The sequence below is a fragment of the Haliotis rufescens genome, unplaced genomic scaffold (genome assembly GCF_023055435.1).
Source record: "Haliotis rufescens isolate VD_foot unplaced genomic scaffold, xgHalRufe1.0.p SCAF_15, whole genome shotgun sequence".
Classification (NCBI taxonomy): Eukaryota; Metazoa; Mollusca; class Gastropoda; order Lepetellida; family Haliotidae; genus Haliotis; species Haliotis rufescens.
The window spans coordinates 2,245,307-2,317,395 of NW_025963835.1; the positions used below are offsets into that span (position 1 = coordinate 2,245,307).

Sequence of the window (72,089 nt, forward strand, 5' to 3'; positions counted from 1 at the left end):
ATAACAACTACATCTTCCTGTAAATAATCGAGTCTGTGCCTGACAAATCAATAGCTGACAGAATGGAATACCATGCCTACAATCCGAGTGGGACGGCACCTTAACTCTCTGGTTATCACTAAGACTTAAAATTTATTTTCAGTTATGTACCATGACAATGTTTTATTATAATTAGATTCCTCTCAGATGTAGGGTGTTTAATGCACACACCAGTGCCAGGGCAATATAGTTATAACGATACATATTGTATACCGTTAAATGTAGATCGATTCTTTAACAGGACAGCTTGACAGTTACGTGGAAAATTTTCATATCAATTTGTTTCAGTTTAAAAATCTAGTGTTACAGTCTATTTGTAGATTCAGTAAAATTTAAAATGACTAAGGACAAGGGGAACTATGTCTGCCCTTGTATTGATTTATACTGACCCTTGGATGACAAAAGTCAGAGTGACCCATTATGAAACTCATCGTATTTATATGTGTAGATAAGCAGTGGCCACATTTCTGTGTATATTGGTCACATGTCTGGCCACATAATATAGATTAATCAATTTACGAGAAACTACGCCAAGTTACGTCCTTAATACTCCTTTTGGGGAACACATTTCACAAGGTAAGACCACTGAAATAAAGAGGAAGGCGAACCATCTCGGGAAGTAATTTGGTGTGAAAATAGATCTACAACATGTAATTGTTTCGTTAAATGCCTTCCAACATCACAAGATAAGCAATAACGTGCTTGCTGCTGACGGGAACGTAATAACAACAAATAACATCGACTGAAAATTAGGGACCAGTTCAAAGTTTGGTATCGGATTAACATCAGCTTAATTCCTTGAAGGTTTTGAGAGATGGGATCGGAGTTTGTGCTTAGTTTAGTTACTATATCAACCATTTTGAGAAATCAGGTAAGCTGATTTTGTTGGATGGAAAGCTTTCAGAGCCATTAAGACACACGCACACACACACACACACACTCTAAACCTTAGGGATATAAGATTATCTGACATCTAACCTTTGAACTGGTACTTTGTGACCGACAATTCAAAGAGGAATATTACACATTTAACCGATACATCAGATGTTTGTTACATGAATTGAAGTCATATGGCTAGAATACTGCTGAGTGTGGCGTTAAACAACAAAAAAACAAACATGAATTGCACAGTGATATGCCTTGACACCGGATTTCACATTTATGAAAACCATGGTAATTAATAGTATTACTGAATGGCGCTCATAAATACAGCATCAAATATTACATAGTTCCTGATGTCAAAATGTAAACGTAAACACGTTGTAAAGTTGCTTAAAATACGATTCTGGGTTACTCTGTACATAATTCAAAAGATTCCACCAACTTTATGATGCAAAACACTAATCTTGAGCCCAAATCAGTAACTTCATTGCGACCCAAGCTGGCAATCACACAGTTATATTGGCGGGCGTCGCCAAGACAGGTAGCTCAATCCCAGCTGACATTTCTTGCTTTTCTAATTGTTAACAAAACTTACAAATTTTACGATTAGAATACACATGATTATAAAATCTTCGTTATGGCTATCACATCATCCTCATCAAAGGTAATGTTCCCTGGTTTCTTAGATCTTATGCTTCCAGGCGAATACCAGCCCTCTGTGTAAGCCACAAGCTTGTCTGTGTCCGGGCAGTTTTGGTGGCGTTGAGCGGACTGACACACGAGGATAATGCTCCTGGCTGTGTGCCCATTGATCTTGCCCAGGGAAATCGCCATCGATTGGTATTCATCACCTGCGAGGAGACTGGTTTCAGTTGATACTTGCTCAGTTTACATGCAACATTGGAGATAATGGTACCCTTCGCCTTGGTGATGATTCCTCAGATGGGAAAGGCGTCCAGTGAGTCACTGCTGTAACGAAACTTGTTGATTCACAGAAGGGATGCCAGGGTTGCATTAGTTGCCATTCCATCGTAGTGCCTGGTGCACTTGACCTTTATCAGACTCGACCCTGCCCAGCATCCTCGTCCGTCGAGTCAGATTATCGAAGAACGTTAGATAATTAATGGTCGCTTCAGGGACAAAAAATCACCTCAAATTCATCTAGTCCTAAACTGATGTGTCCCTCCGTGATAATGGACAGGACATCATATGAACTCCCTTTGCTCCACTGATGGGTTCTTTATAGTTTACTCCTTAATCACTCCTCCCACTTTTGTACTATCGGCAGGGCTAGACCTGATCATCTCTGATTTTCAGTGATCCTCTAATATATTAGTAACCTCTAGTTTCCCTTTCACGCCTAAAAGGAAAGTATTTGGTCGAATAACAGAGACTGGTTATTGGCTGCCGTTGACGTTTAATATTTCTGAGACAGCTCCATAATCAAACCAGCAGCATTGCCGTTTCATGGTGTTTACTGGTTTGTGTTTCACTTCGCAGCCTCGCAGGCCACCTTTGTGATGTGGTGCTGCTGTCAAGTGATTTTTCAACTCTGTCAGCTTTATAAATATAGAATACTTAACGAGCTCCCGTGTAATACCAATTTTATGAAACGAGTGAATAGTTCTGGTATCTGACGAGCGAAAGCGAGTCAGATACCACAACTATTCACGAGTTTCATAAAATTGGTTTTACACGGGAGCGAGTTTAGTATTTTATTTATTACTTGTCATTTATAATGTTTTTAGAAATATACTGTTGAGTCTAAATAGGCTGACACCTACACGATCCATGGCATAATCCAATTGAGTTTAACAGAATAATACTTCAAACACGTCAAAAGTTGAAACGTATGAATTTAATATCATACAATGGTCCAGCTTTAGAATTCAGGCGTTCGTCCCACAAAATTATCGTAGTGCTAAGGCTATCACAACTCACATAATTTAACTTAGACTAACGACTGTCGTTGCGCTAGAGTACGATCGCCTTGTGGAACGGGGCCTTGCACCTCAAAGTTTACAATCACGTCACAATACCCGATGACGTAATTTGTTGAATTTTGTTGCATGATCCATCGGCGAAACAATGCCATGTGACGTCAGCCTAGCAACAAGGTTGCTGGGGTCATCGAGTGTGCATAAGCTCCTCCCAGTGATCTATAATCTCCACACACAATGTCGTTGAATACGCCAAGGGATGTTGAGAGCTTTCAATATTTGTTCGTGAAACGTGTTCCGAGAGTACATAAGCACGCGTTTTGGTATTACACAATGTGTAATAAAGCTGTATGTTTATTAAACGGATGATCTCTTCACGGGCAAGTAATAAGTATAGTTATCTCTTGACGTGTCTATATGTGTTGTGTAGGTGTGTGTGTGTATACACGGACAGTTTCTCTCCTATTTCCTTCTTGACCAGGAAGACGCACGGGCTGAGCGTCGAGACGACAAGGATTGGCAGAAGATTAACCACATAATAGACTGGCTGTCTGTTGAAGGTAACCAGCAGTCACATAAACTATACCTGTTCTTGTCTTCCCTTTCTCCTTCAAAACCAACACGGACTACGTTCCACTGACCGCTCTTCGTAATTAACGGATAACGCACTTTAATTGTAGTTATAGTCAAATCTCGGGCCACGTACGTTTCTGTAGGAAATTCAATTTCACAAGTGTGTTCGTCGAATGGTTGGTTGGTTTGTTCTTTAACGCCGCACTCAGCAATATTCCAGCTATATGACGGCGGTCTGTAAATAATCGAGTCTGGACCAGACAATCCAGTGATTGATATCATGAGCATCGATCCACGCAATTGGGATCGATGACATGCATCAACCAAGTCAGCGAGCCTGACCACCCGGTCCCGTTAGTCGCCTCTTACGACAAGCATAGTAGCCTTTTACGGCAAGCATGGGTTGCTGAAGACCTATTCTACCCCGGAATCTTCACGGGTCTCTTTGTTACAGATGTAACACAATATGTTTCAGTATGGTATTTAAATCCATCGTGGAAAGCGTAATCCTTACTGCTAGAAGTCATGGCTGTTCATACAAGTTCTGGTAAACAAATATCGTAAACACACAAGTTGTTTTGTGATTTTTCATGCTGCCAAAGGTAATAAACATGCAAACACGTAAGGGAGCAGTACACATCCTCAGTGCAAATATGTCTTACGTTAAGATTGTTAACGTTTTCCATCTTTAAATATATATATATATATATATATATATATATATATATATATATATATATATATATATATGTATGTATATAACACTCTTAAGCGCATGGTGTATCGAATTATCACTGGTCAGTGGATCAGTGTCATTGGAAATCTCATCAACTTACCTGATTCATGCTATAAGGTCACTTAATCAAATTGCAGCCTCACCTTCCAGGTGCGCGTTTTGTGCCGGTGAACAAACCATTTCGGGCATGATGTTTCATAGTGTTACATAGTGCATGCCTTCCTGGTATTCCTGTGATTTTTACTGTGAAAACAGCGGATCATGCCATTCATATATCGACTTTACTCAGTGACAGTACAACAAGAAGCTCTCAGCACCAGCCAGGAGACCAGACATTGCCGTACAGTGCAGGGTTGCTCAGGTCGTTGGGGGTCTCAGGGAAGTTGGGTGGTACTGCCTGCTTCTCATACCAGGCCAGTCTGGCAGCAAGCTTCTTCACCATGTCCGGACGAGAGTTGGAGAGGTCGTTGCGCTCATTGGGGTCATCTGTGAACATTCATTGGACATATTCCATGTAAGTCTTGGAAGGAATGGTTTACTGTTTGCCGTTTTGCAATAATAATTTCTCAATGGATTTTCTTCAGATTGCTAATTGTCATCTTTCACAACTCACCTGCAAAAATATTGATTCAATTTTTAGTCGCCCTTGTCAATATTTCAATTTTGTAACGGCGTGGGATAACTAAAATGAACTGCTCAAATTGTACCCGAACCTCGGTCTTTGGCGTTGCAAGTGAACGCTTAAACACACCACTAGTCTTCCATGCCGCATCAAGTATGGAAGCACGGAACATCTCAATGATAACTGTGCATCAATCTCTGGGTGTTTTCTAGGTGTCTAGGGTCTGATGGTTCGGTGCAGAGTCTGCTCCTAGTGGGTTCGAATACCAGAAACAGCTTAATAATGATCCGTCTGTGGTTAATGTCTACGACAAGCCTCACTTTGTGCTTTCCTCCCACACAGAGCTGACATGCTGATATATAACTGAAATATTGTTCTAAGCTTTGTTAAACCAAACTGACTTATTCATCTAATCAGATATACAAAAGAGAGAGATATTTGTCTTCCCAGGGTATAATGCCGCCCTATCAACACCCTTATGAGTCTTGAGTCTTGGGGAAAATCCCAGGATTTTTTTATTAATATGTATTCCCTTACCATTCCTCCCGTGAAGATCCGGGATAGAATTATATAGGTCTTCAGCAACCCATGCTTGTCCTAAAAGGCGACTATGCTTGTCGTAAGAGGCGACTAACGGGATCGTGTGGTCATGCTCGTTGACTTGGTTGATGCATGTCATCGTATCCCAATTGCGTGGATCAAAGCTCATGGTGTCAATCACTGGATTGTCTGGTCCAGACTCGTTTATTTACAGACCGCCGTCACATAGCTGGAATATTGCTGAGTGCGGCGTTAAACAACAGACCAACCCTAACCATTCCACAAACCACTAATACATATCAATGCAGTTTACTTCTTGCCTTTCAAGTTGAACAGCTGATACTGATTGGCTGAATCCCTGCTGAATCTGGTGTTCAAACTAGATGTGACTTGTTCAGGCTTGTACCAGCCAGGGTAGAGTCCCGGGTAGCCATCGATCAGTTTGTAGTCACCCACTCTGCAAAGAATACGAGCATTGCTTACTTCGTAATTTACACTCAAGTCTGTATATACAAAGCGTTTTAGTCTGAAACCATGTTTATTACATTGAGGAATGGGAAATGTTGATATTTTGAAAAAGGCAAATGTAATTAAGGAGATAAAAGTCACGTGTTTTCAGTGATACGGGACCTGTGAAGATCCGGGGTAGAATAGGTCTTCAGCAACCCATACTTGCCGTAAAAGGCGATTATGCTTGTCCTAAAAGGTGACAAACGGGATCGGGTGGTCAGGCTCGCTGACTTGGTTGATGCATGTCATCGATCCTAATTGCATGGATCGATTCTCATGATATTGATCACTGGATTGTCTGGTCCAGACTAGATTATTTACAGACCGCCGTCATATAGCTGGAATATTGCTGAGTGTGGCGCTAAACAACAAACCACCAACCAACCAACCAACAGTGATACAGAGTTACGGAGTATTCCATCCTAGGACATTTTGAAATTGAATATGGAACAATGCCTGATATTTTGAGTAACATGTATATGAACATAGGACAATATAAAATGCAGTATTCCAATGCGCACTCTTTCTGTACTTGAACACATTTATCACTGAATATTTCAGGGGCATATGTATATTTCGCCAGGTCGAACACCACTTTCGAACGGAGGAAAAATTTATATATCCAGGACAGTGTTCTTACGCACGTATAGTAGTGGCTTGTTGTAGAGTACTGTCGGTTTCTGCAAACGTCGACGTAAACAGACGTACCTGATGGCAGCATGTCCTTGCATGGGCTGGGGGTGCGAGTCGTAGTTGTAGACGACCTCAGTGCGGGGGGACGGGGAGGCTGTGCTGAGACTAGGCCACAGGTTGATGCCGTCACGGTCTGACACTAGAGGGGTCATTGTGAAAATATACATACTGTCATAAAAAATATACTGTAACACCACCTCCAAGGGATCAGAAACAAATCATTTATCATATTTAAAAATCATTAATCACCCGAGTGGTAACGGCTTCCCTACATGGCATTAGCATTGGGTTCGTCAGCAACTATGCGCTTTATCCAATTCCGATATAATAAATAATATGATTTCCAAAATCATATGAAATCTTTGCTTTAAGCAGAGCCCATTGTACGAATCCGACTTTATCACGAGCATGGGTTGGTGTGTAAGGAACTGACTGTATATTCCTTTAGAATCATATGTATAAATCATTATTCAACCGATTGGTAACGTCTTCCCTACTCCGCATTAGCGATGGGTTCGTCCTATAACTATTCGCTTTATACTTTTCCGATATATTCTTAATAATAAATTAAAGCGACAGAAAAAATCCACAATCATATGAAATCTCTACAAAAAGCAGAGTCCATTGCACGAATCCGACTGCAAGGAAGTGGCTGTATATACTCCTTTAGAAAATAAAGAACACTTGACTTGTAGAAACGAAACAGTTTCAAGTTTGGATGACAATGAATGAATGCTGATACAAGTATGTCACATGCGCTGCATGCTCAGTGACAAATTATCCTAGGATGTTTGATGTCCACTGAATTGGTTAACGCCATTGACCCGCGTCGTATATCCCCGACATTGTGCAGACTGAGCTACATGCCAAACAGCGTTGAGCCCAACACACACAGGAACAAAGATTTCCAAGGTCATGTTTGAACAGACTACCGGGCAGTGACCCTGTGACGGCCACGCCCTACTGTACCTGGGGTCCCTCCGGCAGCTGCTGTCAGGGTGGGCAGCCAGTCCACGGCGTGGATCATACTGCAACGATATGTCCAGTGGTACAACGTCAATATTAGCATCAACATAAACTTAAATTTACAACATTAACATTGACTTCAACATATTGAACAGTTTGAGGCGCGGTAGGGGTAGCCTAACGTTTATAGGGTTAACTAGTTACGCCGAAGACCCAAGAGCCGGGTTCGATTCGCCACATGGCTACAAAGTGTGAAGCACATTTGCTGAAATATTGCAAAAAGCTGCGTATAACCATACTCCTTAACTCCTTAACAATTTGAATAATTTTAGCTGTGTTTGTGTCCAACCCCAATGGTTCATTAATGATTTATGTTTCTTCAGTTAATGGTGGAATTAATATGAGCTGTACAGAGCCTTCATCTAACCGTCATTACTTAATGATACTTCAAGTGTAAAAACGTGTAATTATTTTCGGATTATCCGTTATAGCAAACAAGGACTTTCTGCCCCCACCCTACCCCCTGCGTGAAGATTCCGGGGTAGAATAGGTCTTCAGCAACCCATGCTTGCCGTGAAAGGCATCTATGCTTGTCGTAAGGGCTCGCTGACTTTGTTGATGCATGTCATCGGTCCCAATTGCGTGGATCGATGCTCATGTTGTCAGTCACTGGATTGTCTGGTCCAGACTCGATTATTTATAGACCGCCGTCATGTATTTGGAATATTACTGAGTGCGGCGTTAAACAACAACCAACCAACCAACCCCCTGCACCACCACCTCGGCCTCATTCCATCAACATGGTAGCACATATTTATTTGACAGGACCACGCATTGTACCAGTAACAATGGTTGTTTACCCGTCAAACACAGTTCCAGTCTTTTGGAGACCCGATCCATACATGAAGCCCACTGCTCTCGTTCCGCCTTCGTACAGGGTAAACTTGCCTCCGCGCAGAGGGTAGTTGTTCCCGTATGCGTCCACCGCCCCGCCATTCTACACATTATTGATGATACAATGTGTAAATTCAACTTTGAACAGCATTTCGGAAATATCGGGGTTGGTCGCAGAAAAGTGACAGCGTTCGGCAGTTTGACTTCTAAGGCTACGGTAATGTCACCTGCATATTTTGTTTATTTGTAAACATATTTTATTGTCCAAAAAGACAAAGTGCACCACTTATTGTCGCCTTCTACCAAAATACAGTTAAACATCATAATGTGTGATATATACGGTGTCTAGCCGAGAGCGCCACATTTCAGGAATGGCTATTGCCGGTAGAGCCACATTTTCAGCTGAGTGCATTTCACCTATTCTAGCGGGTAATTAATTAATCCGATTACCGATACCCAGCTCCCTTAGTTCTCCTCCCCAATCCCATCGGCATCTATTCCAAATCTCAAAATTCCCAAATTCTATATAAGCAACCCCTAAAACCCCCCTCTTGGGTTGCACAGACCACTTTCGCCCCTTTCGGAAACACATTAAATGGCCTGGCCGGGCCCGTGTGCGAAATACGCATCAGTCGGAAAGCGCACGTTAAATCTCCAAAGTAAGTAAGTAAGTAAGTAAGTACTCCATATCCTAAGATGAGATGGAATATGCTGACCACGTGGGCGACCTCCTTCATCTGCAGTTATGATCCATTATGATATTCATATGCTATTCATATTCATCAATGTAAAGTTTTGATGAATATGTTATCCTTGTTGAATAAGAAATGAGAAAACAAGACTTGTTTTGTTATATACGGTAACCTGTTAGAATCACAAAGCATGTTTTGACAGCATAGCCGCGAGAGCCACATTATACAATCACGCAACCATAACCATTGCCGGGAGCGCCACATCAATTTGGGCTATCTATTTTCGAAATGTGGCTTTGCCGGCCTGTAACCATATATACACAGTGCTGATGGAATTGTATTATGTGCTGGAAAGTCAAAGCATTGCGCATCTATACATATGCAATTATTATACATTTAAGTCTTTATATATAGATTTAACATTATTAATGATTAACAATTTGGAAACAATAATATGCTCGCTATTGAATTTGTCCGTGGTTTCTATATATTTGTGTTCTGACAAGAACATATTTGTATTCAGTGAAACATTTAAGTTTGGGTCACCAAATAAAATACTGTGTAGCGTTTTTTGCCGGTAGCTTGGGTTGCATACTTCCCAGGGAGCTGGGAATGAAAACACCCACGCTCCTCTAATATTAAAATGGAAACTACATGCTCAATAAACAATTAAATCTCAATTGGTTAAAACTGTTTTTATTATCTGGCTTGCAGTTTTCTAAATTTGGTGGAAAAATGTTCAAGTCGGTGGGAAATAAAACTGTTAACAAGGAAATGTAAAGACAAACTGATACGCTTAATACTGTGATTGACAACACTAGCTTATACTTACATCGGCAGTGAACAGAATCAGCGTGTCGTCCATTAACCCTCTTTGTTTTAACGTTTCAGTAACGTTACCAACTGCTTCATCAAGAGCAGAGACCATTCCTTGAACGAATTCAGGTGATTTTTTATCTTTGAAGAAATGAGCATTCATTCAAATATTTTCATACGCATTAGGATGAAAAAGAATCTTTTTTCTCGGGCGCGACACGCCGCAATAAGGAGACACTACACTCCTCCCATTTGAGATAAATGTGCCACAGAAATATTTGTTTTTGCAGCCTTATTAATTCCTGATAAACATGCGTTGTTGAAGATGGTGGAATATTACATGGGTCATTCACAAATATATTCATTATATCGTACAACTGACTTCGTCGTCTCGCCATCGTTACGTGTATGCTCCACCGTTCCGTAACTTGAGATCGCCTTGTTCCGGCAAGATACGAGTGACAACGAATGTGTACGTTTATGTAAAATGTCGAAATATATACTTCATACACACCGGAAAACTTTCGACGATTTTCTGTTTTTATGTTTGGATACATTGCTTCATACTTTGCGGGAACCTTTGAAATAAGAAGATAATATATGAGTAGACGGTAGACCGATTTAACGACACTTGGCATAACTCTCATTGGTCCTCGGTATCGAATAAAAAAAAATAGAGACGACGTGAAGTTTGTTAGGTAAAATTGCTCTCGCCCACATAACATCAATCAAGCAGTGAGTAATTTTATCGCCCAAGCAAACATGTGAAATGTAGACACGTCTCCATGTTTGTGTATATCCATAATTAAGGACGCTACGCATGTGCTCCTATAACCGGATATGGTAGAGATTGGTACATTTCTTGGCCGCCGCATGTTAAATACAGCGCTGCACTTGCTTCTCCCTGCTTGCTCTAAATTCTCCTCCTACTCGTCAAGATCCGGGGTAGAATAGATCTTCATCAACCCATGCTTGCTGTAAAGGCGACTACGCTTGTCGTAAGAGGCGACAAACGGGATCGGGTGGTCAGGCTCGCTGACTTGGATGATGCATGTCATCGTATACTATTTGCGTGGATCAATGTTCATGATGTCTGGTCCAGACTCGATTATTTACAGACCGCCGTCATATAGCTGGAATAATCCCGAGTGCGGTGTTGAAACCACAAACAAACAAAATCTAATCTCTCCTCGTTAAACGACCAACTTCCGGTTTCCTCAAACTTGACTGTTGAGTTTTGGTGTGCAGCAAATTTACCTCAATAGGTTCGTGGACAGCTTGGTATGCCAGGTACAGAAACAATGGCTGACTCTGGTTGTGACGCTCGATGATGTCGGTGGCTACGTCAGTAAACCGAAGCTGAAAAGATCAAAATATCATTAAACGTAATACTCGCGCTCACAGTGTTACTGATGTCAACAGAGACGCGTTCTCCTTTGTATGTTGGAATATTGGTGGTCTTCTCAGCAAAATAAATGATGTTGACTTTTTAACTTACATCAGTAAATTTGATATTGTGTGCCTTGTTGAGACATTTGTTGTAAATATTCCAGGAAAACATTGGCTACATGGATATGATACTTTTTACTGTCCTGCAGTTAAGTTATCCAACTATGGACGTTTATCAGGTGGTATTTGTCTGTGTGTACGTCAATCACTGAGTAGTTTCTGTAATGTTATACAAGCAGATAGAGACAACATAATTGGTCTCTCGTTATCTAAAGATTTATTTAGAATTGACAAAAATGTGAATTTGTTATGTACCTATATCCCTCCAATGGGGTCTCCTTATTATAATCATGTAAACACCAATAGTAACATTGTAAAAGTAGAAGAATTCTTAATAGATAATGATGAAATGTTTTCAAATTCATACAATTTAATCTGTGGAGATATGAACGCTAGAACAGGTGAGAGAAATAACCCTGATATTAGCAATAATGATGATAGCTTCAATCACACCTCCCCTTTCCCTGAGGAGGAGGATGACCCTGTTGAGGATCGTACTTCACAGGATACAGTTGTAAATAGATTTGGTCAAATGTTGTTGGATTTATGCTATGTTTTTAAACTTTACATCGTAAATGGACGTGTATATGGTGATACTAATGGGGAATTTACTTATTGTAGCCAACATGGATCTAGTGTGAACGATTATTTTATAAGTTCACCAGATTTTTTTCAGTTTATCAATATGTTCACTGTCGGTGATCGATCTGATTCTGATCACTTTCCATTAGAATTGATGTGTAGATTTCCAAATATGGGTAAGAGGTGCAATAATGATTCATGTATGGATCCACAAGCATCAGAGAAAATTGTATGGAATGATCATTACTCCAGTTTGTTTCTTGATAACCTGAGATATAATTTTACTGAAAACAAAGAAATGGTCCTTAAAGAAATTGATAATGCTATTGAAAACGCAATTAGCCACTTTGTCGACATTGTATTAGACTCTGCTAACTGCATGAAAAAGACAATACGACATAATCCACAATTTGCCAATCACAAACCACTAAGTCTAGAATGTAGACAAGCGAAACGAGAAACACGTAGGGCACTTAGGAGATTTAGAACACAAAGAACAGTCGCTAACAGAATTGTGTACTGTAGACAAAGAAATCATTATAAATTTTGTTGCAGAAAATTTAAATCCATTTCACGAAAGAAATCAGTTGAAAGATTGCATAGAAGCATAAATAGTCAATCTAGCTTTTGGAAACAGATAAGATCATTACAAAACAAACCCAGACAGAAGAATCATATAACGAAAGCAGAATGGCTGTGCCATTTTAGAGAGGTTTTTGCAAATGACAATGTTTTTTCTCCTCACTTAGATGATGAAAATGAACTCAGTTCTAATCAGTTTACAGATATTGATGCATTCATACTAAATTCTACGATAACTGAACATGAAATTACATCATCAATAAATAAGTTAAAAAAAGGAAAATCCGCCGGGCCCGATCAAGTGCTGATAGAAATGCTTAAATGTTCCCAATTAGATATTATGCCATTTCTTCATAAATGTTTCAACAAACTCTTTGATAATCAAATATTTCCAAACAGTTGGTCTTGTTCAGAAATAGTCCCTCTACATAAAAAAGGCGATCCGAGAAACCCTGACAACTACAGGGGGATCTCATTAATGAGTGTTCTGGGGAAAATTTTTACCTCTGTTTTGAATAACAGGCTTACTAACTGGGCAAATATGAGAGATAAGATACCGGAAGTTCAAGCTGGTTTTAGAAAAAATTATTCAACCGTAGATCATATTTTTACATTATATGCTGCAATTCAAAAATGTCTAACACGTCGTAAACACAAGGTTTACGTTGCTTTTATTGATTTTAAAAAGGCATTTGATACAGTTGATCGTTATAAATTATGGTGTTGTTTAAGAAAAGCTGGACTACAAGGGAAGATGTTTAATATAATACAATCAATGTATTCAAATATCAAGTCATGTGTACGTAGTGATTATGGTGTTACTGATTTTATCGATTGCCCATCTGGTTTACGTCAGGGATGTATACTGAGTCCTCTGTTATTTTCGTTTTTCATAAGCGAATTATATTATGAAATCTCAAGTAACGGCAAGCATGGTATACAGATGTATCCTGACATCCTTGAACTTCTTATGCTCCTTTTTGCCGATGATGTTATTTTACTATCTGACACTGTTATTGGTCTACAGAATCAGTTGAATGTATTAGATAAATATACTAAGGAATGGAATTTATCTGTAAATTTAGATAAGACAGAAATTATAGTATTCAGAAAAGGGGGTCCTTTAAATTTTAGGGAAAGATGGTACTTAAATGGACAACAAATTAATGTAGTTAATGGTTATAAGTATCTCGGCATAATGTTTAATTCAACACTAAATATGAACAAATGTGTATCTGACTTATCACTGCGAGGGAAACGAGCTTTACTTAATATAATGTCTGTTTCACATAAACTTGGAGTTATTACTCCAAAAGTATTTTTCAAATTATTTGATGCTCAAATACAGCCAATTTTATTGTATGGATCTGAAGTGTGGGGTTACCGAAGATATGAATGTTTAGAAAGAATTCACCTACTGGCATGTAAAAAGTTTCTTCGCGTTGGAATAGCAACACCAAATAATATGATATATGGAGAATGTGGAAGATACCCACTTTACATTACTTCACAAATAAAGTGTTTAAAATATTGGTTTAATATCATCCGTATGCCAGAACATCGGCTTCCGAAAAAAGCTTATAACATGCTCTTTCATTTAGATAGTATCGGTAAGGTTACATGGGTATCGCATATTAGGACACTATTATTCTCACATGGATATGGGTATATATGGCTTAACCAATCTGTTGGTGATCAACATTTATTTCTAAATGATTTTCGTAAAATAGCAATAAATATGTTCTATCAAGGGTGGCAATGCAACTTGGAAAATAGTTCACGTTATGATTTGTACAGAACATTTAAGACTCTATTAGAGCCAGAAAAATATCTATCAGTTTTAACAAATAGTCACCTAGGAAATGGATATATTAAATACAGACTTGGCTTGTCAAAACTTATGATTAACTATGGACGGAATATATCACTTGAAAGAATACAAAGAATTTGTCCATTCTGTAACTCTGCAATAGAAGACGAAATACATTTTACCTTTGAATGTCCTTATTATGCAGAATTACGTACTAAATATATACCAGAATGTTTCTTATCTAAGACAAGTAGAATAGCTTTTGTTTCTATTTTGTCATCGAATGATGCCGATGTAATGTTTAAACTGTCTTTATTTGTAAAACATGGGATGGAACTACGAAATAACATGTTGAGTGGAAATTCATAATTTTAATTACCTCACCCTAGAAAGTCCTCATGATTATCACCGATTGTTAAATGAATGTTATATTTATATAATTTTTGTTGTATCTCCCAATCTGTAAATTCTCACCCACTGTATTTATCTGAACTTGTATATGGGCCGATGGCCTTTGATACAATAAACATCTTTGACTTTGACTAATACTATTTTTAATTTATTATTCAAATGATATTAACTTGACGGCCGATTTGAAGGAATACCACTGGAAAACGGATATTGTCTATATAGTTTACAGCTGATAGTTACCGTTGAGTAAGTGCCGTTGTCGGTCGTAACGGGGCTGGTGTTGTTACGGTAGTCAAGGAAGCCACCAGTGACGTGGGTGTAGTAGTCTTCCAGGGCGTTGTAGTAGCCGAAGAAGCTGTCAAAGCCACGGTACGTCGGGGTGCAATTCCAACTACAGAACCCATTGTGCCACCTGGATCACACGACAGGGACAATGTAGCCTTTATACAGGTGGGGGACTTCTGTTAGTAATGTTCCTATTGATGCAACAACTGCTGCTACTTCTGCTACCATCATCAACAACAACACCACTACTACTACTACTACCCCTACTACTGCCACCTTCACCAACAACATCACTACTACTACTACCCCTACTACAACTACTACTGCATCACTGCTGCATGTTTCTACAATAAGTACAAATATCTCTGTATCTACAACGGATTCCAAATACCTCTCGTACACCTACTTGCCGACCATGTGTGTTGCATATCCAAGCTCCTTCAGTTTCTGTGGCAGGGTTGTGATATTCAGGGGTAGACAGACGGGCTGGTTATTCAGAATGACCTCGTGCTGTAAAAGAGGGCGAAACATCAGTGTTCTATTCGCTACCCCATAGGCACCACGGTTAGCTATTGGATGACCTGTGACACGTGACTAGGCACCACGGTTAACTATTGGATAGCCTATAACACGTGACTAGGCACCACGGTTAGCTATTGAATAATCTGTGACACGCGACTGGGTTCCATGGTTATCTATTAGCTAGTCCGAAACTCGTAACTTTAAACGGGGCTTCCTATTGGCCAATAACTCACTTGGACTGGGTACCTCGGGTTTCTTTTGGCCAGCGCCTAAAACTTGACTGGACACCATGGTTATCTGTTGACCTATAATTAAAACGCTAATGGACACCATGGTTATCTGTTGACCCTTACCTAAAACGCGATTGGACACCATGGTTATCTGTTGACCCTTAATTAAAACGCGATTGGACACCATGGTTATCTGTTGACCCTTAATTAAAACGCGATTCGACACCATGGTTATCTGTTGACCCTTACCTAAAACGCAATTGGACACCATGGTTATCTGTTGACCCTTAATTAAAACGCGATTGGACACTATGGTTATCTGTTGATCCTTACTGAAAACGCGATTGGACACTATGGTTATCTGTTGACCCTTACCTAAAACGCGATTTGACACCATGGTTATCTGTTGACCCTTAATTAAAACGCGATTTGACACCATGGTTATCTGTTGACCCTTAATTAAAACGCGATTGGACACCAAGGTTACCGATTTGCCAGTACCTAAAACACGACTAGGTACCGCGTAGTCTATTTCGGCTGATCAAGACGACTTATCACCACCCACCTGCAGACCTGTCTTAAAGGGGTAGTAGCCGGACATAAAGGCAGCTCTCGACCTGCGTGTATAAAATATATCATTAGTATCAGTCAACTTTCGTTCTCTCGACATACAATGTAATGCACAAGAAGATTTGAAAGTCCTATTTGAATTTCGACTATAATTTTGGTTATTGCTATTCCACCATGTACGGTAATCAAAGGGTTGTGGTGATATACAATATATTTTCAGTTGATATTAATTTCCATGTGTGCCAACATGCAATTTTATCATCTATTATTGTCATGTCGAATAATGATACACGTGTTCTTTTCACTACTCAAAATGCATGCATTAAAACTATGAACACTCAGCATCGTGATCGCTGAGTTGGTCGGGTGAGGTTTAATTTATAAGTTATCGTTATATTACACTGTATTGAAATTGAGGTGATGAAACATGTCACTGTTTGTGAACAGATGAAAGAATCTGTTTATGTCCATGCATATTTAACCTATTACTGGACGTAGGAACAGGAATGGTTTATTATCACGCCTTCCCTTACTTAGGTACTGCAGACTGGATGAGAGTAAGATTGATTCAGTATTGCGCCTGCTGTTACTTTCAGACTGCAGAGTGGTACGACATACGATGGATGCAGTATCAAGCCTTCTAATCTCACGGACAGCAGATAAGTTAAACGTAAGAATTAATTCAATATTAAGCATTCTGTTACTCAAGGACTGCAGACTGGTTGGACATAAGAGTGATTCAATATTCAGCCACCGCCTCCGTGGTCTAGTGGTAGAGCGTCCGCCCGGAGAGCGGAAGGTCCGGGGTTCGATCCCCGGCCGCGTCATACCAAAAGACGTTAAAAGATGGTACTTGTTGTTACCCTGTCTGGCGCTCGGCATTAAGGGGCTAAAACAAGGACTGGTCGGCTCGGAGTCAGTATACTGTGACTGAGTGGGGTATTCATGTTAAACTGTGGCATGGTATCTCAGTGAGCTAGCACAATAAATCGGCATCAGTCCGGACTAGTACAAGCAGCCACACACACACACGTGCATGCACGTCGGTATATAAGTGCAATAATCTTGGACGCGACGTTAAACCCAATTTCACCTCCCCTCAATATTAAGCCTCTTGTTACGTACGGACTGCAGAGTGGTTCGACATAAGAATGATTCAGTATTATGTCTTCTGTTACATACGGACTGCAGAGTGGTTCGACATAAGAATGATTCAGTATTATGCCTTCTGTTACATACGGACTGCAGAGTGGTTGAACATAGTGATGATTCAGTAGCAAGCCTTCTCTTGCCAGCTTGTCGATGTTGGGTGTGATTATATCGGGGTTGTGAAAGCCAATGTCGTTCCATCCTGAAAATTGTTTCTTAAGTTTAAATCATGATAGATTCAGAAGGCAACCAAGAATGTCATACTGCTCTCATTTGTTGTACTTTCAAATTTACAGGCATCTGTCAATAAACTTTTCACATAAAGCACGGTGCTGTCGGTTATAGCTGATTGTACGGTGAATGCCGATTTGAACTTCTAATTCAGCACGGATGACACCATTTGATTGTTGGCATAAACCAGCCTCTTCAACGGGATTACTACACTTATGGCTGAGGGTCCAAGTATACTGCATGATCTCCTACATCAAATGTCCACTAACAGCAGTACTGAGGATTTTCTCACATCTAAAGTTGAGATTGATGTTATTGAATACTGTTCAAACGATGATGAATCCAACTCACTCAATAATATAACTCTGGCATTAGGAAAGAAATGAAAAAACATATTCTATACGGAAATCAATACGAGATTTCTTGTTGAAAAAAGTCCCTCGATTGACTATCTATAAATATAACACATAATATTTTCTCAACAGAGGCAATTTCAACAAGGAGTGATTAATGCGTGGCATCATCCTGGCATCCGGTGATTTGCAAACTTACAGATTGTTTTCAGTCCCAAGTGTGAATCCCAGTAGCCAGTAAAAATAATGTATTAACTGGCTCCACGAATATCTACCAAGGGCAAATTGTTTCTCAGATTAAAGGATGTATAAGTAAGTGTACTGTTATATATGAGCATAATTTAAATTAATCAAAGAGAAATCATGTATTATAACCAAAGAGGTAATTGGGGTGGACCAAAGGTTGACCTGTGATTGATCAGCTTTGCGAATGTGATTCGTCAGTATGCCCACCACATTGAGTAGCTTAATATGTAACCCCGTAATCAGTGTATGCTGTATTGTTTGAGAGGTTTGGACGTATGGTTGAGGCTTGGACATGTGGCTGAGCTAGGGGGTGGGGTAGGGGGAGAGTGCAGGTTGTGTAAACCTACCCCCAGTCGTTGAGAGTTGGGGGAGAGTTTTTGAGTTGGAGAGTTGAGACGGGTTCAGGACGGACGTCTCACACTCACTATACCCCTGTATTGACCATGTCGGTCTGTATTGTTCCTACCAGCGGATTCCTGTGATGTATCCGGCCATGTCCGTCTGTGATATTCCTACCAGCGGATTCCTCTGATGTATCCGGCCATGTCGGTCATTTGTGAGAGACAGGAATGTGGAACTGTGATTGGAATACGTTTGTGAACAGAATCCGGATTGTGTCCGATTGGAGGAGTTTCTGTATCACGTTGAGTATTCACCTATTTTGCTTTGCCACAAATATGTTAGTTTGCCAGAATATATGTGTTAATTGTGTAAATATTAAATAATTGTATGTATTGGTAATAATTAAATATTCTTGATAGTGAAACTGATTTGGGTCCTTCCATTTTGTTACTTGAGGAACTGTCACTCGTACACGTACAGTACACGTACACATACAGTACACGTTCATACCAAAAATTATGGCACATTTCTTGTGTAATGAATAAAAAGATAGTTATTTTCTGAGGAAGCATATTTACAAGAAATCAAACATACCGAGATCATCCGCCACGATAAAGACAATATGGCGTGGACGCCCTGCTGCAGAAACGTCATCACAGAGGTTGATGATGACCAAAACTGTGCATAATAACTGGACAAACATCTCTCCTTCCGTGGACAGGAATTCCACGTTGGTGTCCTATTTCTTCACACCTCCCTTATGCTAGTTGTGAGACTCAATGCAGAGTTTCAATGCGACATGGGCCTTGACTTGAGGTTATCTGGGAGACATGCTGTTTTGAAAGTCACCATGTCAGATTAAACATGACACAGCAGAAGACGACTAGACGGTTTCAGTTGAATCATGACACGACATGTGTCTCACAGATGTGAGTGTTCACTTAGAAAGAGGGTGCTTCTGAAAATAACATTAATTTCTTATGTTATAGTTTGCAATAACACCCGCAGATCTGAAGACGTCAGGGAGATGTAGATAAAGATATAACAAGATTATGCTGACTAATTCAGCTTGAGCCAATGGGTTACTCATTTTAGCCATGTATATACTTTTGTTATTGGCCATTTCATAAATCTTAAACTTGCGAACGATAAAAAGACAATCATGAATAGCTCAAGAATAACTGTTGTTGTTTGCCAAATGAATGCTCGTATTTATTGTCATAATAAATCGAGGGTGGTATAACTCTCATTAATAGCTATCTGTTAATTCGAATTCCTGAGCCGTGTCAGGATCCGCTGTTTTTTTTAAATTTCTGATTAGCCCTGATCATGAACCATGGTCTATCAGCACCATACCGCTTTCATCAAATAAGTGGGCGGCGAACGTTTCAACTGATACACTGTTATTTAATAGAAATAATGATTATTAGCTGAGTGTCTTTCCGTATTATAAATATTATACATTAGGAAGTAAAAATGTTTTAGCCTTTGGTGAGCCTTTCGTGAGCATAATACATATTTTGTTTTTCTTCATATATGGTATTTACAATACATAAACTCACGAGGGTAATGCTATTTACATCATATAATGTTTCAGATACATTTTCACTCAAAGGAATAGCTTTAGATACCGCGTATGAATATCTGAGTGAACCGCCCCATGTATCATATAGTGCCATGTGATCTGCAACACTGTGAGAGTCTACAGAGTCACCAATACATTGAGAACATCTATCAAAAGTTATTAAAAACGTTTATCAATAGTTTATTAAGCAAGCAGGTATTATACCGATGTATGGAGCCTCAAAGTTGTTCTGCTAAATGCATTAGCACCTTATCGGATCGTGATCGTTTATCGGGTTGGTTTATGGCATCGATACCACTGTCCAGTATATGATAAACAGTGTTCAAAGTGGCGTTAAACCCAACTCTCACACAACACACGCATCAAAGCGCATCAAAATCTGTGTCTCCATTGAGCACACGTCTGGCACCACAGCGACGTCCTTCACCAGAGCTGCTGGCCTGATCCTCTTTCTCCTATTCATATATTTAAGTGTAAATCCACGAGACATACTTTTAAAAGCCTCTGAATTCACATGACCACTGCAAATGACAGGGCTGTTTCACACGATTCTGTTGTCTGAGATATTATCTCGAAAAACCTATTTTGTACACGCATGTCTGCACTCGTAGGATGCATGTTGTAATGAACTATAACGTTGCTACTCCTCTGAACCAACTAGATGAAATGATTTCGTATATTATAGAAATTGTGTCCATACTTGATACATCAAACTGTCTTTGCCGTTTATGACATATATGTTTGATTACGGGCAGATTAGATTTTACTCCTGTATCTTTTTCTGATTTCTTGTAAGATTTCTTTTAAGAAAATATTGAAGGTTTGCTTGAAGTTTGATGCCGTATGTTTCACATTTTTGGTTTTGGTTGCATTTCATAAGTAACTTTGCTTCGGTTCCTATAGTCCATGGGCCAGACCTCTCAACTAGGGGTTGTCCCTACCACATAGAGGGACCAAACAATATTATGTTTTTATTGTAGTGTCATATCATACGTCATGTTTGCAATATGATAAACATCTCTATTAGGCAGCATTTAAAAATGTAGATGTAATATATGGGTGCCCTATGTATGGCCACACATTTGTTTTTCTCCCAAAGGGGGAATATTAATGCAGCTGTATTCATTTTTATTTGTCCAAGAAACAATATTTCAATAAACAATCTTCAAATTAAATATGAGAACAGAACAATGTTCAGCAACTCCATTTAAATTAGATGAAGAAGCCAGCTAAAATTTGGAGAAAAAAATCATTACTGCAACTCAAAAGTAGAGATGGAAAATATATAACTTTGGCACAATCTTGTGTAAACTAAAATATCTTACTAAATCTTTCACGTCATTTGAATACAAAAAGATATTGAAAGCCAATCATGTATGATATTGAGGCCTTGGGTATCAGTGAGACACTGATATTACATCACAATTAATTATAAACATAGTTATAACATGACTTGATTTTAATAGAAATTTCAACGTACATTGTATATCATGAAGAAATATATGTTTGTGGTGAATAAACAGAACAACCATTTCTTAATTGCAATTGGATTAATTACTTATAGGAAACAGATCGCCATAGTAAATTGCAAAACATTACTCTTTTCACAGGTCGTGGTCATGCATATTAGCTGTCAGCTTCCTACAGTGAATATGGTATCTTGGTTCCTTTGTCCATTTACTGTCCCCTGAACTGCGACAAAATCAAGTTTACAATCAATGGAGCTACATCCCCCAAACTATCACTCAGCCACCACCACATGCCACTGTTTCCTTGATGTTGCGCTGATGATAAGATGCTCCTCGTTGCCCCAAGACTACCGTCAGTGTGGTGCAAACAAAAACCCGACTCTCGTCAGACCAATGAATCATCCTCCATCAAGTTTCAGTGTGCTCGAACCTGACACCAGGCTGAACGGCACGCATGTGTTGGGGTGAGAGGAGTGGACGTCTTACTGGTCTTTATTGGCCGTTCATCCTGCTGCATTCAGTCGACACCTGGTGGTGCTAAGGGGCACTCTGTTGTGGGTATGCCAGTGTTGACGAAGAACAGTGCAAGTCTAAGTTGGTAGCCGATTTGCATGGCGTACAAAGACCCTGTTCTCTCTGGCACTGGTCTTCTGTGGATGTCCTGATCTCGGCAAGTCCACCACATGTCCAGTCATTGTTGGTTTTTGTTGTTGTGAAGACGCCATTTTGTAAAGGTCGGTCACCGGTAGTGTGTGTCATACGGAAGTTAACATTGGTAATTTCTTTGAGGTGTAAACTTTTAACTCAGCGTGTTTTTTTGTTTCTGTCTAGTTTGCATTATCATCAGCGCCTTGATAATCTATAGATAAGGCGGAAACCTTTTTGTGTAGGGTCACATTATTTATGTGTAGTAAGCAGTACATAGGATGACGACACTTATGACAGTGGTGTTATGTATTAATGCGCTACTGCAATCATGAGAATAGACAAAATACTTCGGCTCGATGCTAGAAAGGTACGATTTTAGGGTGGTTAGAAACCGATTACTGCACTTGTGCCTGTCAGATATCATAGGTATTACAACTCGTTGTTATAAAGCGTATCTACCTCGCTTTCACTCGTTAGATACGTTTTGAAACAAATCGTTGAAAGATCAATGGTATCTGACAGACACTCGTACGTCGGCTCAACCCTGTCTGATCATTATAATCAGGATCAAGGTGTCCCACAAGGCAGTATTTCGTCTGTGACACTATTTACGTAATCTCTATATATAATTTTCAGCGCTAGTTCGCCTGTTACGCCAAAATGATTCTGGTTCGTCTGATAATAGAGAACCATTGTCTGGCGTTAAGGTATATATATGTATTCTCAAGCTTATAGTCCTTGTAGCCAGACAAACTTCTAAAGCTCAAAAGTGCACTATATTGATAGACCGCGGACTGGTGTGCATTTCAAATCTCCCCTACCTGGGGAATATTCGACCAACTTACCTATTAGGCACTAGAAGACTCTGAATACGCTTACAGTCTAATCCTGCCAGGTTCCAATTTTTTACCGGTGAACGGACCGGTTCAATCAAAATTGTTTCATGAGCATGCTTCCCTTGTATTCCAATACTTTTATTTTTTAAAACAGCTGCACAGTGCTGTGTAGAATGATGGCCCGGGTTATACACTAGGTGAAAGACAGAGGGAACAGTATTGAAATAACGACTTTATTCCATGGTTGTATAAAAAGACAAGATCTTAGCACCAGCCAGGAGACCAGACATTGCCGTATAGTTCAGGGTTGCTCTTGGGGTCGGGCAGGGCAGGGAAATTTGCTGGCACCGCTTGTTTCTCATACCAGGCCAGTCTGGCGGCTAGCTGCTTCACGATGTCTGGATGGGAGGTGGACAGGTCGTTGTGCTCGGTCGGGTCATCTGTGAACAATCATTATCATACAGACATATTCCATGTATGAATGGAAAGGAAGTGTTGCAATAATAATGCGTTTCTTAGTTGATTTCTTCAGAGTGCAGATTTGGCCTTTTACTTGACTTTTTCTTGACTCTCTGCAAATACTTGAATGATTTTCCAATTCATTAGATTTTCAGTCACCCTTGGCAATATTTCAATACTATTGTCGCGTTGGACAACCAAAATTGACTGCTCAAATTGTACCCGAACCTATGTCTTTGGGGTTGCAAATGAAATAGTTTTCACTGCTGCACCAAATATGGAAGTCTAGAGCATCTCAGTGATATTGTGCATGCCTCTGTGGGTCTTTTCCTGGAGCTTCCAGGACTGGTAATTTGGTATGCAGAGCCTATTCATCGTGGGTTCAAGTACCAGAAACAGCTTGATAATGATCAGTCAATCAGCAACCCTTCGTGGATTTCACCTGAGTGGCAAAACTCTGCGACAAGCGCCCCTTTGTGCTTTCCTCCAACATTGAGCTGACCCGCCGAGGTATAACCGACACAATGTTCAAAGCGGTGTTCAACCAAACTCGCTCACTCACTTGATTAATCAGATATCAACACGAGAGAGACATCCGCCTTCCCATGTCATCATACCCTCACATGAAATCCCTCGTGCTTCTTTAACCTTGGGAAAATCCATGGAACACTATTTTGATTAGGATGCATTCACTAACCAGGTAAAACTCGTCTGACAGAACCTCAAATACTAGTATATATCCGTGAATGCTTTTTACCTTTCAAGTTGAACAGCTGATACGTATTGGCCCAATCGCTGATGTGGGTGATGTTCAGGTCAGATGTGACTTGTTCAGGCTTGTACCAGTCAGGGTAGAGTCCCGGGTAGCCATCGATTAGTTTGTAGTCACCCACTCTGCAACAATACGAGCATTGCTCACTTCGTAATATACAGTGTATATGTTAAGTAAATGAGTAAAATGTGATTCACTTAGGCGATTTATAAAATGGCTTTATAGTTCAGTCGTTTTACAAATTGATTGAAAATGCTTGCCCTTTATTTGACAGATTGAATACAAATTATTAGGCGGTTTACAAGGACTTAAAATATTACAATATCGAATTATGGTTGGTTTAGAAGCCGAAGAAATACATAAATTGACTTTCGTTTTCTTTTCTGTTAATTGGTGATGAAAATAAACATTAAAATGTTTGGAATTTGTTACCATGATAAAATATATGGACAGATTTTTCAGTCAATAAGAAAAACAACTAAAGTATATATTCGTTTTTCAATTTGTCTAAGTGAAATTTTTAGTCATTTTATACATAGACTGTGACATATATAGAAAGAGTTTTTAGTCGGAAAATCATGTTTATTCCACAGAGGAATAGACTCTGTTAATATTTTCATAAAGATAAATATAATTAAGCGCATTTTCAGTGATATTGAGAGAATATGAAAGAACACCTGCAAATCTGAAAACACATTTTTCTGGACATAGTACGATATAATAGTATCCCATGGCAATTTTCTTTCTTTGTGTAAATCATTTATCACTGAATACTTCAGGAGCATATGTATATTTCGCCAGGTCGAACACCACGTTTAGAAATACCGAACAGAGGAAAAATATCAAGGAATTATTCTAGCGCACGTATATCAGTGGCTTGGTGTAGAGTACTGACAGTTTCTGCCAACGTCAACGTAAACAGACGTACCTGATGGCAGCATGTCCTTCAGTGGGGAGGACGTGTGAGTCGTAGTTGTAGACGACCTCAGTGCGGGGGGACGGGGAGGCTGTGCTGAGACTAGGCCACAGATTGATGCCGTCACGGTCTGACACTAGAGGGGTCATTGTGAAAATATACATGCTGTCATAAAAGATATACTGTAACACCACCTTCAAGGGATCAGAAACAAATCATTTATCATATTTAAAAATCATTAATCACCCGAGTGGTAACGTCTTCCCTACTCAGCATTAGCGATGGGTTCGTCCCACAACTATTCACTTTATACTTTTCCGATATATTCTTAATAATAAATTAAAGCGACAGAAAAAATCCATAATTATATGAAATTATATTAGTCCATTGCACGAATCCGACTTTTTGACTGCAAGGAAGTGGCTGTATATACTCCTTTAGAAAATATAGAACACTTGACTTGCAGAAACGAAACATTTTCAACTTTGGATGACAATGAATGAATGCTGATACAAGTATGTCACATGCGCTGCATGCTCAGTGACAAATCATCCTAGGATGTTTGATGTCCACTGAATTGGTAAACGTCATCGACCCGCGTCGTATATCCCCGACATTGTGCAGACAGAGCTGCATGCCAAGCAGCGTTGAACCCAATAAACACAGGAACACAGTTTTCCAAGGTCATGTTTGAACAGACTACCGGGCCGTGACCCTGTAACGGCCACGCCCTACTGTACCTGGGGTCCCCCCGGCAGCTGCTGTCAGGGTGGGCAGCCAGTCTACGGCGTGGATCATCCTGAAACGACATGGTCAGTAACACAGCGTCAACATTAGTATGAACATGTGAAGTTCCAAATTAACATTGACTTGACTTTGTGGTACAATCGAGCGTGTTCTTTCTACCAAGATTTCTAAGAGCGACATACGATGTCATAGTATGAACATGTAAACTTCCAAATTAATATTGACTTGACATTGAGGTACAATCCAGCGTGCTCTTTCTACCAAGATTTCCATCTCAGGTCATGACATTGAACATAGTGTCATATGTGTATAGGGTAATCATTTACTTTTGGACTGGACCCGGCTGTATCAAACATAATCCCCATTTACATCACATGTTACATACGCCGCATTGTCAGGTCTTATTAGTAACATTTAAGAAATTTAAGTCCAAAATAACACATATTGAGATCTTTCGATCTGGATATCGTTGGAGTGTCTGAGAAAACTGTAAAGTCAGTAAAGTCATATGTCAATAACATGGTGCCGATTGTGATTTTGTGGTTGTTTACCCGTCAAACACAGTTCCAGTCTTTTGGAGACCCGATCCATGTATGAAGCCCACTGCTCTCGTTCCGCCTTCGTACACGGTAAACTTGCCTCCGCGCAGAGGGTAGTTGTTCCCGTGTTCTGTGATCCAGCCACCATTCTGTAGAGTTTAGATTTAGAATGAGTTTTAAGCAACTTTGAACAGTATTTCGGTATTTTGAGATCATGTTCCATTGTTTGTTTGTTTGTTTGTTGTTTAACGCCACACTCAGCAATATTCCAGCTATTTGACGGCGGTCTGTAAATAATGGAGTATGGACCAGACAATCCAGTGATTGACATCATCAGCTTCGATCCACATACAACTGGGATACGATGAAATGCATCAACAAAGTCAGCGAGCCCGACCACCCGATCCCGGTAGTCGGCTCTTACGACAAGCATAGTTGCCTTTCACGGCAAGAATTGGTTGCTGAAGACCTATTCTACCCCGGATCTTCACGCGTCTTTTGAGATCATGTCAAGTTTGGGTCACAAATCGGGCGACGTTTGGCGCCGTTGGTCGCTGAGAGTAGTTGGATAGGTAACCGCGTTCGGCTTCCTAATTCCTGATTGTTTCCAGGGCTACGGTCCTTCCCCACACTGAAGCACAGGGAGTACGTGTATGGCGTCTCCTTTGGCAAGTGACTTAGTTCGACATAGCAGTTTGCCCAGCATTGAATGGGTACCCGGAAGGATGAAATGGTAATGTGACAGTCAACCTTCTAGTGCCTCAGGCAGCTTGGGTTGTATACTCCCAGGGAGCTGAGAATGAAAATCGAGTGCTCACTGATCCAATGAGGTAATAATGTAGGGCTTTGAGCATGGTTTAGGTTTTGGATTTGGCGCATTATAAATATACACTTTATGACTTACTTTGGTAAAACCAATTTATGAGCCAGTAAATGGTTGCTTACAGATCTAGACCACATATACTTATCTGGCGAGTTTTCAATTCTAACATACCATCCTTACATGGCTAAGGGAGGCAATTCTACAAAGCGGGGTGTCGTGATGTCGACCACCCACGCTTCTCTAATGTTAAAACACAGATGATCAATGGAAATGTAAATCACAATTGGTTGAATTTGTTTTCATTACCTGGCTTTTCGTTTTCTAAATTGGGTGTGATAATGTTCGAATCTATGGGAAATAAAGCAATATTTCTCGGAAGTTGCTTGTCGCTGTGAAATACGGAAATAACAGACGAACTGATACGCTTAATACTGTGATTGACAACACTAGAGCTTATACTTACATCGGCAGTGAACAGAATCAGGGTGTCGTCCATTAACCCACTATCTGTCAATGTTTTGGTTATGTTACCAACTGCTTCATCAAGAGCAGAGACCATTCCTAGACACAATTCAGGAAAAGAATAAGAATAAATAATATTAAGCATTCTTTATCTTCGCGGGGGCATGTGTGGTCAAGTCGTTTAAGGCGCCGCGATTCGCTGTGTAGAGTTGCGTCCCTTGGGCACGTCAGAAACCTATGATTGTGGGTTCGAATCCCGGTTCGCCCTGATTATGTTTCTCGGTTTGTCAGCACCATACCCATGCTCGTGGGTTTCACCGAAGTGGTAAACGTCTGAGACCTACATCACTTTGGGCTTTCCACCCACATTAAGCTGACTCGCCGTGATATAACTGGAATACTGTTAAAAGCGGCGTTAAACCCAACTCACTCACTCATCTTCGCATATATTTACGCATTATGATAAAACAAATATCAGGCACTGGCGTGTCGCTCTAAATCCTACGTGTCAGTCATTCCTTTTGCAAATATATAACATTTTTCAAATTTCCCGCGTCAAAGAAGCTTACCCTGTTGTCCATGAAACAATTTCCGTGTATTAAAGCGCCGATTTGCTTTTTTGGTGGAGAAAAATATATAAAAAATGTTTTTTTGGTTTTCAATAAAAATAATAAAGCTGAAGTCTGCCTGTAATCCACACATTCGAGAAAAAATGTCCACAAGAAACATTTGTTTATGAAACCTTATTAACTCCTGAAAAAAATGCGTTGTTGAAGATGGTGAAATTTTACATGGGTTATTCACAAATACAATCATCCTATCGTACAACACATTTCGTGGCTTTTCCGTGGTTACGTGTGTGCGGCTTCGTCCCCATTCGCTCCGTTCCGTAACATGAGATCGCCTTGTTCCGGCAAGATACGAGTGATCACGAATATGTACCTTAATGTATGTCGACATAAATAGTTCATACATACCGCAAAACTTTCGACGATCTTCTGTTTTTATGTTTGGATACATTGCTTCATACTTTGCGGGAACCTTTGAAATACGAACAAAAATACAAGCATGATTAATCTTTAAGAGAGCTCCTGTCTACCTAAACGAGTAGACAGGTGCTGACTGGTTTCTTGTAGCTGCGATCACACGCTTAACATTAATTGGTCCTCGGTATAGACAGAAAACAAATATCTGACAACGTGAAGTTTGTTTGTGACGTAGATGTTCTACCGCCCAAATTTGCATCAAAAGAGCAGTTGTTTCTATCGCCCATACACACTTTTAGGGTGTCGATATGTGTGTGTGTGTGTGTGTACATCAATAATTAAGAACGATACGCATGCGCGACTATAACCGGATATTGTAGAGCTACATGTAGCCACATTTTTGGCCACAACCTGTTGGCTAAAAACGCTAAACTTGCTGCTCTCTGTTCGCACTGATGTTCTCATTTAACAGACCAGCTTCCTTTTTCGCGAGACTTGACTGCTGTGCTTTGATGCCTTGTGTAACCGGAATTAAATCATTATGATGACGTCATGCTATTGTTCATGCAGTTGATTCTGAGCCAGGAATTTACTGGCTATTTTGAACGTGTAACTAAAACAAGTAAAACTGACGCAACTCCAGGTCCTGATGCAAACTTTTAGAGACTTTAATTATGAACCATACCATGGTTTCATTCAGAGAAATAACTCGAGTCTTTATTGTGGAATTAGAACCACCAGATTCTCACGTTCTCCATTACGATGATTGAAATCCTAACGATCGCCAATTACCTCAATAGGTGCGTGGACGGCTTGGAATGGCAGGTACAGAAACAAAGGCTGACTCTTGTTGTGACGCTGAATGATGTCGGTAGCTACGTCAGTGAACCGGAACTGAAAAGATTACGATTATCAAAATATCATTTAATGGAATACTATAAACTTATTACTGATGACTTAGAGAGAACGATTTAAAGGAAACTGAAAAAAGATATATTGTGTATATTGTTAAACCAGATACGTTACCGTTGAGTAAGTGCCGTTGTCGGTCTTCTCGGGGCTGGTGTTGTTACGGTAGTCAAGGAAACCACCAGTGACGTGGGTGTAGTAGTCTTCCTGGGCGTTGTAGTAGCCGAAGAAGCTGTCAAAGCCACGGTACGTCGGTGTGCAATTCCAACTACAGAACCCATTGTGCCACCTGGATCACACGACAGGGACAATGTAGCCTCTATACAGGTGGGGGACTTCTGCTGCTGCTGCTGCTGCTACTACTACTACTACTACTACTACTACTACTACTACTACTACTACTGCTGCTGCTGCTACTACTACTACTACTACTACTACTACTACTACTGCTGCTGCTGCTACTACTACTACTACTACTACTACTACTACTACTACTACTACTACTGCTGCTGCTGCTACTACTACTACTACTACTACTACTACTACTACTGCTGCTGCTACTCCTACTACTACTACTACTACTACTACTACTACTGCTGCTGCTGCTGCTGCTGCTGCTGCTACTACTACTACTACTACTACTACTACTGCTGCTGCTGCTGCTGCTGCTACTCCTACTACTACTACTACTACTACTACTACTTCTACTACTACCACCCTTACTACTACTACTACTGCTACTTCTACTAGCCTTACGAATACTACTGCCACCCTTACTACAACTACTACTACCAGCCTTACTACTACTACTTCTTCTACTACTACTACTACTTCTACTACCCTTACGAATACTACTACCACCGTTACTACTACTACTACTACTACTACCACCCTTACTTCTACTACTACCACCCTAACTACTACTACTACCCTTACGAATACTACTACTACCGTTACTACTACTACTACTACCACCCTTACTACTACCACTACTACTGCTACTACTACCACCCTTACGAATACTACTACCACCGTTACTACTACTACTACTACTACCACCCTAACTACTACTACTACTACTACTCGACTACTACTACTACTTCTACTACCATTACGAATACTACTACCACCCTTACTACTACTACTACTACTACTCGACTACTACTACTACTTCTACTACCATTACGAATACTACTACCACCCTTACTACTACTACTAGTAGTATTTTAATGAGACTGGAACAGTGTGAGCTAAATGTGAGCTGAAGGTGGACTGCCGCTGGTGCTATTGCCCCTACTGCTGCAACAGCTACTACTACTACTACTACTACGTTAACTTAAGCTGCTTCTGCTGCGACAATAGTGAGTTGTGTTTAACGCCGCTTTTAACAATATTCCACATCACGGCATGTCAGGTAATGTGTCTCAGACGTTAACCACTGTGGTTAAACCCACGAGCACGGGTATGGTGCTGAAGAAACTAGAAGCACGATAGGTTTCGGGCGTTCCAAGGGACGCAACTCCGCACACCTAATTACAGGGCCTTAGACTGCTGCTACTACAACTACTGCTACTACTTCTACAAATACCTCTACAACTTCTACTACTATTACTATCAGTACTACCATAAGTACTACCAGTGCTGCTACTGCTACTACTTCTATTACTACTATTACTACTTCTACTACCGCTACAACTACTACTACAACCAGTACTGCTACCACAATCAGTACTGCTACCACAACCACTACAACAACTATTACTACCACTTCCAATACTACAACAACTACAAATACTAAAGGTACTGTTGTTGCGACAATAACTACAGCAAAAGCTGCTGCTATTTCTGCCGCGAGTATTTATGATGCTGCTATTACTCATACTTCTGCTAATATACTAGAACTACTAATGTCTTCAACGACTGCTTTTCTGATGTACTTCAACTACTAATGAAACAACTACCTCCAACACATACACTATCACTACTATCTCTACCACGTGCACTACCTCACGACTCGTGAAGATCCGGGGTAGAATAGGTCTTCAGCAACCGATGCTTGCCGTAAAAGGTGACTATGCTCGTAAGAGGCGACTAACGGGATCGGGTGGTCAGGCTCGCAGACTTGGTTGATGCATGTCATCGTATCCTGTGGATCGATGCTCATGATGTCAATCACTGGATTGTCTGGTCCGTTCTCGATAATTTACAGACCGCCGTCATATAGCTGGAATATTGCTGAGTGTGGCGTTAAACAACAAACAAACAAACAAACTCTACCTCTACTATCTCTACCGCGTACCCTTCTACCACTGCTGCATCACAGCTACGTCTTCTACCATACATGCAACCACCACGCTCCATTTCTACAATGAGTACGCGTATCTCTACATCTCCAACCCCTTCCCAACACCTCTCGTTCACCTACTTGCCGACGATGTGTGTTGCATATCCAAGCTCCTTTAGTTTCTGTGGCAGGATAGTGATGTTCTGGGGTAGGCAGACTGGCTGGTAATTCAGAATGACCAAGTGCTGTAAAAGAGGGCGAAACATCAGTTCCGCTTTCTATTCATTAGCCCATAGGTACCACGGTTGGCTATTGGATAGCCTGTGACACGTGACTAGGCACCACGGTTAGCTATTGGATAGTCTGTGACACGTGACCAGGCACCACGGTTAGCTACTGGATAATCTATGACACGTGACTAGGCACCACGGTTAGCTCACATAATCTGAGACACGTTTAACCGCTCTCATTTAGTTTGTAAGTATAAAAAAACGCGTGACTGGACATCACGGCTGTCTACTGGCCAGTATGCCACACGTGACTGGAAACCAAGGTAATCTATTGGCCAGTATGCGACACGTGACTGGAAACCAAGGTTGTCTATTGGCCAGTATGCGACACGTGACTTGAAACCAAGGTTGTCTATTGGCCAGTATGACCCACGTGACTGGAAACCACGGTTGTCTATGGCTAGACTGTGACAGTCGCCTTGTCACCACTCACCTGCAGACCTGTCTTAAAGGGATAGTAGCCGGACATGAAGGCACTTCTCGACCTGGGTGTATAAAATATATCATTAGATATCAGTGTACTCTCGACATACAATATATGCACACGTCGAAAAAGATTTGAACATACTATTTGAACTTCAGGTGCCGTATGGGATATGAGTTACATGCAAGAGCTATAGTTTTATGGATGCTGATCCTTAAGTTTCCAAAAATGTACAGAAAGATTCACCCTTGCTCCCAGGCTCCAATGACCCAGAGAACAATTGGTGTGGCGCCTTTGGGAACAGCGTATTCCTACGTTGCACGAATAAAACCACATTGATGTAACGTTACAGGGTGAAGAGACCAAGAAGAGGAAGAGTGAGTGAGTTTGATTTTTCGCCGCTTTTAGCAATATTCCAGCAATATCACGGCTGGGGACACCAGAAATGGGCTTCACACATTGTACCCATGTCGGGAATCGAACCCGGGTCTTCGGCGTGACGAGCGAACGCTTTAACCACTAGGCTACCCGACCGCCCCTAGAAGAGGAAGAGCTGGTGTTACAACCGCCAACGAGTAACCTACGTAACATATTTATCACTGTGACATCATCAGCGACTGCTCTTGGACGTTGCATCAGTCGTCACATCCTATCGACCATTCAGAGGAATGACCACCATGACATTATCCACTGCAGCGTTGGACACGTTAAGTTTAACCTTGGCAATATAAGGCAGAGTGAATTTTAATAATGAACACATACTGTTTGGATTTAAAGAGAAAAATAACAATTCACCTAATGCAGTAATTTAGGTAACAAAATCTATGCTGTACACATTTAATCGAAAAAAATTCAAACCAATCTTTTTACAAATTCAAAAAGAAATACTTCGATATTATAAAATTACAATATGTATTGCATATTCAAATTTTAATTATGCAAGTGTCCATGCCTTCTGGTCTTCTCTACATGTATTATTTAGAAACTCTGTATAACTATGATATATGATCTGTCCATGATTCAAACATGCCATTAATGTCACAATAAATCCATGCACACTCTATGTATGATATTGAAATGCAAAATATGATTGAAAATGGAATAAATTCTTTTTTTAAATAAAATCGTAACGTGCAGAGAGTTTGTTTGTTTTTCAGCGAAGAGATCAATGGATATCGGAGAAGAAAGTGCCATGGCCGGGTCTTGTTTCAACAAGAACACACGCAGCTCGTGTTGTGCAACAGTTCCTCGCTGCAAACAACGTTCCTGTTTTGCAATATCCAGTGTTGCCCTGACATTTCACCCATGGAACACCCGTGGGTTCATCTTGTCCGACAAATCGAATTTCCGATGGCGTCATTTCGAACGCTTGAATTGTTGCACGTGGAGGACACGTGCATCATTGAAACACTGACATTTAGTTACTGAAGTGAAGTGATATTTTGTGAAATAGCACATGTTACACCTTGTGATGTTTGTGAGTTATGATGTTGGCATTCGATGGTAATATTTTGTGTATAATAACCGTTTGAATCAATCAGTGTCTTTGGTATCTTAAGCTTTTTTCACTTAGTATACTGTTTTGATCGTTTGTTTATTATGTATCAAAGCTAAAACAATACTTCATCGAAGTATACTCAAAGTAGCCGTTATTATGTGAAGTGAGTTGAAATTTGGTTTAACGTCGCATGCACGTGTGTGTCTGGTTGCTTGTACTAGTCCGGACTGATGCCGATTTGTAGTGCTAGCTCACTGAGATACCATGCCGCAGTTTAACATGAATACCACACTCAGACACAGTATACTGAATCCAAGCCGACCAGTCCTTGTTTTAGACCCTTAATGCCGAGCGCCAGACAGGGTAACAACAAATTCCATCTTTAAAAGCCTTTTGATATGACGTGGCGGGGATCGAACCCCGGACCTTCCGCTCTCCGGGCGGACGCTCTACCAAAGGACCACGGAGGAGGTCCGTTATTATGTTTATGTCTTTCATTTCAAACTGCTGTACATCTCAAATTAGGAAAATGACCATACATTTCACCGCGTCTTTAAGAAACAACGAAATTGTCTGTCAGAATTTGAATTTAAATTTACATTATTTTGGAATTAACGATTTGAAGAAAATTCTTAGAAAGTCTGCGTTATCGATCTCCAGCCAAGAAAAAAACCCAGCGAACTTTTTAAAAGAAATATATTTTAAGTTATGTACTTTTAAAATCACAATATGATAAATAAGATCCACCACCCATCTCTGTATATGAAATATTATTTTTTCAAAAAGATTTAAGATCCGATGTACTCGCTATGCTTTGGAAATGGATATTCTTGTTAGGATATTGGTTATTTCTATTCTACGGTAATCACATTGTTGTGGTGAAATTGAATATATTTTCAGTTGATATTGATTTTGTCTCTAATGCATTAGTCAAATGCAATTTTATCAACTATTATTGGCATACCAAGTAAAAATATACGTGTACGTTTCAATGCACAAAATACATGTTTTAAAAACACTGAGTATTGTGATCGAAGTCATGGTCGGGAGAGGTTTCACGTATGACTAATTGTTACATTACACTGTACTAAAGTGGAAGCAATGCAACATGTTACTGTATTTCAGCACATAAAAGAATGTGTTGGTTGCGATTTTTATATTGCGTATCAATAATAAACTGAGCTCATCAGGGAAATTCCACGGTCTGAATGTGGAATTGTTTCTTTGACATTTATAACTATACCCACAAGATACATTCTTATAGTTTACTTGAAATTACGTTATTGATGAGATAGAGAGCGTCCATTCTAATTCATAATAATTTATTTCATCTCGAAGTCATATTAATATAAACAAATTAATGATAAACCGTGGTTCAATTCCGAATTACGGAAGGCAGTACGGAAAAGAAACGGGTTACTTAAGATTTCAAGGAAAACAAATAAAGACAAGGACAGAACATTGTACAGAAAACAAAGAAATAATGTAAATAATATGAAATAGTATGCAAAGGAAATGTTCTACTCCAATTTAGACAATTTCGTTTTGGAATTATATTTCTTATTGGAAATTGTCACGATATTTAGTGAAAAATACAGGTAAAACTTCATCACAGACGAAAGCCCAACTATATAGTCAGATTTAGAGAAAGCTAATCAGTTAAACAAGTATTTTTCATTCATAGCAGATGTTGATGGAAGTAAGGCGAGATTGACAAATGTGGAAAAACGTACAGATAAAACATTTAGCACATTGCGAATAAACGTATATGAAATAAGTGATGTAATAATATCTCTCCCTTTGAATAATGCTTCGGGTCCAGATCGCACAAGTCATAAAATTCTGAAACATACTGTACCATCTTTAAGTGAAGTCTTATGTCTATTATTTATTATTTCATTTAGAACGCGTACATATCCAAGCCAATGGAAATAAGCTCATGTTATGCCACTATTGAAAGAAGGTGACCCAACACTATCCTCACATTATAGACCAATATCTTTGATAAGCTGTATCGGGAAAGTATTCAAACGAGTTGTGTTCAAGCACTTGCACAGTTATTTTCATGGGAATTCGTTCCTGTACAAATATGTGGCAGACTCAAGTCTTTATACATATGTACATAGCTTTTAGTTAAGATGTATTAGTTAGCAGTAAGGTTATATGGCCTTGTTGCCATTTTAACTAATTAGTTTATTACAATATTTACAGTATAAGTATATATTATTAGTTATAATATTAGTTATGTTTTATACCTTAGTATTTTACTCCTTAAACATTCATTCCACAGCTCTGTAACATTAAGTAAGCTTACTCGCAGTCTGACTTCCACTAATTGTCACACTGCATGCTTTTGACTTTCAGCACTCTTTGCCCAGTCTATTGTCTTGTTCATAGGCCAAGCTGGCCATAGCTACAGCAATGTTTAGATGTTAAATTTTACAAATCAGTTGCTACTTTCATCTCACAAGGAAAGATAATATACTCGGAGAGATTTATTGCCACATTGGTTTCTTATCATGTGAGGATTTGGATATGTGAAGGCATTTATTCATACTTAAAGGGCAAGTTCACACGGAAATGAACCTATTTTTCTTGTACTTTTTCCACATTAAAAGTGTTAACCTAGTAGTGTCATAGACAAAAATATAAAAATATCACAATTAATTAACATGTTTTGCATTAAAACGATTTATATTTTTCACATTTACAAAGTGTTCTATTTTCATAACAAAAACACCATGGCTTATGCCCCTTGCAATATGACGTCATTGGTGCCAATTGATAAACATTATGACGTCATCATGCTATGTTAGAGCCGCTTCACGTGGTGTAGGTACAGCTGTGTGATTCTAACGTCTCAGATGCCAGCCAGCATAGTGTTATGCTGAGTCACCACTGCGCCGGAGTGTGTCGTAGGCCATGTTGTTTTACCGAAAACTGGTACTTGATATCTTTTGCGTTGAGAATAGACAGGGATCCAGTTGAATTGGCACCAATTACGTCATAATCTAAGGGGGATAACTCAGGCCTGTTTAGCTCGAAAAACGAAGGCCTCATAACGGCATATCATTTTCACACTCTTGTGAGCTTCCTACTTTCACTGTGAAAAAAATAAGTTTATATTTTCAAACACAGATATTAACTTATTCTAAAATTGCGTTTTGTTTAGAAAAAGAAAGAAAGTGATTTTTGCGTGTACACTTCCCCTTTAAGGCAGTTGATTATTTATTTTATGCTGTTGTATATATGGATGGTGTCTCTTATTGCGATTAGAAATAATATTTATTGTAGAACGCATTCTTAATTTGATTTATTAGAAACATAATGTATATTGTATATTTTTATAGTTCTTGATGAACTCACAGTTCAGTGAGTTATCATTATCTGTATAAGATAGTATTAAACTAAAAATATATAAACTAAGTATTATATGTTAAACCCCTCTGTACAGTAATGGAAAATGTATGTCTGTATACTATGCTTGATATTATTGGTCGATATATCTTAGTAAGTGCAGGTGTATGAGTGTTGTATGTCTGATAGGAGTGGCTGTTATACTATATATTTTTATACATACATTTACCATAGGATATATATAGTATTCTGCATATGTATTTCTTTATTATGCAGATTTGTCAGTGGCATCATTGCTACAGGTATTACCGGTACAGGTTTCACCTGTCTAGTATGTAATGTCATCTTTTATAAATATTCTGTCTTCAATGATTTGTAATTCTTACCAAAGTTACATACAGTATGTTTGATATCACTTTATTATCATATTAATTTATTTTGTATTTGTGTATGTAGGCATTGTAAAGATACGTGCAGTACTACATGGTGTAAAGTAAGAGCTATTTATCTAATGAAAGTGATAGCTCTATTTTTTTAAAATTAAAGAGTAACTATAACAGATTGTATATACTTATTAGATTCTATTTTATATTTGCTTATGTTGTGCTTTCAGTGTTTCAGGCCGAAGTAAGTACGTAAGTAAGTACGTACGTACATGCGTACCTACCATATTTGAATAAACGTCATCAGCCTCACCCCCCACAGCTGTTTGTGATTATTTGGACCAGTAGATCGCCTATTCTACTACGGCCAACACAAGCACGGTTACAAATACCAATTAGGATTCCAATCCGGTCACTCAACCGTCCACCAACTGGTAGAATTTTATAATCAAGTGTGTAAAGCAGTCGATAACAAAGAGTTCTATTGTATGGTATTCTGCGATATTTCAAAAGCGTTTGATAGAGTAAGGCACAATGGGCTTATATATAAATTGTCATGTTATGGTATAAACGATGAATTACTCGAGTGGCTGGCTGATTACGCTAGAGCTCGCAAACAAACTGTTGGTTTTTTAAAAATAGAACATTGTCTGACACTGAAGAGTGAAAGGCTGGTGTGCCACAGGGATCGGTACTAAGCCCTTTCTTGTTCCTTGTGTACATCAATGATATTACTGATAAATTGAACTGTGCAACAAGATTATTTGCCGATGACACATCCCCTTGGCATATCATCTAATAACATTGAATGTATAGAAACTACTATGAATAGCAATTTAAACAATCTTAATGAATGGGCTCAAGACTTGCTAATTCTATATAATCCGAGCAAAACAAGATCAATTCTTGTTTCCCCAAAAGAGCCGTGGAGAACTTTGAAATTATTTTTGGATAATAAAAACATTGAAAATGTTAAAACATACAAACACCTAGGTGTTATATTGTCGTCATCGGGGAAGTGGTCATGTCATATTGTTTCAATTATTAAAACAACATCAAAGATGATTCATTCAATGAGAAAGCTTAAGTATATGCTCTGTCTTAGTGTCTTGAATAAGATTTAGGTAATGTTTATTAGACCACATTTTAAATATGGATGTGAAGTTTGGGACGGTTGTACCAAAGAGCAGAGTGACAGGTTAGAAAAACTCCAACTGGAAGCAGCAAGAATTGTAACTGGTTTAACAACCTATACTTCCCTCAAAAATATATTTCGAAACTACCTGGGAGCCCGTATCAGAGGGCAGGGGAAAACGTAAGTTGTGTTTATTTTATACAATATATAACAATATGACACCTTCATACCTTAAAGATCTTGTACCTCACTCTGTCTGGACAAACGTAACATACAACCTTAGAACTGCTCACAATATAACTATGCCTCTATTACGTACTAAGTTATCTGAATCCTCGTTTATACCATCCGCTTTCTAATTGTGGAATACATTACCTACACAGCAAAGGAATATTGAAACATTCCCTCGATTAAAATACAGTTTAAGAACAGATAGATCTACAGTTCCATCATATTTCTCATTTGGTCTAAGGAAAATTAACATAATACATACAAAATTAAGATATGATGACAGTGAATTAAAAAATGACTTCATGCACTCACTATTGTTAATTGTGAAAGATTCTTGTGATATAAATATTAACCTGATGCTAGTTGGCAATGCAATTTTACCTAAGCATGTGAACGGAAGCATTTTTAGGAATGTATATACATATATAAAGAAAACAAAAAGGTTTGAGTGAGCAATGTGAATGTACATACGTTTCTGAGTGAGCAATGTGAATGTACATACGTTTCTGAGTGAGCAATGTGAATGTACATACGTTTCTGAGTGAGCAATGTGAATGAACATACGTTTCTGAGTGAGCAATGTGAATGTACATACGTTTCTGAGTGAGCAATGTGAATGTACATACGTTTCTCTATTTCTTTTCTGTTCTTTCCTTTCTGTCATTTAATTTATTAACTGTAAATAAGAATACATGTAAATCTATGGGAGAGGGCGTTCTAAGTTCTAATCATATTCGTGAGAATGAAATATGTTTAAACTAAACTAAGCAAAGTTCATTGAAATATTTATCATTGTGCCTACAATATCACAGGCGGAGTTGATGACATGCCAAAGGACTACCTGAGGACTGCAACCTAAATACAACCGTGCATCAGTCCTGTCCGCAGCTAGAAGGTAACAGTTTTACTGTCGTGGTCCAAACAGTTTTGTCTGTTCAGTAGTGTTTTTAAAATGCTATCTACTACCCTAGAAATGTGTGAGAATTAGTTACCCTTATCAATCCCACAAACACCCTTCCATTTTAATACGCTGCAACAAGTGGTGCATTGATATCATGCCATCATAATATATATATTAGGAATAAGAAGCAAGCCTTCCACTACTTATATACTGCAGTAGGACTTATGGTTGTGCATAAGAATGATTCAGTATCAAGCCTTCTTTTGTGGAATGCAGAGCGGATGTGCATAAGAATGATTCAGTATCAAGCCTTCTCTTGTGGACTTCAGAGGGGGTAGACATAAGAATGATTCAGTATCAAGCGGTCCACTACTTATGGACTGCAGAGGGGTTGAACATAGGAATGATTCAGTCTCAAGCCTTCTGTTGTGGACTGCAGAGCGGATGTGCATAGGAATGATTCAGTATCAAGCCTTCTGTTGTGGACTGCAGAGGGGATGGACATAAGAATGATTCAGTATCAAGCGTTCCACTACTTATAGACTGCAGAGGGGTTGAAAATAGGAATGATTCAGTCTCCAGCCTTTCACTACTTATGGACTGCAGAGCGGTTGAACACAAGAATGATTCAGTCTCAAGCCTACCACTACTTATGGACTGCAGAGGGGGTGGACATAAGAATGATTCAGCATTAAGCGTTCCACTACTCATGGACTGCAGAGCGGTTGAACATAGGAATGATTTAGTATCAAGCCTTCTGCTACTCACGGACTGCAGAGCGGTTGAACATAGGAATGATTCAGTATCAAGCCTTCTGTTGCCAGCTTGTCGATGTTGGGTGTGATCATATCGGGGTTATGAAAGCCAATATCGTTCCATCCTGAAAATCGTTTAAAAATAGGATTCATACGGACAACCTTCATTATCATACTGCTATAATTGATTTTACTTTCAAATTTAAAGGCGTTAGTTATGATGATGAAATGTGCAACACCTAAACCTAATTCAGCACGGATTATACCACATTAATGTTAGGACAAACTAGCCTCTTCGTGGGTCTGACTGCACCAATCGTCTTCGTCAAAATGGCCGACATGATACACGTGACGGAAGTGATTTCCGAAGTTGTTAATGGACCTGTGGCGGTTACATGTGTTATTCATCATTGATCATTTGGCCGATCCTTGAAAGTTGATTATAAAGATGTGTCAAATAGATACTAAGGTTAATTCATAGATTGCTGTAGGCTGTCACTGTCAGTCAAGATACGGATCGTGTCGATACTACGATAGTATTGATATATGTGCATTTTTCGTTTTGTTCAAAGGGATTGGTCGTAGCGAAGGTATTCGTGAATGATCACGCAGTCAAACTCTCTGACGATTCCCAATGTATGCTAACACGCTGTGTTCAAGATTATAGGATAAAAGTGGTCAGAAAAAACGCTTCTGTATGTATTCGTGCCAGGGTATTCCCAGGGATTCCCCGAGGAATGTGTTAGAAGTCCGTCAGTGTTTTAAGAATACGGTCTCGTGAAAAACCTATGAACGTCAAATTGTGTCGTCCATACACATATGAACGTCAATTTCGCGGTCATTTGACCGACCTCTCGTCCAATGGAAAAGCCGTATACCGTACTTAAACAGTTTCCCTCCATAAAGCTGACACTGATGTAACTGAATGCTGTCCAACGCGACCGTGAACCCAATAAAAAAGATCTGGCATTGTTACATCAATTTAACAGGCACAATCATATTACAACTGTTCTGGAAGGTATATTCTGTAAGGAAATCAATACGAGATTTCCTTGTTGAATTCTGTTCATTTATTAACAATGTAATGTGCAAAATTGAATTTATAATTTATGCTTTTGAAATGCACAAATTATTACTGCAATGATTGCCCAACAACCAGCAACGATTTCCTTTTTTACAGTGTGGGGAAATTACATATATCGAAATCATAACAAAATTATCGCACATGTTTCTTTTGTATTGACTATTAAAGATAGCAATTTTTTTATGGAAGCATATTTACAAGAAATCAAACATACCGAGATCATCCGCCACGATGAAGACAATATGGCGTGGACGTCCTGCTGCAGAAACTTCATCACAGAGGTTGACGATGACTAAAACTGTGCATAATAACTGGACAAACATCTCTCCTTCCGTGGATAGGAATTACAACTTGGTGTCCTATTTCCCCGGGAAAGTATGCCAGAGGTTTTATTTTTATCTTCAACGAGTCGCCTGTGACAAACTATACGCAGCGCCAGCTGTCTGACCTGACGCAGGTCGTGAGTTGAGCTTTTATTCCATTTTCCACAATACCCCTACTACCGTAAATACTCTACCGTTTCAAAATTTATTAGCAACCGTCTCGGAAGCTCGGAACACAGTAGCGGCCGGCGAGAAAAGGGTTCTTATATTGAACTGCGAAATTAATATTTCACACTTGTAGATACAACTTGCAAGCTTTTAGCATAAATAATTAAAAATAATTACAAATAATTAAAAGAAGATAATAAAGGGCCCAAAAATATATCAGGTCAAAATCGTATCTGAAATTAATAGACACCGGTTTCCGTGCGCATTCATTTTTTTAAATTTCCAGGGCTTTTTTGTATTCATTGTTGTCTGCAAAGTTCGAAGATGAGTGGAACAGTGGTTGATATTGTGAGCATCAAGCGACACCAGCTAGGTACGAAACGATACTAATTCAGCCACTTTACAGCTGACAACCCGACATACATGATCAGGACGAATCTGGGATTTGAACCCAATGGTCACAGGTTTCTGGCGTGCTCAAGGGAGGTAACTCTGCAGGGCGAATTGCAGGCATGACAACCGCGAGTAAGTCTATATAGTACATGCAGTAGATACAACCACAACTAACATTTATATACCGACTTTATTCCATGGTTGTACAACACGGAGCTATCAGCACCAGCCGGGAGACCAGACATTGCCGTACAGCGCAGGGTTGCTCTTGGGGTCGGGGGTCTCAGGGAAGTTGGGTGGTACTGCCTGCTTCTCATACCAGGCCAGTCTGGCAGCAAGCTTCTTCACCATGTCCGGTTGAGAGGAGGAGAGGTCGTTACGCTCACTGGGGTCATCTGTGGGCATTAAACACATGCAAAATGACACACGACAGCGAGTGTCGCACACATCACAACAGTGACTCACATGTGCACACGCTCGATCGAGTGAAGTTATTGACGCTCATACATACAGATAGAGAGACAGAGAAGAAATAAGAGACAGAGACAGAATGAGAGAAAGAAAGAGAAAGAGAATGAGAGAGAAACACACAGAGAGAATGGGAGTGAGAGTGAGTGAGAATGCAGGACAGACAGACAGATCTAGACAGAGACTGGCAAAGATTATCGTTCCACTTCACATTTACCTCGTCTGACAGAACCATAATTAAAAATCAGTGAATGTTCTTACCTTTCAAGTTGAACAGCTGATACTTGTTGGCCCAATCGCTGATGTGGGTGATGTTCAGGTCAGATGTGACTTGTTCAGGCTTGTACCAGCCAGGGTAGAGTCCCGGGTAGCCATCGATCAGTTTGTAGTCACCCATTCTGCATAGATCAATGTGATAAGATACGCTATCGTGACTATGCTTGTCGAAAGAGGCGACTAACGGGATCGGGTGGTCAGGCTCGCTGGCTTGATTGATGCATGTCATCGTATCCCAATTGCGTGGATCGATGCTGATGTCAATCACTGGATTGTCTGGTCCATACTCGATTATTTACAGACCGCCTTTATATAGCTGGAACCTTGCTGAGTGCGGCGCTAAACAACAAACAACAACAACATTGCGAACCCCTTCACACAATCTCAGACACACTAATTCAGCAGGCATTCGAAGAGAACGCACAATCCCCAGCGTTCAACTCGTTAAAAAGTTTGTGTTCGGATGGAGTCAGGTGATCACAGTGTCTTTATCATTTTCGAGACCGCCGCCGTGGTCTAATGGTGGAGCGTCCGCCCGGAGAGCGGAAGGTCCGGGGTTCGATCCCCAGCCGCGTCATACCAAAGACGTTAAAAGGTGTTACCCTGTCTGGCGCTCGGCATTAAAGGGCTAAAACAAGGACTAGTCGGCTCGGAGTCAGTATACTGTATCTGAGTGGGGTATTCATGTTAAACTGCGGCATGGTATCTCAGTGAGCTAGCACTATAAATCGGCATCAGTCCGGACTAGTACAAGCAGCCACACACACACACACACACACACACACACACACACACACACACGTGCATGCGCGTCGGTATATAAGTGCAATTATCTTGGACGCGACGTTAAACCCCATTTCACCTCAAATCACCTATCATTTTCGAATGCAATAAACTGTTAATGGCATCCTTCCATTTACGTATCTACCTGTCTGTTGAAACAGTGTGTCGATACGTTTTTCGAGTACTTGCCTCATCTTACACAATTTACAGCATGACACTCCCTACCTGATGGCTGCATGTCCCTCTTCCGGGAAGGGGTGTGAGTCGTAGTTGTAGACGACCTCAGTGCGGGGTGAAGGGGAGGCTGAGCTGAGACTAGGCCATAGGTTGATGCCGTCCCGGTCTGTCACTACACATAACAAAATGAAGGTGGGACATTTTCATGTTTGTGTTGACATTCCGATGTTGACCATAATGAGTGAGTGAGTATGTGTCCCGGCGGGGGACTCCAAAAATGGGCTTCACACATTGTACCCATGTCGGGAATCGAACCCGGGTCTTCGGCGTGACGAGCGAACGCTTTAATCACTCGGCTACCCGACCGCCCCTGACCATAATGAATACCCCTGGGTCCGAACTGTACACAAATTGAATAATAGGTTACTATATGCTTTGGCTGTCAATAAATAATAGCGATATGTCAGGCCCAGTCGTCTGCGGCGCCGTAATTGTCTGTGCAGAGTTACGCCCCCTAGAAACCTTTGTTCTTGGTTCGAATCTCGATTCGCCCTGGTTACGTTTCTTGATTTGTCAGCACCATCCCCGTGCTTATAGGTTTCACTAAAGTTAACGTAAACGTAAACGTCATTGACCTGATTAACTTCGGGTTTTCCAACCACATCCAGCTGACATGCTGTGAAACGACTGAAATACTGTCCAGTTCGGTTTTAAATAAGTTAAGAATTGACTTTCACTTTCATACTCCAAAGATCTCACACAAATTTAAAGTCACTTCGTTTATTTTTATTGTCCAAGACTATTTCATTCAGACATAATTTCGTTAAGTACGCGTGACATTGTCTTTACACTGAGGGCAATACAGTCAAACAATAAAGATCAAAGTGGACCTAAATTGTCAGAAATAACGTTTCCGCAAGTGTTTGCGTCATTTCAAGAACACAGTCTCGGAAAAAAGGTATGAACGTCAAAACATGTCGTTCATACGCTTATGAACGTCAGTTTCGCGGTCATGTGACCGGCCTCTCGCCCAATAGATAATCTGTATATTGTGTACATAACTTCAGATCAATCAAGAAGCAACAAGTAAATATAAAGACCTTTTTCACAAAATATGAGTTTTGATCGAGTTTAATAAATTTGTGAAGATTTCATACATGTTTTGGGAAAGTGATTTGAGGTCTCTGAATTTCAAAACAACATCCCCAATGATTATAGAGAAGAGTGGGTGAGTTCAACGCCGCTTTGAAGAGTGTTACCGTCATATCACGGCGTGTCAGCTTCAAGCAGGATGAAAGCCCGAAGTGATGTCGAGAAGAAAGCTTGAAAGCTGCTATTTGTCGTAATTGTGCTCACATCCTGTGTGGGATGTTTAAAGAAGGGGGGATGAACGCCAGGGGCATACCTCACCTGATCATGCCTGTGGAAGCATATGCTTCTCCAGAGAGTGAGTATTACCAATATTCCATCAAAAACACGGCGAGGGACACCAGAAATGGATTTCATGAAATAGCCATGTGGGGAATCGAACCCGGGCCTTATGAGTTGCGAGCGACCGCTTTAACCACTAGGCTGCACCCACCGCCCCATCGCCCCATCGCCCCACCGCCCCGCCACCCCACCGCCCCGACGCCTCACCGCCTCACCGCCTCACCGCCACACCGCCCCACCGCCTCACCGCCTCACCGCCACACCGCCCCACCGCCTCACCGCCCCACCGCCTCACCGCCCCACCGCCTCACCGCCACACCGCCCCACCGCCTCACCGCCCCACCGCCTCACCGCCTCACCGCCTCACCGCCACACCGCCCCACCGCCTCACCGCCTCACCGCCTCACCGCCACACCGCCCCGCCACCCCACCGCCCCGACGCCTCACCGCCTCACCGCCTCACCGCCACACCGCCCCACCGCCTCACCGCCTCACCGCCACACCGCCCCACCGCCCCACCGCCACACCGCCTCACCGCCACGCCGCCACACGGCCCCACCGCCCCACCGCCTCAGCGCCCCACCGTCCCACCGCCCCACCGCCCCGCCACCCCACCGCCCCGACGCCCCAACGCTCCGCCGCCCCACCGCCTCACCGCCCCACCGCCTCACCGCCCCTTCCCTAGAGAGAATCCCAAAGCAATATTATCTTATTAGATTGTATCACATCACTCTGTAAACGTAATTCGATGGCCACGCCCTACTGTACCTGGGGTCCCTCCGGCAGCTGCTGTCAGGGTGGGCAGCCAGTCTACGGCGTGGATCATTCTGCAACGACAACACGACGTTATCCAGAGACGTCATTTAACACCATCAACAAACAACAGGGGCTGGGGGTGTGTATCCTCCTTTCTACAGAGTAGCCCCGGATACGGGAACTCCAGTATGATGGATCAATGCTCACGTCATAAAGCACTGGTTCTACCTCGCCCCAAATAAGTCTTTGTCTAACCTGTATTGTAATTTATATGTATTGAACATATATAAACCTTTTACCGATTCCATTCACTGGCACCAAATAACGTATTTGACGGGATATAAAAGATAGCATTATTTTTTACTTTTTCTTAACGTTTTATTCCAACTTTGAATATTCATATCGGGAAAATCAAGGTTACAAATTGTCGATTTTTCGAAATTGTCTTTGTTCGAAATATGATCACCAAGCAGTAAATGTATACCCGGTAGGGTGCGATCTTGTGGGACTGTAAACCTCCATAAGACAGCTCGGGTAATACTAATTCATGTTCAGAATGAATTCATGTGTTTACTGACCGGGTGTTTTAGTCAAAAAATAGATTTGTGTAGAAATACTGAAGGAAGCGCCCCAGCAATCTACGATTAACCCCCATTCACTGGCTTTGCAGAGACTCAACAGCAATAGCCATTCTTGTTGCAAATGTCTTCAGCATTATGTATACTACCCTTGACGATCAGGGCTAGAATTAGTCTTCAGCGAGACATGCCTGTCTCAAGAGGCGACTGTGCTTGTCATGAGAGGCAACTAATGGGATCAGGTGGTCAGACTCGCTGACTTGGTTGATGCATGTCCTCTTTTCCCATTTGCCAATTTCTACGGGGGCTTACTTTTGACGGCGTCGGTACAAGCAAACCATTTGAGGATTCGAACATGGTCGATGTCGGAAATGGGTTTAGAACACTCTGTGACACCCCGGCTTATGCCAATTCCAGAGCGACGATGTCTAGCAAGCTGTATAGATAACAGTGAGTGAGTGAGTATGGTTTTACGCCGCTTTTAGCAATATTCCAGCAATATCACGGCGGGGGACACCAGAAATGGACTTCACACTTTGTACCCATGTCGGGCATCGAACCCGGGTCTTCGGCGTAACGAGCGAACGCTTTAACCACTAGGCTACCCGACCGACACCGGTAGACATCAGTAAACGACGTTGGTACAAGCAAACCATTTGAGGATTCGAACATGGACGAAGTCAGAAATGGGTTTAGAACACCCTGGAACACTTTGGCTTATGCCAATTCCAGAGTGGCGATGTCTAGCAAGCGGTGGATAACAGTAAACGGCCATGTTACAAGCAAACCATTTGAGGATTCCAACATGATCGAGATCTGAATTGGGTTTAGAACACCCTGGGACACTCCGCCACACGACAGTTTCGTAGCGGTGCCTTACACCAGCGTTGGTACAGACAAATCCTTTATGGATTCGAACATGGACGAGGTAGGGTTTAAAACACCCTGGGTCACTCAGGCATACGCCAATTTCGAAGAGGCTATATCCCGCAAGCGGTGTCTAACTTCGTTGGCGTTGGTTCAAGCAAAAACTGAGCCTGCCCAAGCGGAGCTGCGCTCCCCGCTTTATAGCGGGGCGTTTCCCGTCCTTGGCTGCGTTTGTGTGTCCGCAGGTACGGCAGTGAACTCATTCTTTCAGTCACTGAAGCTTATTGGCTTTGCGCTAATGGTATTAAAACTCTCGTTTTGTATGTCGTATGTACGGCCACACCATTGTGAAAAGCACCGTTTTTCGTTCGCTCAGTTGCCCGATTATGTTGACAGTTGAATTCCAGATACTATAAAAATGCCAAGGCCGTGTGTGCGTTTTTGAGTACGTTTGTGCGTGCGTTTGTGCGTTGGTGTCACTCGGAGCCCGACATAGCTGCTTGTAGCTTTAATAATAATTATTATGATTATTATTATCATTATTATTATTGTTGTTGTTGCAACGCTGGTACTGCTCACCCGTCAAACACAGTTCCGGTTTTCTGGAGACCGGATCCGTGCATGAATGCTACTGCCCTCGTTCCCCCCTCGTACACAGTCACCTTGCCTCCTCGCAGGGGGTAATTGTTGCCGTGTTCGGTGATCCAGCCACCATTCTGAAAGAAGGGAGTGAGTTAGTATGGTCCTACGCCGCTTGTAGCAATATTCCAGCAATATCAAGGCGTGGGACACCAGAAATGGGCTTCACATATCGTACCCATGTGGGAAATCGAACCCGGGTCTTTGGCATGACGAGCGAACGCTTTAACCATTTGGCTACCCGACCAACTACGATTTTGCACATTGAGGAAGTTTAGTCGCTGTTGGCTGTTATAATGGCGTAATAGGTGTTCCTTGTAATGATTCGATTCGTCCATTACAGAAAGTGTGCTGCTGTCATGCAGGTGGATCCTATCACTGCGCCCACTGAATGATAGATGGTATAAAGTTATACTTACATCGGCAGTAAACAGAATCAGTGTGTCTTCCATTAATCCACTGCTTGTCAAGGCTTTTGTAATGTTACCAATTGCGTCGTCAAGAGCTGAGACCATTCCTTGAAGCATGAAAATCCCTATGACAACCACTGTTTGTTTGTTTGTTGTTTAACGCCGCAATATTCCAGCTATATGACAGCGGTCTGTAAATAATCGAGTCTGGACCAGACAATCCAGTGATTAACATCATGAACATCGATCCACGCAATTGGGATACGATGACATGCATCAACCAAGTTAGCGAGCCTGACCACCCGATCCCGTTAGTCGCCTCTTTCGACAAGCATAGTCGCCTTTTACGGCAAGCATGGGTTGCTGAAGACTACTGAGACCATTCCTTGAAACATGGCAATCCAGAAGTCTGTGAAAATATTATTTCTGCAAAATAAACTTAATATGCATATTTGAGTAACTGATAATCATTCAATTTTTTTAAATAACATCAAAGTCAATTGCATAATATGTATAACTGTTTCACAGTTTGAAACTCAGAGATTTACTTTTTCAAAGCCAACTGAATAATTTTCCGACCATGGCAGGTGAGGTTAAATGTGGTTTAACGTCGCGTCCAAGATTATTGCACTTATATAGCGACGTGCATGTACGTGTGTATGTTTGTGTGGCTGCTTGTGTTAGTGCGGACTGATGCCGATTTATAGTACTAGCTCACTGAGATACCATGCCGCAGTTTAACATGAATACCCCACTCAGACACAGTATACTGACTCCGAGCCGACCAGTCCTTGTTTTAGCCCCTTAACGCCGAGAGCCAGACAGGGTAACAACAAGTACCATCTTTTAACGTCTTTTGGTATGACGCGGTCGGGGATCGATCCCGGACCTTCCGCTCTCCGGGCGGACCCTCTACCACTAGACCACGGAGGCGGTCTCCGACCATAACAACAACTGATAAATAAGAAATATGAACTTTCTTGAGATATCTATTTCATACATACCACAATATTTACGACGACCTTCCGTCTTTACGTTCGGATACATTGCTTCATACTTTTCGGGAACCTTTAAAATATGAAAAACATATAACAGGTACATATATAATTTTTTGTCAAAAGACCAGAAACATTACGAATGCATGTCAGGAAGTATTACCTCTATGGGGGCGTGGACGGCTTGAAACGGAAGGTACAGAAACAACGGCCGGGTCTTGTCATGGCGCTCGATGATGCCGATGGCTTCATCAGCAAACCGATACTGAAACAGTGATGCTGAAATTGTGATGCCAAAACAGTGATGCCAAAACTGTGATGCCAAAACTGTGATGCTGAAACAGTGATGCTGAAACAGTGATGCCAAAACTGTGATACTTAAAGCGTTTTAATGCCGATTCCAACAATATGATTTATTATGACATGCCAGCTGAACGAGGAAGAACACACAACAACGCAAATCGTAAACGTTCAAAGATTACGATCAAAATGTAGATTCGAACCCACGACCAGTGGATCCTGGTACTCCTAAGGGAAGAAACCATTGCTTAAATCGAATTGCGACGCCTCAGACACCACAAGCATCCACAAAGCCATCTAAAAATACCCATAGTCATGTGCCATTGTAACCGCCTGATCCTGAATACGTTCTTGGTCGATACGTTACCGTTGAGTATGTGCCGTTGTCGGTCTTCTCGGGGCTGGTGTTGTTGCGGAAGTCCAGGTAATCGAGAGTTGTGTGCGTGTAGTAGTCTTCCTGGGCGTTGTAGTAGCCGAAGAAGCTGTCAAAGCCACGGTACGTCGGGGTGCAATTCCAACTACAGAACCCAGTGTGCCACCTGGATCACACGACAGGAATAATGTAGCCTTTATACAGGTGGGGGACATCTGCTGCTACTAATGCTTCCACGACTACTACTACTGCTGCTGTTGTTGTTGCTGATGCTGCTGTGCCTTCCACTGACACTTCTACTACATCTGCTACTGCTACTATTAAATGCATCTGCTACTGCATGGACATTTATGATTTTAACCGTCAATGTTAACACCTTATCAGCCGGGCAAAAGAAAGTATACACCATGTCTGATGGTGGCTAAAATTAAAACAAACAAGAAAAGGTTACTCGATGGTGATGTGTTTGATACCTTACATAGTTGTGAGGTGAGGTGAAATGGGGTTTAACGTCGCGTCCAAGATTATTGCACTTATATAGTGACGTGCATGCACGTGTATGTGTGTGTGGCTGCTTGTACTAGTCCGGACTGTTGCCGATTTATAGTGCTAGCTAGAGATACCATGCCGCAGTTTAAGATGAATACCCCACTCAGACACAGTATACTGACTCCGAGCCGACCAGTCCTTGTTTAAGCCCCTTAACGCCGAGCGCCAGACAGGGTAACAACAAGTACCATCTTTTAATGTCTTTTGGTATGACGCGGCTGGGGATCGAACCCCGGACCTTCCGCTCTCCGGGCGGACGCTCTACCATTAGACCACGGAGACGGTCTTTACATAGTTGTGTTTTGGACCATAAGTTTGCACTGTTTTCGGCGACAGTAATGTTTTGATAACGTTTGGAATGTTTTGGTCAAATCCAATTTTCAAAATGTATAAGTATACTTTTACACGGGAGCTTATTGGGAACGACTACTACTAAACTGAAGGTTGTCGGGTAGCCTAGTGGATCAAGTGGTCACTCGTCACGCCAAAGCCCCGCAGTCGGGTCTTCTCGGCATGGATGCAATGTTTGCAGCCTATTGTGGTTTTGCCGCAATATTTTTCCAAGCGGTGTATAATCCTACTCCCCTACTAACTACTATTGACTTGTTTTCCTTAAGTTAATGCTCGTATACATACTTCCCTATGATGTGTGTGGCATAGCCCAGCTGCTTCAATTTCTGCGGCAGGATCGTGATGTTCAGGGGCAGACAGACGGGCTGGTAATTCACAATAACCAGATGCTGTAAAAGAGGATTGTTCCGTGACATATTTTACAGATTACACTTATATCATTATTCATCCATTTTTCAGAACGTTGTAACGGGGCGGTCGGGTAGCCTAGTGGATAAAGTGTTCGCTCGTCACGCCAAAGACCCGGGTTCGATTCCCGACATGGGTACAATGTGTGAAGCCCATTTCTGGTGTCCTCCGCCGTGATATTGCTGGAATATTGCTAAAAGCGGCGTAAAACCATACTCACTCACTCACTCAGAATGTTGTAACAGTTTGAATTCACGTTCGCTCGACACGCTAAGATCCGGGTTCGATCCTTACATCTGTAAAACGTGTGAATCCCATTTCTGGTATCCCCGCCGTGATATTGCTGGAATATTGCTAAAAGCGGCGTAAAACCATACTCACTCGCTTCCTCGACGTGGTCAATGCCTTCAATGACAAATATAGATTGTTGTCGGTCAAAATGCCCCCGTGAGGGGTCGCTGGTGGAATGTGTCCACAGGACCAAATGCTTGTCGTATGCGTCGACTGAAAAGGATAGAGTTGTTATGTTGTGTGTGTCCCTGGCGTCTTATGTGTCAATGTACACCGAACGTGTGGATCGTTGTTCAGGCTATCAACCCCTTGTTTACCTGGGTGTCGTTGTACAAAACAACCTTAGCGCTACGGCTGTCGTAAGTCTGTGTTAAGGTATGGGAGTTACGGTCGCCTAAGCGGTAAGATGGCTTTGTACAACGGCACCCAGGTACAAGGTGAGGTGAGGTGTCCAAGATTATCGCACTTATATAGCGACGTGCATGCACGTGTGTGTGTGGCTGCTTGTACTAGTCCGGACTGATGCCGATTTATAGTGCTAGCTCACTGAGATACCATGCCGCAGTTTAACATAAATACCCCACTCAGACACAGGATACTTATTCCGAGCCGACCAGTCCCTAGTTTAAGCCCCTTTATGCCGAGCGCCCGGTAGGGTAACAACAGGTACCATATTTTAACGTCTTTTGGTATGCCGGGGCCGGGCATCGAACCTCGGACCTTCCCCTCCCACTAGACCACGGTGGCGGTCTCCCAGGTACAAACCTTGCTAATCGACATAACTGGAATATTGCTGACTGCGTAAAACAACATGCACTCTCACGGCACCACTCACCTGCAACCCTGTCTTGAAGGGGTAATAGCCAGACATGAACGCACTTCTCGACCTGCATGTAGGACATGTATAAATATACCACACAAAATAAGTTAAGGAACACCCGATTTGTTCATGTTTCTATAATTAAATTTTTGTTGTGTTCATGGAAATTCCTGCATTCTGATTAGCTGAATTGGTCACGTGTTATTGCATTCATTTCCCAATGAATGTAAAAAAATTAAGCCACGCCCACCGAGGCGCACTTCTTTTATTACTTCGGAATGTCGGGGAATCCAAATATTACAGCCGAGGGATCCCTTTCTGCTCACGTGTCTCGTCATGCACAGGACATTTAGCGACTTTCATGCATATTCATTGTCAAAACAAACCTTTGAAACCGAAGGCCGAGAATGAATGAAACAGCAAACGTGCAGGCTCGGTCGCCTGTTTTTTTTCTGCTCGCCTCGGTTCAACTTTCATGTCTTCGGGTTTCCTTTCTAACTAGCATTTTTCCAACTGTGTTTTACTGTAATCAGGGAGGTAATGTTTTAATCTGGCGGTAACTGACCATGTAATTTTAAAACAGCCGCCTTCTCTCGGACATATTTCTTCCAGTTCGTTACAGTCTGACTGTTGCAGTTCTTTTCGCCACTTGTCTTAACTGACAGGTCCAATGAACATTGTTTTGATCCTGCTCTCCGTTGATTGGTTACTGACAGTGTAGGCGTGTCAATTTATGTGCATAAATTAAACAATCACCTGATTCATGTCACGCCACAGTATGTATTCCTACACCTGGAATGTTTATCAATCTCGCCATTTTTGTATGTTTTGATATATACAACTGTTTTTGGTTAAACTATTGTAGATAAAACATGTTTTATGCTGTCGAATTTAATTATAAGGATTGGCTGTGTATTTTTTTCGGTTCATTGAGGTATGAATCGAAAAACCAATGTGCAAACTTTTGTAAGAATCCGCTACGCGGATTCATACAGTTTGCAAATTGTTTTTCGATTCATACCTCAATGAACCGAAACAAATACACAGTCAATCCTTAAATAGTTAATCTACCATGCCATGGCAGGTGAAGTCCAGTATTAGGACAGAATCGGGTGTTCACAACATTAGCATACATTGTAAACTATCGTCGTAAATCACGAAGGCATGGCCAACACTGGTATCCGTTATACAAATTATATTCACCGGAATAAATCTTCATATGCCATATTGTATCACCATAACTAGGGACTTGCTGAGATTCTGTACACAAACTTGTCACCAGGGTCGCCGTTCAACGGATGAGAGAGGATGTCTTTATCTTTGGTGTCGTATATTAGGCTAAAAAAATAATAGTCTTGGTTCTCAAGCCATGCCCACATCAGCATAAAGTTCTTTCGTTTTTGCTTCCAATTTCAATTTGTTTTGGTGCGTTGTGTTTAAGTATGAGGATTTTTATATTTTTTTGAAAATGGAAATAAAAACAAAACGTGCTGCAGACTTTATGATGATGCGGGTGGTGCCTGAGGACCAAGATTATTGGGTTTTTTAGCCTCAGAATAAATCGTTTTTCAACAAATGGGCCTGGGCATTGGAAGGAGAAATGATAAACAGGCAAAAATGTTAGTCTGTGTAAATTTAAATATCTAGATCTAATTATAACTCCTCAGCTAATTTGGACAATAGCTTGTAATACACCCTTCAAAACACTTGTGCGCTAATACAACGTATCAAATATCAAACAACCACCCAACGATATGATGTCAATAATTAATTGTAAAATACTTGAGAATATTTTTCATCTGTCAAAATATATGTATATTGTATTTATATTCAGAACTGACGTGCAATACCACGATGCATGTGCAATGTAAAATAATTGCATAATATGCATGCATGTTATATGGTCATATGGTCTTGAAAACATTAAATTGAATTGAATTGACAGCTCCCTTCAACTGAATATTTTGAAAAGTATCAGACAGTATTAATTAGGTTTGAGAATCAACCAACTCGACCAATATTGAAGAGACCAGGGGTTGGACATAGGAACGAATCAGTATCACGCCGTCTGTACATACGGACTGTATAGTGGTGCGACATAAAGGTCATTCAGCATAAAGTATTCTGCTACTTACAGACTTAGAATAGTGTTCAAAGCGCCGTTAAACCCAACTCACTCACTCACTTACTAACTGCAGAGTGTTTCGACATAAGGTTGATTCAGTATCAAACCTTTCACTACTTACGGACTGCAGAGAGGTTGAACACAAGAATGATTCAGTCTCAAGCCTTGCACTACTTACGGACTGCAGAGAGGTTGAACACAAGAATGATTCAGTCTCAAGCCTTGCACTACTTACGGACTGCAGAGGGGTTGTGCATAGGAATGAGTCGGTGTCAAACCTTGCACTACTTATGGACTGCAGAGGGGTTGAACATAGGAATGATTCAGTGTCAAGCATTCTGCTACGTACGGACTGCAGAGGGGTTGAACATAAGAATGATTCAGTGTCAAGCATTCTGCTACTTACGGACTACAGAGCGGTTGAACATAGGAATTATTCAGTGTCAAGCCTTGCACTACTTACGGACTGCAGAGGGGTTGTACGTAGGAATGATTCAGTGTCAAGCCTTGCACTACTTATGGACTGCAGAGGGGTTGAACATAAGAATGATTCAGTGTCAAGCATTTTGCTACTTACGGACTGCAGAGGGGTTGTACATAGAAATGATTCAGTGTCAAGCATTCTGCTACTTACGGACTGCAGAGGGGTTGTACATAGAAATGATTCAGTGTCAAGCCTTCCACTACTTATGGACTGCAGAGCGGTTGAACATAGGAATGATTCAGTATCAAGCCTTCTGCTACTCACGGACTGCAGAGCGGTTGGACATAAGATTGATTCAGTATCAAGCCTTCTGCTACTCGCGGACTGCAGAGCGGTTGGACATAAGATTGATTCAGCATCAAGCCTTCTGCTACTCACGGACTGCAGAGCGGTTGGACATAGGAATGATTCAGTATCAAGCCTTCTGTTGCCAGCTTGTCGATGTTGGGTGTGATCATATCTGGGTTATGGAAGCCAACATCGTTCCATCCTGAAAATCGTTTCAAAAGTTGAAATCATCTGTTGAGACGGATGATTATATACCACAATGATATCAGTGAGGTGTGCGTTCAAATACAAAGGCATCAGTGAAAATGTCTGCAATTGCTGATGGTATGGTGAATTACACAATACCAATATAATTTCTAATTCAGCACAGATAATACCATATCATTGTTGGCCGAACGCTTCTTCGTTAGGCTTAATACAGTATTGCTCGTAGGTTCGAGTCACAGACTCGTGCCAAGTACGCTTCATAATCTTCTCTCACCGCGCCAAATTGGTAAACTTCTACTAACTGCATCACTACGGGCCTTCTCAATATGGACCGTCTCCGTGGTCTAATGGTAGAGCGTCGGCCCGGAGAGCGGAAGGTCCGGGGTTCGATCCCCAGCCGCGTCATACCAAAAGACGTTAGAAGATGGTACTTGTTGTTACCCTGTCTGGCGCTCGGCATGAAGGGGCTAAAACAAGGACTGGTCGGCTCGGAGTCAGTATACTGTGTCTGAGTGTGGTATTCATGTTAAACTGCGGCATGGTATCTCAGTGTGCTAGCACTATAAATCGACATCAGTCCGGACTAGTACAAGCATGCACGTCTCTATATAAGTGCAATAATCTTGGACGCGACGTTAAACCCCATTTCACCTCACCTCACCTCACCTCACCTCACCTTCTCAATATAAGGTTGACCTTGATGTAACTAACTCACTTAATAATAAAACTCAGGATAAATAAAATAAAGGATCAGTCATAAATTATGCAAAATGATATACGATACTGCACCGAAGATTGATGAACATGTGACAAATCATTCACTTGCAGAATAGAATGAAGTAATTTTAGCCAGTGAATATATGCTAATAACTGAAGTCGTATTTTATCCACTGACTTCAAAAGGTTTCTTACATAAAACGACGCTTAACTACTAGTATATGTACATAGTGAGTTCAGTCAATGGTCACTTTCAATGATTTGTCCGTACAGGAACATGTGATATCCAGAAAAATGAAAATTCGCTTCATGAAATAGTGTAACGCTTGTTGAACATTTTCCCAAATTGCAGCGTGGGGAAATTAAATTTTCGAAATCAAATCATACCGAGATCATCCGCCACGATGAACACAATATGGCGTGGACGTCCTGCTGCAGAAACGTCATCACAGATGTTGACGATGACCAAAACTGTGCATAATAACTGGACAAACATCACTTCGTCCCTAGACAAGTATTAAAAGTGATGTCTTATTTCCTCGGCAAGTAAGCTAGAACTTAACCTTAGAAACAATTGCCTGTGATTAACCATATCACCTTCTGACCTGACACAGTTCGTGCGTCAGTGTTGTATTCCACAATACTGCTACTACCGTAAATCCTCTACCGTTTCAACATTCATTATCAACCAGATCAGAAGCTCTGGAGCACACCTTAGAGGCCGTCGAAAAAGGGTTGCGTGACACCTTTTCCAGTACTTATATTCAACTGAGCACTTCAGTTGCAGGGCCCGTGAAGATTAGGGTTAGAATAGATCTTCGGCAACCAACGCATGTCGTAAAAGGCGACTAACGGAATCGGGTGGTCAGGCTCGCTGACTTGTTTGATGCATGTCATAGTATCCCAATTGCGTAGATCGATGCTCATGTCACTCACTGGATTGTCTGGTCCAGACTCGATTATTTACAGATCGCCTCATTTACCTGGAATATTGCCGAGTGCGGCGTTAAAAACAAACAAACAAGTAAACATACTTGCAAGCACAACTTTATGTTGAGCATAAATAATTAAGAATAACTAAAGGAGGATAAAAAAAGAACCCAGACATACCTCAGGTCATACAAGTATATGAAATACATTATTAGACGCAGCATTCTGTGAGCATTTATTTTTATTGTTTTTTTCCAGTGTGGGGGCATTCATTGTTGTCTGCAAAGTTCATATCCAGCCTGGATGAATGGAAACAGTGGTTTAATGCCATGAGCATCCAGCTGGGTACGAAACGACACTAAATCAGCCATATTACTGCTGGGACGGTTAGACTGTCTCAGTGTCCAGACTGACGTCATGTCTGTTTCACAGATGTGAGTGTTCAGTTAGTGAGTGAGTGAGTTGGGTTTAACGCCGCTTTTAACAGTATTCCAGTTATATCACGGCGTGTCAGCTTAATGTGGGAGGAAAGCCCGAAGTGATGCAGGTCTCAGACGTCTACCACTTCGGTGAAACCCACGAGCACGGGTATGGTGCTGACAAACCTAGAAACATTATCGGGGCGAACCGGGATTCGAACCCACAATCATAGGTTTCTGGCGTGCCCAAGGGACGCAACCCTGCACAGCGAATCGCGGCGCCTTAGACGACTGGGCCACCCGTGCCCCGAGTGTTCACTTAGAAAGAGGGTGCTTCTAAAGGTAACAGAGCATTCTGGGGCGGTCGGGTAGCCTAGTGGTTAAAACGTTCGCTCGTCACGCCTAAGACCCGGGTTCAATTCCCGACATGGGTACAATGTGTGAAGCCCATTTCTGGTGTCCCCCGCCGTGATATTGCTGGATTATTGCTAAAAGCAGCGTAAAACCATACTCATCAATGACGTCAAACAGTGCTGGGGCGTTTCAGACGATTCTGTTATCTATGATATTATCTTGAAAAACATATTTTTTACAAGCATTTCTGCACTATAGTATGTATGTTAAATTGCACTATATTTCTCTGTACCGACTGGAAGAAATGCTTCCAAACGTTCCAGAAAGTGTCTCCATACTTAATACACAAAAACTGTCTCAACCTTTTTCTTATATACGTTTTTGGTTGCGTGCATCAGATTAACCTCTGATCTTTTCGCAGATATTCTACTTTAGTTATTTTTTGTAAAAACATTTATTGAAAGTTTGATGAACTTTGATGCCATATGTTTCCTTTCTTATGTTGCCTGGGTTGCATGTCAAAAGTAACTTGGTAGGATCGATATATCGGGGTAAAGTGTGTTTTGCTTTGTTTTTGGGTACATGTCTTCGAAACCCTACTCCTCTGAACAAACTTTAAGAATTAACTATATTTAATACCTCGTATCGTGTTAGCCGTTAACCGATATCTCCTTTTGTTGTATCAATTTGGGATTCTACTTCTGATTGATTTGTTTTCATATAATGTACTTTCTAAATCGTTTCTTCAAAGCTGCATCGAAAACAAGATTGGCATTATCAATATCATATGTTACACCTTGCGTGTCAAAAGCCCTGCCCTTGGCGGCCATACTATATACTGCCGACAACAAAATAAGGGAACTGGTGAAATTATAGTGAAGGTGTAATGACGATAAATGTCGAAAATTTATTTCGGGCGTGTAGATCAATATATGGTGTGAGTGTTATGCAGCATTGTATGCAGAAGTAATTCAAAGTTCCTGGGTTTTGCGCCAAACTGTCTGTGAAAAGTGGCATCAACTCCGTCCCCACAGCACGAATGGTCGCCATCTCAAAGTGTACGTGAAATCTGACAGATGCTAACAGTCTGTTAAATAGCTTCTGGATGTCAATCTTGAGAAAAGAAGCTGATGATAATTCCTTTGATACAAGCATCTATGGCACAAGTCTCATTTTTCTACATTGTAACAAAATCTAAAAAGATAAAATCTGTATTCTGGAAGATTCCATTACACTGTGAGGTCAACATGTCAGTCCCTTTTTGTGTACCTGTTTACAAAGTGGGGTGTCCGCAAAAATAGTTAGGACCGTGGCCATGGCATACTATTGATAAACATGCGTATGGTTGCCCTTGATATTACCCGCCATTCCGCCTGAAGAGCTGCCCCCCCCCCCCCCGATGGAATTCATGAGATATTGATGGAGAGTTACAGAGTGCACATAGACGTTGTTTCCTGGGTATATTATTGTCCCACTCCTTAATTTTGCTGAAATAAATAACAGGCTAAGAGGGACTGACAAAGATGATTTGTATATATGCATCGTGTAGAGTGAGTTAGTTCTGTTTTACGCCGCTTTTAGCAATATTGCAGCAAAATTAAGGAGTGGGACACCAGATGAGACCACGTTCCTTCTCTAAATGTTTCATGAATTGATGAGAATTCAGCAGAAGAGAAAATATTGCAAACTATCTTTAGAAATCATATTTACATGTTGAAAAAAATGATATTTTGAATTTGAAAAAATACTAAATACTTTACTTTTGGCTGAAATGTGTTTGAAACGCGAATTTTCCTGTGTAGATTTTACAAGCGCCTCACTTGTTTGTCATTGTGCTACTTTAGAGTTATTTGCCCTTGATTAATTAAAAAGCAAACTGCCATGACTACTTAAAAAGATTGGCGGTTTTATTTAGTCAATGATGAGTAATATTAAGAGCAAGATGTTATTCAAATGATATAACATCGAGTCAAAATGCCCTTGACTCAGATATACATTTATTATCATACAAACTCTTGCAAACGCTACGAAAATAATATGCAAGATTCGTATTGGTTTTCCGCTACATGTTTTATAATTGAATGTTTAAATCAATGGCGGCACGCTATCGCAAGACGATGATGATTTAGGAAACGGAATTAAACCTGGAGATAACAATTTGAGCTGTCACAGGTCGGCTAAACAACAATCATGGGAGTGGCTGAAGACCTGAAAAGGACCAACAAGGGACTGCTTCGGTATAAGCGCGAGCTGAGCTCGGAGCTCGTGCAGGTGCGCTTAGCCTTTTAACAATATTAATATGTAACATATTTTTACCATATGGCTAGTAGTTATTCATGATCATGTTACATGTTAACTGTCCAAGACTAGGGGTCAGTTCGCAACATCGGTTCAACAACTGTTCAACTTGATACACGACTTGAAAGGATGAACGCACATTTTTTATCAATCTACTGTTGATTCGGTTGAAAAAATACCCTTCAAAGACTTTTGATGCAATGATGGGATGAATTGTATCGGAAATTATTATTTTATCAAAATATATATTCCATTAACGAGTTATTTTGGTAAGCAGCTTTTACTATATATATTTATCATTATAGCACTTTGATTCAACTGATTGTTATTGCTGGACATGTTTTATGTAGGAACAATGTGCTCAGTCACCGTTGAGGACTTCCGCATTCTTGCTACAGCAAATGAATGAAAGCAAAATGCTAATATCAGAATTAGAACCGACAAAAGTTATATATATATATATTATCAGCAGTTATCCACATAAACATGATAAAGGAACAATATCTCAAATTCCCATGCATCTGAAGCTGTACACTGGTACAAACTTATATCACGGGTACGTCTTTGTAACAATCTAATATTTTAAAATATATCTGGTGATTACTCAGGCTAATTAAACCAGCATCGGCTAGATGGCTACGAGTTGGAACATTTTTTCCCTTAAATCATTCTTACCATGCTTACTTTCTCCTGTGATATTGGTTAAGATTACCACTGTTTCAGAAACTGACAGAAGAGGTATCTGCCCCTCCTAAGTTGTATATCTACCACCCGGAAAACACATCCTACAGAAGAGAAGGCAAGGTTGTGCCAAGCCTACAAAGTCCAGATGAGAAGCAAGACAAAGGGTAATTAAAAATCACTAAACATGTTGTCCATAAAAAGTGTCATGTATTCATGTTCTCCCAACTTATAAATGCCTATCAAAGACTTAAATTATGAACAAGACCAAAATGTTTCTATCTGACTGTTCCCAGCAAAGATGAAGCAGAGGACCTGGATGTGTCAGCATCCTCCAGTAAAACTGTTAATGGGGTGGGGGACAGCACCAAGCAGGACAGGCCTCTGCCGGCCAGCATCAAGCTGTATACATCACCTCCTGTGTCCCCGGACTATGGACGCACCAGTTTACAGATCCGCCACTACGAAGTCATGTGTGACAACAAGGCTAAGGTCTGATTGGTTGATTTTTCATACTGTTTTTGACGTAATCAGTGCCCAGGGCGCTCTCAAAATTAGAAATAGGGGGCCCTATTAGAATATAATTTTGGTGAGAAAAAAAAAAAGAGTTGAAAGATCATAAATTTTGTGGTTTATGCTAACAGCCTGAAATGATACAAAAGAAAAGTCTGTGCGTGTTATACACAACAGATATTTTTTCCAGAATTTAATTGTCCAGAATTTAGGGTGCATATAACACATGAGTGCGCATTATACACGAATAAATAAGTCTTGTGTACATTGATCAATTGGAAGGGGTGCTAATTGGGATTGATCACTAGCTATTCAATATATTAGCAAATATCGCTGTGTGGGCGCTTATTGGAGCGGGGCGCTTATTACGTTGACTACGGTATTTAGTTCGACCTATGTCCAACTTTATGTCCAAGAAATCGGTTACCTGAACCTTGATTACAGAGCAGAAAGGGAAGTTTATTATGTGATGATCTATTAAATGTGAGCTTCACTGAGCCTGGTGTTGTGGGTGTGTCTAATAGTTATTATCTATTTATCATTTTCATAAACATTTGATTAATACATGATTGATATAATATATAAACAATATGATGCTTTAGCATATGTTTGGATCATTTTGTTAAATCAAGTAAATGAGCCTGAAACATTTGTTCTTCGAGTCTTCATATTTTTATTGAACATGTTGAACATGTGCTCATTAATATATATGCCTTGGGGCATGCTCCCCAACATCTTCCTGAGGCAAGGGAGTTAACTAACTTTAAAAGTCCAGTTTCCACCCTTGCCGAACTAGGCTGGAATTACTGGGCTCGATCGAAGGGCCACCAGTGGCTATTACCAGTTACATCCCTTCTAAGCCTCTCCTATGGACCAATCAGATTCTACCTCTCGTATCACTTGCGTTTGCTTCACACAAAATGGTGGCGCCGAGTCAGGACGATCTGATCGATAATCAAGATCTACATTGTGATAAAACGGATCTTACATCGCGAAATGCATCGAATCACGTGAGCACCTTGATTAAAAAGACGAAACGATTTGGAAGAAATCTGATGACAACGGGTTGGCGATGCAAATGCTTTGCAAATCCTGCAATCGACCAAAATCTGCACGAAAGTTTACGAACTGGATTTCGGTGCGCGATTTTGATTGGACTATGCATAGACTTGTTAGTCCAGCCAAAATGTAACTCCGTAATACCAGCCTAGTTCGGCAAGGTAGGAAACTGGACTTTAAAGTCAGTTAACTCTCTTGCCTCGGGAAGATGGCTCCCCAACAGCCTGTGCTGGTCGTGAGAGGAGACTATATACATTGGATGGTCAGATTCTGTGACATGGTTGACTGTACCCAGACGACGAGAATCATTCTCACAATATCAGTTGCCGGATTGTCTGATCCAGAATTGATTAGACCTGTGGAGAACATTCACAGACCACCGTCGTATAGCTGGAACATTGATGAGTTTATTGTTATTCAACAAACAAAACAAAAACAAATCTTTGGGGCTGTACTGTTTACAATGTGTGGTCCAAGTGTGCAGTTACACATGTGAGTATTTCATCCCCCCGTGGTACAAATTCCAGGGTCTGATTGAAGCCAAGAGGAAGGAGTTTGAGAGGAAGGACCAAGAGCTGCAGCTGATGGTGGAGGAGAAGGCCAACCAGCTGGAGGAGAAGCAGCGGGAGGATATGAGGAAGCTGTACGAGCAGACATCCAGATTACAGCAGAAGGAGTGAGTCACACTGGACATTTCTATAGTCAGGCCGGAGCGCTTTTATTTCTTGGTTAATTTTTGAGTTTTTGGGTGTGAACAATCATCATCAGTATGTGTGTGTGTGTGTGTGTGTGGGGGGGGGGGGGGGGGGGATAAAATTATAAAGAGTTATTTTGGAATTTTTATCATCATGAACATATTTATTATTGTTCAAAATGTTCACTGAAAGTGTTGTACATTGTCTGTGTTCTGTTCCACAAAGTGATTGTTGATTACAACATGAAATTCCAACCAATAATCTTGATTCTTTATTCTTTTCTCATTCTTTTGTCTCATGTACAAACATTAGATTGACTGTAACAAATAGAAAGGATTTCATTGAGTATATGGCTTTTAAATTTCATTAATTTACACATTAACTTCATAATACAGCAGTAATACTAGGTTGGGCTAGTTTACTTTACAAAGGCATGAGCTTTTAACAATAAGGTAAATTACAACACAAACCTGGAAATTACTTTAAGTACATAATCATGATAATAGTCCAATAAAATGTACAGAAACAATGCCTTAACTGCACTAAATAAACAGGAAGTTTAATATTTCATAAACCTTTCATAACTTTAGGCCATGAGAATATTTATGAACAAAGTTGAAGTCTAGGGTGTATTTCCATGAGCCAAGTCTAAATCAGCCACAAACCCTCAATATGAAGAATTAAGTTACTATGTATGGTAGAAATTAAGAAGATGCATTTATAAACAAATTCCTATTTATGAATTTTCAAATGAGTGAATAAATGTGCCTTACCATTACTTTAGACCTCACTGGCTCCTAGCATGACTTCCTCATGCATGCTGCTAAAGCACATGGTGATATGACCACACCAATCTGTGCTTATCTCCCTTGTTATCATGGTTATTAAGGTTGATATAATATTGGCACATGATCAAAAATGAAACATAACATTCAAAACCAGGAAATTAAATAAACATCCTAACCATAACAATGATTTATTATTGTATACTACTGTTGTTATATGCAATACATAATTTGTGGAAATTCTAGAAACCAGATTTCATACCTCCTTAACCAATTAAGGTACCGGTATCATAGTTGATAGAAAAAAGAAATAAACATTTTGACCATTACAGCGATGTTAGCACTAAATTGATGGTAACTCACTAAGTATGCGGGGTCAGTCGGGTAGCCTTAAGCGTTAGCTCGTCACGCCGAAGACCCAGATTCAATTCCCGACTAGGGTACAATGTGTTAAGCCCATTTTCTGGTGTCCCCCGCCGTGATATTGCTGGAATATTGCTAAAAGTGGCGTAAAACCATACTCACTCACACAGTATGCAATCTTCACTTCCTGTTATGATCGTCTGTCAATTACACAAAGCAATCTGATCTAAGAAACTTGTAAGTTAAGCTCAAGTGCTAAGCTGCTCCGGACTAACTTAGAATTGCTAAAATAGATCTTTTGCCAAAGCAACAATGATGGTGACATTCCTAATGATGTTAGATGAAATGAATCGAGTCTTTAAGAAAGAAAGGAGACACTACCCGACAGCTCGACATATTCTCCAATGATGAACTGCAGCCATGGTATCCTATGCAATGACATGCCCTCTTAAAGCTGCTAGAACTTAGAAGCAGTGTCTCTATCCTTTACATCAAGTTACTCCTAGTCAAGACTTGATTGTTTACAGGCCGTCATGATATAGCTGGAATATTGCTGACTGTCTCAACATTCACTCACTCACTTTACGTTAGTGCCTCACTTCACATTATCTGACTTGTGCTGCAGGAAAGCCGAGACAAGCAAGAGGATTCAGCAGATGAGAGACAGCCATCGAACGAGGAAAAAGGTCAGTGGTTTGGAAGTTGAATTGTTTTGATCTTGTATCGTATCAAATGTTTAAACTTGTATCGTATCAAAAGTTTGATCTTGTATTGTATCAAATGTTTTATCTTGTATCGTATCAATGTTTGATCTTGTATCGTATCAAAAGTTTTGATCTTGTATCATATCAGATGTTTGATCTTGTATCATATCAGATGTTTGATCTTGTATCGTATCAAAAGTTTTGATATTGTATCGTATCAAATGTTTGATCTTGTATCGATCAAATGTTTGATCTTGTATCGATCAAATGTTTGATCTTGTATCGATCAAATGTTTGATCTTGTATCGTATCAAATGTTTGATGGGGCGGGCGGGTAGCTTAATGGTTAAAGCGTTCGTCCGTCACGCTGAAGACCCGGGTTCGATTCCCAACATTGATTCAATATGTGAAGCCCATTTCTGGTGTACCCCGCCGTGATATTGCTGGAATATTGCTAAAATGGGTGTAAAACCATACTCACTCACTCACTCACTCACTCAAATGTTTGATCTTGTATCGTATCAAAAGTTTTGATCATGTTGATCTTGTATCATATTCAAACCCTTTTTCTAGAGTTACTTCAGTTAATGAGATTACGAATCACATGTCTATTGATCAGGTTTTGTTGCTAAGATAATTTCCAAAAGTCAGTTAACATATGTTGTTTTGTGTCTCAGATGGCAGTGCATCATTTGCATCTTGTGCATCTTGGGTTGTGACACCAACTTTACATAACGTATGGGGACATACTTCAGTCACGTCACGGATCAGAGAACTTAATTTGTCCTGGTTTTCATGAATTCTGCATGTTCAGGGTGACCTTGCTTACTAAAGGTTATCACAATTAACAGGTTTGTGTTTCAGTCACATGACTGGTTAAATTAGGCTCTTTCTTATAGGATTATCACTGATTATACAATCTGATTTGACATTATATTTTCTGGTCGGTGTAACGCTAGTCAGTGTAGTTCTCAGGCCGGGTTATGCAAAACTGCATGTACTGCTTTTGAAAATAGATACATGGGAAGGCATTACATCTGTAAATCCTAGTCCTGTTTTTGCATCAATTTTCAATTTGAGTAATGTGTGGGAAATTTTGCTTCTTAGTAAAGTTACTAAAATTCTGATTTTTTAACTTATCCTATCTTACACTATGCATTTCTTCCCTCTTCTTTCGATCCTATGTGGAAACATGCTAAAACAAAATTTCCAATCTCATTAAATCAGAACTTAGTTCGGAATACCCTGTGTTAAAGTTTTCGAGGTTGCATGATTAGAAATCGCATTCTGACTGTCACTTTCATGATCTGGTAGGCGGCGCTCCGATTGGTCAGATGAAAGGTCGTTCTGACGTGACTCCTAATGGGATGTCCTCAGATCTTTGTTTAGCGGTAGCGAGAACTTATATCTGATTTTAATGAGATTGTTTCCAGCTTCTAAAACATTTCACCTGAACACATCCCAGCATCACCATAGTTTTCACCCAATTAAATGGGTCATGCACTGTAATCCTGTGTGTTGTGACCTTAGTCGACTTGATCACCTGACTACCCGTGACTACCTCTGCCACACCTCAAGGCTGTGGCGCCACTCAGACGCTCTCGGAAGAGACTCTTCATCCAACTTTCCGCGGCAGCCACTGTGGAAAACTCCCGTACCACAGCCTCCTTCTGGTGCCCATACTTGCTGTTAAAGGCGACTATGCTTGTCGTAAGAGGCGACTAACAGGATCGGGTGGTCAGGCTCGCTGACTTGGTTGATCCATGTCATCAATCCCAATTGCGTGGATCGATGCTCATGATATTAATCACTGGATTGTCTGGTCCAGACTTGATTATTTACAGACCGCGGTCATATAGCTGGAATATTGCTGAGTGCGGCATTAAACAACAAACCAACCAACCAACCATCTGGTACTGCTTGACTATCCTTCGCGTTCACGTCTTCGCTGTGTTGCCTCCTCCTGTGACAGACCGCCTCCGTGGTCTAGTGGTAGAGCGTCCGCCCGGAGAGTGGAAGGTCTGGGGTTCGATCCCCGACCGCGTCATACCAAAAGACGTGAAAAGATGGTACTTGTTGTTACCCTGTCTGGCGCTCAGCTGTGAGGGGCTAAAACAAGGACTGGTCGGCTCGGAGTCAGTATACTGTGTCTGAGTGGGGTATTCATGTTAAACTGCGGCATGGTATCTCAGTGATCTAGCACTATAGATCGGCATCAGTCCGGACTAGTACAAGCAAACACACACACGTACATTCACGTCGCTATGTAAGTGCAATAATCTTGGACGCGAGGTTAAACCCCATTTCACCTCACCTACTGTGACATCCAACCCACATGAGACTAGAGCCGTCGTCCCTACCATAGCTGAGGGCCTGCACCAATTTGGTAACTTGGTCCTGGCGCAAATACTTGATGGCTGCCATCCTGCAACCCAGTACACTGTATCCTGTACATAGAGAATAAATATTGAAAGGTCACTGCTTTGTTTATTGTCATTGTTATTCCGGTTCCCAGATTGAGTACCCAGTAGAGGGTAAAGTGATTCATTTGGAGAGACTCCGCTCTTCAACATCGAAGTCACCACAAGGCAGGCCGTTTCGGCGGTGTCCTGAGCCCTCACCTGTTCACCTCTGTCCAGTGCATGTTATGTCTTAGTATTGGTTTAAAGATCCTCTCCTGGATGTTGTCGTTCCCACTTTTCATCTTAGCATACTTCAATCCCACAAGCATGATTGATGACTTTGACAAAGTCTTAAAAGATATGCCAAGCGGGTTCACCCTATTGTCCGTAGGAGATAGTGGTGTGGTCTGTCTTGTAGAACTGATTGACTGGAGAACACTTTCGGATTGGTTATGAGTCGTGGCTGAATAGGCCCCTATTCATGGCTATGCAGTTGTTCATGTAACAATGTCCTAGGGGTGTCACGATAAATCGAAATATCGATATAGTACTATTGGTAATCACTTAAAGTCAATAAATCGATCTTTAAATCTGTTTCGGATCAATAGTGTCGATTTCAGATAGGAATATCGATACCGAAACACGCTTGTGAACGCAGCTGAGTGAGGATTAGAGTTAACTGCCCTTGATGCTTAGCAACCGGTCTTTCTTAAAGTAAAAAATTAGGGTAAAGAAACAACAAATCAGTCATATCTCAAACTTTACTTTTTATTTGTTGTTATGGTTATCACATTAAAAGGAAACTTCAGTTCCAAGGTTTGATTCAACTGTAAAATCCATCTGAAATGATACACTGAAAACTATCAATATTTATCACAATAGTTGCTTGCAATATCAATAGTTATCACAATAGTTTCTTTCAATATCAATAGTTATCGCAATAGTGTTTTCCAGACCAATAGTCACTCCTACAATGTCCTACATGTAACACATGTCATACCTGATGTTATGTCTGACTAGCGTAAAGGGTATTACATCACCTGTTATGGTGTTTTTACCCATTCACGAGTGCCTGTCTTTATGACACTAGATAGTGTAATAACTTATGGTTTATTTCCCGGTCTAGCACAAGCTTCCTCGTGTATGTCTCACGGCATCTTCCCGAGGCATGAGCGTTAACTGACTTTAAAAGTGCAGTTTCCACCCTTGCTGAACTAGGCTGGAATTCCTGGGCTCGATCGTAGCGCCACCAGTGGCTATTACAAGTTATGTCCATTCTATGCCTCTCCCATATGGACCAATCAGATTCCACCTCTCGTATCACATGCATTTGCTTCAAACAAAATGTTGGCGCCCAGTCAAGACGATCGGATCAACCATCAAGATCTATTTTGTGATAAAACGGTTCGTACTTCAGGAAGTACATCAAATCACGAGAGCACCTTGATTAAAAACATGAAAAGATTTGGAAAATATCTGTTGACAACGTGTTGGCGATGCACATGCTTTGCAAATCCTGCAATCGACCGAACTCTGCATGACAGTTTACGAACCAGATTTCGATTTCGGTTCGCGAATTTGATTGGACTATGCATAGACTCGTTAGTCCAGCCAAAATGTAACTCCATAATCCCAGCCTAGTTCGGCAAGGGTGGAAACTGGACTTTTATAGTCAGTTAACTCCCTTGCCTCGGGAAGATGGTCTCACGGTTGTAGTCTCATACAGGCTAGGGTACTGAACCCCACCGTCCAACCAATAAATGCATAGTGTGAGATACGATAAGATTAAAAATTTGAAAATTTTACAATAAATTGTATATTGACTTATCCTATCTCACACGCTATATGCCCTCCAAATGATCCCCACATCACAGCTACTCTAGCCTGTCCATTCTAAGAAAGAGAATGATGTGGCAGGGCTAGTCAGGTGATTAAGTCGTGTAAGGTCACAAAGCACAGGATTATGGTGTGTGATCCTTTTGTTTGGGTGGTAACTATGGTGATGGTGGGATGTTTTCAGGCAAAATGTTTTTAGAAGCTGGAAACTTTTGTTCAGCATGTTTCTACATAGGATTGAAGGAAGAAAGAAGAAATGCAGTGTGAGATAGGATAAGTATATTAACATACAATTTATATGTTAACTTTCAGTTCATCATGTTTATTCCCTTTTAAGATCCAAGATGACAAACTGCTTGAAGGAGAGAGGAAGAAGCTGCAACTGCAGGAAGAAGAAAGGAGAAGGTAGACTTTAAGGGACTTGATATAACTAAACCATTTATAATATTAGACCTGTGGATATCCGGGGTAGAATATATCTTCAGCTACCCATGCTTGCCGTAACAGGCGACTATGCTTTTTGCAAGAGGCGACTCACGGGATTGGGTGGTCAGACTCGCTGACTTGCATGTCATTGTATCCCAATTGTGTGGATCGGTGATTGATGTCAATCACTGGATTGTCTGGTCCAGACTCGATTACTTACAGACTGCTGTCATATAGCTGGAATATTAGTGAGTGCAGCGTTAAACAACAAACAAATAAACAAACAAATAATATTACGGGGACACAGGTGGCCAAGGCATAACAATTCACTTGCAGAGTTCAGTTATTACAACCTGATTTGAAATTTCTTGAGGAATTGAATTTTTCAAGCGTTGACTAATAATTAGTGGTTCTAGAAGCCAACGTTATGCATCGGGTGTCAGACTTAGTCACATGGTAGATTGCGTGTCATCGTAACTCAAAGGCATGGATCATTGCTTACATGTATGTATATATAGATTTCAAAATGAAACTCTTTGTCAATTTCTTAAAAAATGTGTGGTGTTTTTTCAGGAATGAACAAGAAAAGAAGCATGCAGTGTTGCAGTTTTATTCAAGGATTAAACAAACCCATGACAACCTGACAAGCTTGTTCGACAACTGTAAATACAAGCAGCACCTGCCGGAGTCAGCCCACACCCCCAAGCAGGTGTGTGTGCAGATCCTGGCCAAGGCCGACGCCATGATGAAGAAGGGGGGCCTGGCGCCGGAGGACCTGCAGGGGATGAAGAACTTGATGGAGTACTCAAAGAACACTTACGACTTCATGGTGAAGCACCTAGGTATGGCAAGAGCATGTGTGGCTGAGTGGTGAAGCACCTAGGTGTGGCAAGAGCATGTGTGGCTGAGTGGTGAAGCACCTAGGTATGGCAAGAGCATGTGTGGCTAAGTGGTGAAGCACCTAGGTGTGGCAAGAGCATGTGTGACTTCATGGTGAAGCACCTAGGTGTGGCAAGAGCATGTGTGGCTGAGTGGTGAAGCACCTAGGTATGGCAAGAGCATGTGTGGCTGAGTGGTGAAGCACCTGGGTATGGCAAGAGCATGTGTGGCTGAATGGTGAAGCACCTAGGTATGGCAAGAGCATGTGTGGCTGAGTGGTGAAGCACCTGGGTATGGCAAGAGCATGTGTGACTTCATGGTGAAGCACCTAGGTGTGGCAAGAGCATGTG

The 72,089-nt window shown here is 40.9% G+C and overlaps 4 protein-coding genes across 4 annotated transcripts in view; 1 reads left to right on the top strand and 3 right to left on the bottom strand.

Moving 5' to 3' along the window:
* Positions 1-4,432: 4,432 nt before the first annotated feature.
* Positions 4,433-19,541, bottom strand: LOC124134913 (arylsulfatase B-like). Its single transcript, XM_046500006.2, has 13 exons — positions 19,320-19,541; positions 17,644-17,755; positions 16,400-16,451; positions 15,489-15,592; positions 15,038-15,209; positions 11,161-11,262; positions 10,418-10,481; positions 9,920-10,017; positions 8,362-8,498; positions 7,505-7,563; positions 6,551-6,674; positions 5,653-5,789; positions 4,433-4,656 (listed from the first exon to the last, which is right to left on the bottom strand). Exons 1-13 carry the CDS (start codon positions 19,426-19,428, stop codon positions 4,481-4,483), a joined length of 1,446 nt encoding a protein of 481 aa, XP_046355962.1. The 5' UTR covers positions 19,429-19,541; the 3' UTR covers positions 4,433-4,480.
* Positions 19,542-23,475: 3,934 nt separating this feature from the next.
* On the bottom strand, positions 23,476-42,624 carry LOC124134912 (arylsulfatase B-like). Its single transcript, XM_046500005.2, has 13 exons — positions 42,433-42,624; positions 41,148-41,259; positions 32,884-32,935; positions 32,302-32,405; positions 29,994-30,165; positions 29,760-29,861; positions 28,959-29,022; positions 27,983-28,080; positions 26,709-26,845; positions 26,151-26,209; positions 25,423-25,546; positions 24,480-24,616; positions 23,476-23,703 (listed from the first exon to the last, which is right to left on the bottom strand). The coding sequence occupies exons 1-13, from the start codon at positions 42,539-42,541 to the stop codon at positions 23,528-23,530; spliced, it is 1,446 nt and encodes a 481-aa protein (XP_046355961.2). The 5' UTR covers positions 42,542-42,624; the 3' UTR covers positions 23,476-23,527.
* Positions 42,625-43,278: 654 nt separating this feature from the next.
* Positions 43,279-58,000, bottom strand: LOC124134914 (arylsulfatase B-like). Its single transcript, XM_046500007.2, has 13 exons — positions 57,783-58,000; positions 56,562-56,673; positions 53,590-53,641; positions 52,341-52,444; positions 51,150-51,321; positions 50,646-50,747; positions 50,492-50,555; positions 49,497-49,594; positions 49,018-49,154; positions 47,006-47,064; positions 44,855-44,978; positions 43,832-43,968; positions 43,279-43,497 (listed from the first exon to the last, which is right to left on the bottom strand). Exons 1-13 carry the CDS (start codon positions 57,889-57,891, stop codon positions 43,322-43,324), a joined length of 1,446 nt encoding a protein of 481 aa, XP_046355963.2. The 5' UTR covers positions 57,892-58,000; the 3' UTR covers positions 43,279-43,321.
* Positions 58,001-61,171: 3,171 nt separating this feature from the next.
* Positions 61,172-72,089, top strand: part of LOC124134915 (mRNA export factor GLE1-like) — a 21,266-nt gene continuing 10,348 nt past the window's right edge. Inside the window, exons 1-7 of the mRNA XM_046500009.2 lie at positions 61,172-61,369; positions 62,120-62,244; positions 62,374-62,569; positions 64,177-64,325; positions 66,118-66,178; positions 70,772-70,839; positions 71,434-71,702. Of these exons, the coding sequence (XP_046355965.2) occupies positions 61,289-61,369; positions 62,120-62,244; positions 62,374-62,569; positions 64,177-64,325; positions 66,118-66,178; positions 70,772-70,839; positions 71,434-71,702 (949 nt within the window). The 5' untranslated portion in view covers positions 61,172-61,288. The remainder of the gene's footprint in view (positions 61,370-62,119; positions 62,245-62,373; positions 62,570-64,176; positions 64,326-66,117; positions 66,179-70,771; positions 70,840-71,433; positions 71,703-72,089) is intronic.

Bases quoted from the DNA above. Each gene is read 5' to 3' on its own strand.
- LOC124134913 (XM_046500006.2), bottom strand. From the start codon at position 19,428: ATGTTTGTCCAGTTATTATGCACAGTTTTGGTCATCATCAACCTCTGT. The intron at 15,210-15,488 runs GTAGGTGTACGA...CGTGTGATCCAG, and splicing joins GCAACACACATGGTCGGCAA to GTGGCACAATGGGTTCTGTA. The intron at 5,790-6,550 runs GTACGTCTGTTT...TATTCTTTGCAG, and splicing joins CAAGGACATGCTGCCATCAG to AGTGGGTGACTACAAACTGA.
- LOC124134912 (XM_046500005.2), bottom strand. From the start codon at position 42,541: ATGTTTGTCCAGTTATTATGCACAGTTTTAGTCATCGTCAACCTCTGT. The intron at 30,166-32,301 runs GTAGGTGAACGA...CGTGTGATCCAG, and splicing joins GCAACACACATCGTCGGCAA to GTGGCACAATGGGTTCTGTA. The intron at 23,704-24,479 runs GTAAAAAGCATT...GATTGTTCACAG, and splicing joins TCAGCTGTTCAACTTGAAAG to ATGACCCGACCGAGCACAAC.
- LOC124134914 (XM_046500007.2), bottom strand. From the start codon at position 57,891: ATGTTTGTCCAGTTATTATGCACAGTTTTGGTCATCGTCAACATCTGT. The intron at 50,748-51,149 runs GTAACGTATCGA...TCACTGTTTCAG, and splicing joins ACAACGGCACATACTCAACG to TATCGGTTTGCTGATGAAGC. The intron at 43,498-43,831 runs GTAAGAACATTC...TAATGCCCACAG, and splicing joins TCAGCTGTTCAACTTGAAAG to ATGACCCCAGTGAGCGTAAC.